This window comes from Hevea brasiliensis, chromosome 16, assembly GCF_030052815.1.
Source record: "Hevea brasiliensis isolate MT/VB/25A 57/8 chromosome 16, ASM3005281v1, whole genome shotgun sequence".
Classification (NCBI taxonomy): domain Eukaryota; kingdom Viridiplantae; phylum Streptophyta; class Magnoliopsida; order Malpighiales; family Euphorbiaceae; genus Hevea; species Hevea brasiliensis.
The window spans coordinates 66,802,030-66,874,118 of record NC_079508.1 but is presented as its reverse complement, the minus strand read 5'-3'; the positions used below and the strand labels follow the sequence as shown (position 1 = coordinate 66,874,118).

Below are 72,089 nucleotides of genomic sequence, written 5' to 3'. Positions count from 1 at the left end.
ATAAATCACAGTGTTGCCAATCCATACATAACTTAGGTCATGACACAAAATTTTCGATCAATGTTGTGTTATCTAGCTAATCGAAATCAATGAGGGAGGTGGCTAGCTAGCTATATGAGTACTCATCCGATCTCAACCTCAACTGGCAAGCCAGAGAGAGAGGAATATAATCGATCTCAACCCCGCAAACGGAGGAGGAACACAGTGATACTGTCATGCTAAGTGTGAATCCAAACCAATTTTAAATCAAGTTATTCAAACATTTTATTCAAATATTAAATAAATTCCCATTTCAAATTTCAATTCACAAAGTGGGCAACACAGCATTTCTCAAGTCATTATTCAGCATAAATTATGTCAAAATATATTCAAATAATTTTCTCATATCAAAATCAAAATTGAAAAGTATTGTGCACAAACTTTGTATGAGTCGCCTCTAGGTCTTAACTCACTTTTTCTTATCTTCCTTCCCAGTTTCTTTTTCAACTGAAACATACAATTTATAGTGTTTCTGTATCATGTCTTATAATTATTCCAACAATTAATTTCATGCAAACTTAATTGTACCCTAAAATTTGCTTAAAATGGAATTCTTTGAGTTTGAAATTTTGGGGTTACTATTCATTGCACCATTCAAGTCAAAATGTTGAGTTTTTTTATGTTTAATAGGTATGTTGGTCCTAAATGCACTCACATGCCATATTTTGAGCGTTAAATTTGTTGGCATTGATTGCCATTCTAAATTCAAAGCTTCCTAAAATAAATTATAAATTTTCAGTTTTGGGTCACTGTATTCTATTATTCCATTGGTCTTGCTAGAGTGGGATTTTGCCTGAATGTCCTTCATCAAAGTTATTTTTTATTGTGTCTAGTTTATTTTCTTTTTTAAATCACTCCATTTAGCATTTTGTAGCTCAAGTTATGCTTATTTTTCTAGGGCTGGCTAGATTGGTTACAACCCAGAAATTCTAGGCAATTCTTGGTTCTACCAGTTTTGAGCAACCAATTTGGTTGACAATTCGACTTGGTTATGGGCAGAATTTGGGTTTGTATTCTTCATAAAAGTTGTAGTACCATGTCATAGCTTTCCAATAGTGTAAAAATCAGGTCATTTAGACCTTTCTACACCAAGTTATGACCATTTGAACAAGTACTGTTCATATGATCATTTGTGTACAGTGGCAGTGTGCCTAATTCGAGTTTGACCAAATTTTTCACTAACTTAAGTTCATTTTCAGGGCAAGGTTTCTATACAAAAATTGTTGCATTATGTCTTAGTTTTCATCTCTAGTTGGCCTCACACCAATTGGAGTAGCAGAATTTCAATTTTGGTCCTTTAAGTGGACCATGGTTAGGCTGTCCAGAATTGGACCCTTACCAACCAGCATTCACTTTCAATTCTTATCATTCAAACACACTCTAATTCACTCCAATTGATCAAATTGAGTCTCAATTAAGTCAATTTGCTTCAATTTCAAAAACCCCTAAATTTTTCTTCAATTTCCCTAAGGTCAAGAACCCTGATTTCTCAAATAATTCAATTGATAAAATTAAAGTATATATAATACATCTACGCACTAAATTAAACTTAAATACACTTTTAATTTCATCAAAATCTATCAAACCCTAGTAAATCTCATGTTGGCCGAAATTCCCTTCTTGAAAGTTCACACCTAATTTCTTTAATTTTTAACTTAATTCATGCATCTCTCAACCTAACTTCAAATATTAATGAAGAAAGAAACTAAAATTGAACTAACCTTGGGTGAAGTTTTTCTATCTCCAATTTTCTTCAATTTCCTTTAATTTTCCTTTCTCCAATCTTCTTTTCAAGACTCAAAATCAAGGTTTAATTAAGAGAATTGAGGAATTTATGGCCAATTTTTAGGGTTTAGAAAGCTTGAATTAAGCTTTCATGGAGGAAATTAGAGACAGAAATGGGAGAGGAGGGAAGGACGGCAATAATGGGAAAGAAGACCAACTTTTTTTTTATTTTTAATTTGTCTTATAATTGTTAAAATTATCCCCACAATTAATTAATAAGAAATTAAAATTATTTATGGAGTCATGTTCATGTCACCTATGATGATGTCATAAATCTCTTTTAACTTTCTTTTCTTTTCTTTTCCTTTCTTTTTCCATAACTTCTTCAATTTAAATCTATATTTAGAAATTTTAATTTCTTACATTTTATTAGACATTTAGGTCATAAGTCACCTCTAAGGGTGAATTGACCAATTTGCCCGTCGCCGGTCTGATCCGGTTTACCAATAACACTGTATTTCTTTCTGAACCCTGATTTAAATATTTGACCTAATTCTCAACTATTTTCTGTGGTTTTCTCATTTCCACTAGCTTCACAATAATTCATAGGACTGCGGTGTCACAATGTCCCGTACGAAATTAGGGTTACAACTGACCTCACAGTCACTTCCCGGTACAATCACCCATCGCTGTGACTCCCGACTCATTTAACCTTTTATGTTTTGTTTTTTAAGTTTTCATTTTATATAATGGCTATTTATTTTCATTCATGGCTTTTCTAGATGACTTAAACATGATCCTAATTCTCTTAATTGTCTGGACCGACATCGGTCATCGGAACAGTGAAATACATAGGACTATGAATGTAGGGGTGTTACAGATCATTTGTTTAATTATAATAAAGCAATATATATTGTAATTTTTTAATATTAATTTACACATCAAAATAAAAATAAATAAATAAAAATATATTATTTATTTTATTTTTATTTTTAAGTTTTTTTAATTTACATAAATAATTTTTTTTCTAAATGTGTAAGTAATTTCTTTTCTAAATGTGTAAACCTAGTTACAAAAAAAAAAAAAAGAAAATCGTTGATTAAAAAAAAAAGAAGAGAGAAAGTAAATGAAACTTTTAATTTGTATTGAAATTTATAGCTATAATGAATACATCTCTCATAAAAAATAGTCTAAAGAATATTTTAGTAAAATGACTTAACTTTTATACATAAAATGACCTTACTATCTCCATTGATTCATATTTAATACAGATCAAGTTGATCTCTCAACTTTTTTTTTTTTTTCAATTTCTTACTGTTATTCTGTTAGTCTATATATCGTGACATTATTATTATTATTATTATTATTATTATTATTATTATTATTATTATTATTATTATTATTATTATCACTTTCAAAAGTTTGTGTAACTTCACGGGAGCATTTCATTGTCGTAGTTTTCCTTATATATACTTCCAGTTTACTTAACTTCTATCAGGCAAGTATAAAAGCTTAACAATTCATTCACATATACTGTAATTGATGACCTCAGTTAATCTATAATTTGATATTTCATGAAAAGCTACTTTTGTGAACTTTTTTTTTTAAAGATTAGAGTATTTTGGAGACAAATTTACACAACAATTAATGGGTTTTAAGCGTGCAGCCATATTATTTATTTATTTATTCAAAAATTATTTTTTAATGCTAATTTTATAATTGAATTTTAGTTAATAAAAAAAATTCAACTGCCAATTCAGCTATTTCGTGGACTGTTTTTTAAAATTAAAAATGTTACGGCAGTCGGCCTAATGTTCCGCCTGGACTAGCCCAAGAAATGCAGGTGGGGGCCTGGGTGGTTTTGTCTTTGAGTCAATTCGGTCCGTTTAAAGTTCTATGTAAAGCTGGGTTTGTCAATTACGTTTAAATAACACCCACTGTGACATAGCTGGGATTAATAAAATATTAGTATTTTTATTATAAGGAAAAAGTATTATTTAATTTTTATATTTTAATAAAATTAATTATTTAATTTATGCATTTTTAAAAATATATCATTTGATTTATACATTTTACTTTCTTTAAATTATTTAATTTATCCGTCAAATTTTTTATTATTTATGTTATTTAAATTATTATTTTATCTTTATTTTAAAAAAATTATTAGTTAATTTCTCTATTTTGAAAAAAATTATTATTTAATCTCTCTATTTTCATGAAATTAATTAATTGATTTATATATTTTAGAAAATAAGATATTTTTAAAAGTATATTCTTAAATAAAAATAAAAATTTTATTATATAAATATTAAATCTAAATTTATATTTTTTAAAATTTTTAATTTTTTAGGAATTATTTTATATTTTTTTATTGAGAAATAATTTTTCTTGATTGTTTAGAAATTGACAAAAATTGTTTTTTTTTTTGTGTAGATAGATTATATCATTTTTATCTGTGAATGAAAACAAAAAGAGAATGAGGGGAGAAGGGGGTGTCTGTAAAAGAAAAGAAACATGGACAGAGAAAAATAAGAGAGGATAAAGAGAGAAATAAGTGGGAGAGGATTAAGATAGTTTAAGTATAAAAAATAATTATAAAATTGAATAATTACCAGAGTCAAATTATAGAGACTAATTACTATATTTTTTTAAAATATAAAAATTAATTAATTATTTTTAAAGGGACTAAATAATAGTTTGATGAGTATCAATTAAATAAAAATTAATGAAGGGATTAAATTGTTTAAAGAAGTAAAATACAAGAACTAAATAATATATTTTTTAAAATATAAAAATTAAATAATTAATTTTATTAAAATAAAGAAATAAATAATAATATTTTCTTATTATAAAATTAAATTTGATTAAAAAATTTATATAGAGATATGGAATAAAAGAGTAAATGCTTTTTTTTTTTTTCTTTTAACATTCATGAAATAAAAGTTATTAGCGATAAAAATTAAATTGTTATGTCTACTCATATGTAAGTTTACTTCTGTCATTAGTTTAAGCTACCAAACTAAGGTGTTTTTTTTTTTAATTATTTTTTAGCCCTCCTTTTAAAGTTATTAAACTTTCACACAAAAATCATATAGAAACTGAAACCATCTTTTTATTTTTTATATTTACGATTAGAAATGTACTCGACCTAATTTTTATGTACCGAAAATAAATCTTTTTTTCTATATAATTTTAAAGGCAAGCCAATTGATAAGCAATTAATAATAATAAATAAATTATTAAAAAAATTAATTAATAGCTGCTAATAAATAAGCCAGACAAACACTTAAGCGCCAATTGTTTGTTTAAAATGATAATATCAATTAATATATTTTATTATTTTTTAATTTATAATACTAAAAATCAATCGTAATATTTTTAAAATTTGAATAAGTAATGAAATAATATTTTTAACTGCAATTATATGAAACTGTTTAAATAACATTATGTATTATTAAAAATGTAAAACTACTGAATAGTCCTTCTCTTCCCCTCCCCCTCTCTTACACAAACCCCTCCTTTGACTTTACTGTCAAAGTTTCTTCCTCTTATATACCCTCGTCGACGACGCTGAAACGATCGAGACTCGCAGACTAACTCCTCCCCACCTCTCGACGAAACGTCGATAACCTGCAATTTGTCACCGAATTGAGGAAATTCAGGAGACTCTTTCACGACCCGAATTAATTTTAATCTGGAGAGAACATAGATGAAAAAGCATTAGAAAAAATAAGATTTTGAACTTACCAAGCTGAGAATAGAAGAACGGGCTAGCATTACGACAAAGTCACAATTTAAAGTTGCTAGAACGATGCATATAATTGCACTTCCAGAACTCAAATTTGTTAATAATGAACTGAAAATATTAAAAAAGTCGTTAGACGCTTCACCATTAGTGAGAATACTCTCAAAAAAATATGAAGATTGACAAAAGAAAGCCTAAAATAAAAACAAGGATGAAAAGTGGATTCTTTCCAAGGAAATGAGGGGAGTTGAGTCAAGAAAGGGCCTAATAATTTTTCTTCCCTTTTCTTTTGTTTTTTTAATTATTCTTATAATATTTAAAATAATATTTTATTAAAATATAATTACCATCAAATAAAATAATTTATCAATTTTATTTGATGATAATAAATAATATATATAATTAATAATTGTATTAATAGATAAATAAAATTATTTTTAATAAATAATCATTAATTAATTTGATTATAAAAATGAAAGAAAATGAAAAAAGATAAATTAATAATATTTTTATTTTTTAGGGAGGAAATTTTTTTTTTCTGAAATAAAATTAATATGGTAACAAATTGAAGTTAGTAACGGAAATCAAATGACCCCTAAATAAGAAGTCTTCTATGCTTAAAAGAAAAAATGGTAGCATTAGGAAATTATTGTTTAAACTTAATTATGATATGAGCCATAAAAACTCCAAGAAGCTGAAACATACAACACGAGAATTGACAAAATTGCAGGTAACAAGCTAGAAATAAGCAGACTATGCACACTTGAATCCTTCTGGAACCTTCTTCCCACAGCAGTTGAGCAACAAACTTAACTTCACGGGAAGATTTAGGTTAATGCCCAAGACACTAGCTCTGATGGTAGTGCAAAGGCACACAGCGGCTTCAAGATCAATAAGATCGCTTATAAGGCTGCAGCAAGGAGTCTTTGGTGGGGTTCCAATAGTAACGCTCAACAAATCTTCTAACAGATCCACACATACACCCAGCTTTACCGTGTCCTTTGGGCAAATACCCTTATATGGTGCTGGTGCTGGTTTGATTGGGGGAGTTACATGGCATTTTTGGCTTCGGTGGTGGGCAATAGGTAGAGCTCACCAAAGTGAAGAAGAGAAGGTCGAAGGTGAGAAGAAGGGCAGTGGAGGAGGCTAGGGCTCTAGAAGCCATATCACCCGAGATTCTTAATAATCATCAAGAGACTGATGGAGATTGTGAAGTGGGTTAAGGCCTAAGGAGATGATATAGATGGAGAGATTATAATAAGTAGTGCAAAGGGTTGAAAGTAATGCAATTGCATGTGTCAAAATGCTGGTGTTAAAGAGTCACTTGGAGGATTTATAGAACGCAAGATGGCAAGCTCATGCACATCCTACTTACCCCAATTGTCTAGTTGGTCTCTCATGCAAATCATTTTTGCCTTCTCTTTTCGGGCCCCTCGGTTTTTCCCTCAGATATCTAAGTAGTTCAAAAGACCATATTTTTCTCATATTCTTATATGTACATCTTTTTTCTTGACTTTTTTAATATGTTTCAAAACTTTTTTTTTTTTCAATTCAATTCTTGATTTGCTTTCTTAGGTTTTAAACTTGCAAAGTTCTTTTTATTCAACCCCGTTAATTATCATCAATGGATATATAAAATTATGAAAAATTTTTGCTTAAATTTTATCTGTTAGAACAAAAATATAAATATATAGGATCCATATATATAATAAGCGGATTTGGAGGTGATAGAATAAGCTCTATTAGATTAAAATATAGTCCAAAGAATAAACTTTATTAGATTAAATTATAGCCCAAATTTGTCTTCAACATGAATGATAACTAGAGACACATGAAATTATTTTAAAATTTATCACTCTAATTTCTATGATCTAGAATTGTTTTTAATTTCTATTTAGTTTTTACTTATTATATTGTAGAATTTAGATGTAATTAAAATTAAAATTAAAATTCATTTTATATCCATGTATATATGAATATATGTTAATGAATAACATATTATTCTTAAATATTCTTTAAACTTGAAGACTTTTATTTTTTATCAAAATTAGTTGGTAAATTCCTTGGAAATGTATATTATATATTCCATTTATAATATTATTTATTAAGAAATCTTTGACAAATCTATAATATGCATTATATGGATTATCTTCACAAAAATATTTGTACAAGCGTTAAATTTGCAGAAAATTTCAAAATAGCCAACAATTCCAAAGGCGATAATTCGCCATTATCAAGGCAACAATTTACCAAGCTAAAATAAACTGAGGCTGCTTAGTCCATCCACGACGATAATCCGTCAAGCTAAATAAATTAAAAGTGCTTAGCCCATCCACGGTGATAATCCACCCAATTAAATAAACTAAAGGTGCTTAGTACATCCACGGTGATAATTCACCAGGCTAAATAAATTAAGGATGCTTAACTCATCCATGACGATAATTCGTCAAGGCTAAAAAATAAAAGTGCTTAGCCTACTTAAAGCAATAATCCACTAGGCTAAACCAATGAAAATGTAAGCCCACCTAAGGCGATCATCTGCCAAGATAAGCAAATGAAAGGTGAAAATCCAGCTAAAGTGATAATCCGCACTCCAAAAATTGTATAGCAATGGGCAAAATTTAATTGTCTAAACACAACGAATCTAAAGATTCGTACTCAAAGGAGGGACTAACGATATAATTCTATATATATATTTGATAAAGAAATTGGGCTTTTTGAATAGCTCATGAGTCTAATCATATTTAATAATTCAGTTATAAAATTCGTTTAATCGATTTAAACACTGTAAAACCCACTCAATAAAAGAAAAGATAAGCAATATTAGTGAGATTATCAAATATAGCAATCCTTATAATTATACATTACAAATAAAAATATAATCCTATAATTATACTAGCTAGTAATATTCATATAATTGCATAGTTTAATTACCATATAACAAACCATTAAATATATTCTATATAAAGATATCAGATCATTTATGGAGGTATGTTCTTTCTCCCTAATCAATCCAATACACTATTTTCTCGTATCAGCTCCAACTTGTGCTTCGGAAGGTCTTCACCAGATCCATACCCGATAGATCTCTGACCTATTTATTTTCTATTTTGTAGGTTCATACCCACAAAAAAATTTAATGGACCGCAACACATCCTATATCTTATATTTTAAATTCATGATAGATCAAATTTAAATTAAAAAAAATTCATAAAATCAAATTGTATTAATTAAATGTGCGCTTATATTGCATACAGACATCCCACGATAATAAAAACTAATATGTGCCCTTAAATTTTTATCATTGAATTTTATTAGTATTATTTTTTTTAATATACTCAAATATTTAAGCATAGTACTATTATGAAGATCGAGATTCTAAAGCTTTTCCATATAATTACATATCAATTTAAGTTTTTTTATGAACAATGAACTTCTCAATTTTCTGTTCAAATTTGAATCAATTCATGAGATCATAAAATTAAGATATTTCAATTTTTTATGTTTTCACAAACATATCAAATAAGTTACGTATCTTGCATTTGTATTAATGATAGTCTTTATAATGTTTTCTATGAAAGTGATTAAATTATAGGAGTAATTAGGGAATGTTTATTGCAGAAAGAGGAAATTACAAATTATAATTATCTTATGCAGGCTCTGTGCGCCATATCACAGAAATAATAGTTTTCTTGTATTATTTCCAGGAATGATGCAAATAATGGGTCACTTAGGCCCGTTTAAAATTACATGTACGGGTGGTTCGGGTTCGTGAATTAAAGTTTAAAAAAGGCCCAATGTAACATAACTGTGATTAATAAAATATTAGTATTTTTATTATAACTTTGATTAAATGTTTAGGTCCGAATAATCGGATCAGACCCAATGGGGACTTCTCCACTTCAGCACTTACAATTTTAACAAATCCTAATTTTCCTTCACAACAAATTTATCAAAGTTAAAAGTTAAATTATGTAGAAATATTTATTATTTATCTTTAAATTGAGTATTATATATATATATATATATATATATATTAGAAAAAAGTTTGTTTGATCAAGTGAATCCGCATTAAATGTGGAACAATAGGGATAGTAAAGTCATTTTATGTAAAAAAAAACTAAGTCATTTTATTAAAATATCCTTTAAACTATTTTTATAGGAAAATGTAGAGATTTAAAATTTAAAATTTAAAATATATCTATTATATTTATTATCGCTATAAATTTCAATACAAATTAAAAGTTTCATTTACTTTCTCTCTCTCCTTTTTTCTCTAATCAATAATTTTCTTTTTTTTAACTAGGTTTATACATTTAAAAAAAATGTTATTTATGTAAATTAAAAAAAATTAAAAATAAATAATATATTTTTATGTATTTATTTTTATGTGTAAATTAATATTAAAAAGAACAATATATATTACTTTATTATAATTAAACAAATGATCAATATGAATTTAAATTAACTCAATTAAACTAACAATATAAATCGATTAAATTGATTCGATTAATGTATATATAATAGTAAATAATGAATTAATATTATAATTTCAAATGAATTCAATTGACTTAATTAAAAAAAATATTTCATGTAAATAAATTATATATTTTTACTCAATTGAATCAATTAAATGATTAATTCACTAAAATATATAATCAATCTAACAAGTCACATATTTAATTGATTCAGTTAACTGAAATATATATTCAATTAAATCATTTAAATAATAATTGTTATAATTGATTCAAATATATATGAATAATGTGACATAATGTGATGTGTCGCATACTTAATTGATTTAATTAACTAAAATATATATATTCAATTGAATCATTTAAATAATAATCGTTACAATTGACTCAAAGTATATATGGTCAGTTGATTCTATTGATTCAATTGACTCAAAATATATATTGTCAATTGACATAATGTTACATGTTATGTAATCAATTTGTTCAATTTACTCAATTAAGGGCTAATAATAATTATCACAACTGACTCAAAATATATATGGTCAGTTGATTCAATTGACTCAAAATATATATGGTCAATTAACATATTGTAACGTGTTACATAATCAATTGATTCAATTTACTCAATTAAGGGCTCAATTGACAAAAATATATAATCAATGTAATATGTCACCACTCAATTAATTCAATTAACTAAAATATATATTTCATTAAATCATTTAAATGATAATTGTTACAATTAATCTAAAATATATATGATTATGTGACATTGTATATAATCAATTGATTCAATTTACTCAATTAAATGTTCAATTTACTAAAGTATATGATCAATGTGATATGTCATATACTCAAAATGATTCAATTGATTTAAATATATATTCAATTGAATCAATTAAATGATAATTGTTATAATTGACTTAAATATATATGATTAATGTGATATTATACATAATCAATTGATTCAATTAACTCAATTAAAAGTTCAATTGACGAAAATAAATTATTGAAGTTACATGTTACATACTCAAATTGATTCAATTGATTTAAATATACATTCAATTGAATCAGTTAAATGGTAATTTTTGTAATTGGCTCAAATATATATGATCAATGTGACATGTCACATACTTAAATTAATTCAATTGACTCAAATATATATTCAATTAAATTATAATTTTTACAATTGACTCAAATATATATAATTAGTGTGACATTACACATAATCAATTTGATTTAATTAACTCAATTAAAAACTCAATTGACTAAAATATATGGTTAATGTGATATGCAACATACTCAAATTAATTCAGTTGACTTTAATATATACATTCAATTTAATCGATATATACATTTAATTGGATTGACTGAATTATAATTTCACAATTTACTTAAATATATATGATTAATATGACATTGCACGTAATTAATTGATTCAATTGACTCAATTAAAAGCTTAATTGACTAAAATATATAATCAATATGAAGTGTCAAACACTCAAATTGATTTAATTGACTCAAATATATATTAAATTGAATCAATTAAATTATAATTTTTGTAATTAATGCAATCAATGTAACATGTCACATGCTCAATTTATTTGATTAATTAAAACATATGTTGAATTGAATTTATATAGATTTACTCAAACCAAGCAAGTATATTAATTTATTTGTCACTGTTTAATTCAATTTCATATCATAGATAATATTTAAATTATTTTTAAATTAAATAATAATTAATTAATTTAATTTAAATTAAAATCATTTTTGTTTAAAAATCAAATAATTAAATTTAATTAAAGTCAGAAATTAAAATTAAAAGTGAGATGAATAATTTGATTTAATTAAAATTAATCCTAACATTAACAGGCCTTTTTTTTTTAACTAAACTAGCCAGATTAAATGGCAAAAAATTTGATATGTTATACCTTACGTGTTTTATGCAATATACATAATTTTTGTCAATTGATACAAAGTTGAGGAAAAAAAAAAAGCCTCCAAACAATAAATATTGCCTAAGAGAAAATTGTTTCATCATAAATATTGGCTAAAGAAAAAAATACATGTGGATTGTACTCTTTAAAGCTTTAATAAAGTAAAATTAAAATAAATTTTCAAAATTAAAATTTAAATATTAAGTATATGTTATTAAAACTTAAATAATTATATATGTTTTTATTCAATGTGTGTAAAGAAAATATGTATAGAGAAAAAGTTTAATTTTTTTTTTTGAAAATAAAAGCATAATTTATTACTATTTGCTGAAAAAAATGATGTAGTTAAAGAGAAAGTATTGAAAGAGGAAAAAGTAAAGGATGGAGGAAAATTTTATCTCCAAAAATATAAAGGGTAAATAAGATATTTTATATTGCTGAAAATTCTTTAATCCATATTAATTATGGATCTACTTAATCCCTCGATCATGATCCTATATATTATTTATTTGTACATTTTTTTTTCACATAGAAAACTAAATGAAAAATATCTTGTAAGATGACCTATGAAATACAAGAATTAAATATTATGTGGCACTAATAAATTTAAGTGATAATGGATTATTAAAATACATGGCACTAATTATCATATTAATTTATTGTAATAACAGAAAAGAAATTAAACACCTATTATAGAATAAAATAATTTAATATTAACTAAAAGAGCTATATTAATAATAAAAATAATAAAGAAATTATTAAAAAATTATAATACTAAGAAATATAGTAATATTAAACAAAATAATTAGTCTATAATTATTTAAGAAAAATGAATAATCAAATTTTCTCAGAATAAATATAATTTATTTAGTCCTTTATGTTAGTAGTATGCCCTAGAGCATATCATTTAGTATGTATCTTGTATATGTTTTTATTAATAAAAGGCATTTCCACTTTTCCGTTTACATAATATATTTATGTGTAATAGAAAAGGTCCATTGATATTTTGTTAGAAATTCTAGTCTTAATTGTTAAGAATATGAGTGATAGTATTTCTAGTACAAAGTATCATAAATAGGTTCACAATCGAGAATACTTCATAATAAGGACATGACTTATCCAGAAAGATTGTATTCATGTTTGTTCCCAAGTTATTTATATGAGATATAAATAAGATGGAATGGTGAGTCTCATGCCATATGACAAACATGATAGGCACTTATAAATGATAAGTAGACCGAACCAGTGACACTTATGACAAGCACATGGAGTTTACCCTTATCAATGTTTTGTCATAAATCATATCAGCGCATATAATCTTTAAACCTGAGATAACACAGTTATCTTGTATATAGGTAGTTTGAGCTTGATATTGCTTTCATACTTGTACTGTGTATGGGTATATGGGCATGTGTTGGCTCCTACTAGTTATATATGGAAGTAGGTGTTGATCAAGATGGAATCTGTTCCTCTAAGTAAATAGAGATAAAATCCTATGTTCATTTAATTGTTCTTGATGTTTCAAGTTCCTGGCCATGACAGATAGATTTAATAAGAAAAGAGTTTCTGATGAGAAAATCTTTTTAATCAAGAACTGGAATTAAAAGAGAACATAATATTCATAGCAAATGGAGTTTGACATAAACCATGACTCCAGCTTAAGTTGGTATTTTGTAACAGAGATATTCTAGTGAATGGTAACATATGATTATAGGTTCATTTAAGGTAAACCTTATTACTAATTGGGTGGCCATGGCATGCTATGCTAGGTGTTAACCATGGTCTATGAGATGCATAAAATGATTTGGAGAAATTATTTATGGTAAGAAAGAGTTTTGATGATATTAAGAGTTGATATCATATCTCATTGCCAATTAGGAATGAGCCTAGTAAATCACACACATACACAAGTTATCACCTAATTAAATATGATTTAATTAATTAATTAAAGAGTTTAATTGATTGATTAAATAGGTTTGGTTTGCAATTATATTGCAAAGTTCCTAGCATGACTTGAAGCCAAATCCAGGTTATTGGATGTACAGTATAAGTTAAATTTATATTTAAAGTATTTAAATATGAATTTAATTAATGAGAAATTAATTAATTGATTTATATTTGATAATAAATTGATTAGAAGAAGAGAAATAATTATTTTGGGTTAAGAACTTAAAATTAAGACACAGGGGCATTTTGGTCATTTCACAGGGTGACATATGGCACCATGAGATGGTGACACATGGCATTACACATAAGCTTGTCAAATGTCTTTTAATCATGTAAAATGATTAAAATTAAGATTAAATATAGGTTTGACACTTGGCACAATGTAATTGGGTCAATTAAGCCTAGAACCAATCAGAGGGTAACATGTGGCAAGGGTTTAATGTGTTAACCTAGCTATATAAGTGTTGTTATGAAGAGAAAAAATATAACCAGCAGCTACTCCTCCTTTGTGACGCCATTTTGAATCTCTCCCTCTCTTCTTCTTCGTCTCTCATCTATTCCAAGAGATTAGAAAACAATCTCTTGAATTAAAAATACTAGAAATCGTTTCTAGTGTCCTATTTACATATTTAATTTCTTAAAATGTAGAACTTGATTTTCTAATTAATAGAAAAATCTTTAAAAGCTGTTCAAGGGCTGCCATAGGTGTTCTTGGTGTGGACAAACTAGAGGGACAATATCTGGTGTCCTGAAGACGAATCTCAAAGACGCAAATACACTGCAGTGCATCAAGAGGTTAGTGTGTTTGTTCTTGATTTAATCTAGGGTTCTAAAATTAATCTGATTAATTCTAAAATCTTAAATGGCAAATACAGATCCAAAAACATGTTAAAATAGTTTTAATATATTGTTTATCATTGAAATCAAATAGATAAAAATAGATGTATATGACCCTAGGTGAAAATAAAACTTGTGTTTTTCACGCTTCCGCTCCTTCAGTTTATGCTCAATTCAATTTTCATTGGAATTGAATACACCAATACAAATGCGAATATGGAAGAAAACAAGAAATCTTCTATGCTTAATAGAAAAAAAATAGTAGCATTCGGAAGTTATTGTTTAAACGTAATTATGGCATGAGCCATAAAAACTCCAAGAAACTGAAGCACACAACACGAGAATTGATAAAATTGCAGGTAACTACCTAGAAATAAGCAGAGTGCATTAATTTATGCACACTTGAATCCTTCTGGAACCTTCTTCCCACAGTAGTTGAGCAACAAGCTTAAGTTCACAGGAAGGTTTAGGTTAATGCCCAAGACACTAGCTTTGATGGTAGTGCAAAGGCACACAGCGGCTTCAAGATCAACAAGATCGCTGATAAGGCTGCAGCAAGGAGTCTTTGGTGGGGTTCCAACAGTAACGCTCAACAAATCTTTTAACAGATCCACACATACACCCAGCTTTACAGTGTCCTTTGGGCAACTACCCTTATTTGATGGGACTGCTGGTGATGGTTTGATTGGATGAGTTACATGGCCTTTTGGCTTTGGTGGTGGGCAATAGTTAGAGCTCACCAAAGTGAAGAAGAGGAGGTTGAAGGTGAGGAGAAGGGCAGGGGAGGAGGCTAGGGCTCTTGATGCCATATCATCCAAGATTCTTGGATAGTCTTTGGGATACTAAGCTTTGTTTTAGTTTCAAGAGACTGATGGAGATGGTGGAGTGGGTTAAGGCCTAAGGGGTTTATATAGAGGGAGAGATTATAATTAAGCAGTGCTAGTAATGAAATTTTAAAACCTCAAAACATGACCCATATGGACTCTCTTCCAGGCAAGGCAACAAAGCATGATGAATGAAGATCTTTTTAAAATATTCCCGAATTTAGCTACGTGTGGGCACATCGATCTGTGGAGGTACAACCTGGCATTGCAGCTTGCAGGACAAGGCCATTTCTAATTATAGAGTTTGGAGTTTTCCCCATTGGTTAGTTGGCAATTCTCTTATGCACATGCCAATTATAATCTTGCACTGCACAAATTTTTCATATCTGCATTTGTCATCTGCAAGTTGAGGGCTTCCAAAATGCCAGCTTGGTGGATCGAATCTTAATTTGTTGAATAATTTCTTCCAATATTGATCTCTTCACTATGATATATTGAAGTAATGCCCTGCCACACCATGAATTAATAACCACCTTTGCCCTTTCTGTAGAGAGAGATGGACAACATGTAAGTGTTAACGATAATGGGATATAGTTACAATAACAATATGTCTCCAATGTACAGACTAATGCCTCTGTCTCAGTCTCAGGTGCTGCTACTCTCACCACGAAAACAGAATTGCTAGAGCCTCAAGGCTTAAGATAAACGCATACTAATTCAATAAGACTCAAGGTGTAAAAACCTTCAAGATCTTAATCATTGATACTGCATAATGCAAAGAAAACAATTAATCTGCAGAGTAGGGCAAAAGAGCGTGAACTCCCCTGCAAGTGAAAATTTCACCCCTCCACAGGTATGCGTGTGATCCTGATCTGATTATAATATATATCTGTTATCTTTGGAAGTGAATTAGAAACTAATGATTGGTGGATTTACACAGTTGATCAGGGAATTTAGAAGTTTCAATCTGGAATGGGAACCTGTAACAACAAGATTGCTAAGCAACTATTTACCTCGCTTTCAAATTCACCATGTTGATTTAAATTATCATTCATATATATATATATATATATATATATATAATAAAAAAATGGGCATACCTAGGTCCCAGGGAGATGAAATCTCATAAATATATTTGCATGTTAGAAGTTAGAAGATAATGGATACATGAAGCCCAGCAGGAACAAGAAACATGTCTAGCGTCCACCCCACCACACAGTCCACAAATTATATTCGTTAGCTCGCTTGGATACACATGAAAATATGTGGAGAAATATAGAATGAAAACTTGAATCTGATGAATAATATACTTTTAAACTCTATATATTTATTATATATTAATGATAAATGATTTATTATTACTGTTAATAAGTCTTATGACTTAAATAACAACAATAATAAGATGATATATATGTTACCTTTGTAATACAAATTAATATCTTCTTTTAAATTTGTTTAGCCTAAGACTGAGACATATATATATATATATATATATATATATATATATATATAAAACTTTCTTTTAAATTTAACGTGTTATTAATTCATCTATAATTGGATTAATTAAAAGGTTTATGTATATTATATGCATTTTTTATTGGAACGAAATAAACGTAAATTAATGACTAAAGAACAAGAAACACAAGCCAGACACCTTGGGATGGGGTTTTGAATTTTTTTTTTTTTTTTCTCCTTTCAGAATGAAATTTTTGACCCTTTAACGGAGCCGAGCTTATTTGTTGGCTACCTAGCTCCCTACTCACAATGCAACGGTGCATTCAATGAAGTCTCCATTCTCAAAAAAAATATATAAAAAATATAAAGCCTCCATAAAATAATTAAACTTCTCCCTCATGCTCCCTTGTGATAACCTTTTTTTGTAAACGCTTGCGATTATCTTAAGAGCTTATATATATTGTGCGCAGTTTGTGCAAAATCAAAAGGTAATTAGTCAAATTCAATAAAATTAACAATATTATTAGTAACGACTCAATTTATTAATTTTATACGTATGGCCAAAAAATTTTAAAAATAAATTATCTGTCTATATTTAGGTTTATATGCCTATTCAATAAATAAATAATGCATTCATCAAAATAATGATAGATCATATCTAATTAAATTTTAATACATCATATCTAAAATTAATTATGATATTGATTTTTTTTATAATATATATATAACTATTAGGTGCATATCCTGTGGACCATGAAAGATGAACAGTGAGATTAAGAAAGTACTTTATTTGGCTTCTTCCTTATTAAATGTTTCCTTTATTCTCTCCCGTGAAACTATTGGATATTAGCTGAGCTGATGATCTTGCAAAATGTGGTACACAGCAATAACAGGATTTTGTGGCCTTTCTATAAGGATTGTGTTATCTTTTGATCTCATGTTCATTTCTCTTGTACTCTTTTTTGGTTTGCTGGGGTTTTTCAATAGTAGGAGATTTAGAATATAGGCTGATTGTAATGGGTTGAGTTTGTTGACGGTGGACAATTTCTCTATTAGTTTTTCCTCTCTTGCTCCTTTTTCTTTTTCATTAATAAATTTGTTTTGCCTAAAAATTCCTTTAAAAAAAAAGACTTTTGATATGGGAAGATCAAAATGTTCATTTTAAGTATAATTTTTTCATTATATCTAAATGAGAAAATATTGCCTAGATTTGATCCATCCAAAAGACTATATATAACGAAATCAATATGTTTATGTCTTAAGTCTATAAAATAGGAAAGTTTTTTTTATCTATACAATATAAGAATAGTTAGCGAGACTGTTATAATAGGCACACAAATCTAAGGCACACATACAATCACACAATCACACAGAAGAAGAATAATATAAGTTTTACATTGTTCGACTATAAAGTCTATGTCTACGGGTAATACGAAAAAAAAAAGTTTATTGTGATGCTCAAAACTCTCAAATCTTAACATGTTTCCCTAATATCTCATAAATCTACCGCAAAGAGCAAAATAATATAATATTGTTAGCCTATGTCCTCTGCTATCATTATAAATCTCATTTTTTATTTCAATTAAGTTGCAATATAAAATTTTCAAATCAAGTCACAATTCGAGTTCATAAAAATATATCTAAAATTCAAGTCACTTAAAAATAATAGAGACTCTTAGGAACGTTCGCCTTAATGAATGTGCTTTCAATCAACCATACCATCTTAAATAGAACAGTGCACAGTAAGAAGCATTCACAAGATACACAGACATAAGAGCAAGTGGTCGTTAATTATTCTTCTTGAAACATTTCATATAGATATTTGATAAATCAGCCCATAATATATATTATTGAAAAAGAAAGATTACAAACATCTTTCATATGTCTTATTGCTAGAATTGAACCCTAGTATTATTTAATAATACGAACGATTCACTAAAGGGATCAGATGATGAGGGAGAAGAACCGAAGCCTTCTCTAAGATATTATTGATTTAGTGCTAGTAAATAGTAATTAATAAACATGCCAAAGCTGAGAAGAAAGGACTTATGGACACTGGAATCCATTTTGAAGCTTCTTTCCGCAGTCGTTGAGAAATAAGCTCAAGTCGAGAGGAACGCTGGGATTAATGCCCAATACCTTAGCTTTGATAGCAGTGCAAAGGCAAAGAGCAGCTTCAAGGCTAGCAAGATTAGCAATGAGACTACAGCAAGCGGCATTTGGCGGGATTTTAATAATCCCCAACGCATCGACACAAACTTCGAACTTTACGGCATCGACGGGGCAAGTGTCAGCACTTGCCATACTAAAGAAGAGGAGGTTGAGGGATAGGAGCAAGGCAATGGAGGCTACAGGTCTTGAAGCCATTTCTCAAAGACGTTTGGCCCAAAATTCTTGGATGGTTTTTGAGATATAAGCTCTGTTATGCTTTAACAGTGAAGAAAAAATATGGTTTTATAGAGGGAGATTAGGCACTAGCACTGCTGGACATTAATTGCTTGAGTTATAAAAATCTCGACGCATGTGAGTACATCGCAAGGCTAGGCTTTATTTTTGGAGCTTTGGCATTGCTAGAAGATGACTCTTTTTGAATGTGTTGAATGTTAGACAACGAGGTTTATAGTTTATAAATTCCATAATTTTGAGCATGTGGATTTATTGGCATCTGCATATATATTAATTATGTTATCACAACAACTGGTTTTACGTTTCCACATGATGTACACCTAATTAATTATAATGTATATGTATATATTAAGAAAATAATAATATTATTAGTTTTTTATTGACAAAAATAAATAATTTAAAAAAATTAGAGAAATATATATAATAATAATAATATTAATCACATTCAAATTGATCGGGGATGATATCATTAACATATGTGTAAATGAAACTTTCAATAATATTAGCATATAATATTAATAATTATAACAATAATTATGATAAATTTCAAATTTATGATGAATTGGAGTTAGCAATATATATGCATATGAGTTATGCATATATATTTTTTTATAAGCAATAAATTTTTTTATTAAAATTAAGGTGAAAAATCAGCTGATGTCTCTATCTTTAGCTGCTAATGAAAAACCCCCTTAAAAACACAGCTGCAGAAGAAACACAATCTAACAGCACAACTGAAACAAAATTCGTTCTCCTAGTGGCCTGCAAAAGCATATATTTAAACTCAGATGACCTTAAGCTTCCCAATTTAGCAAATCAGTAATTAATAGGCACCCTTCATTTTCCTTTAATTATATTTTTTTGCACAATCCAAAATAAAGTAGCCAGTTACTATACTTAATAAATAAATAAATAAATAAATATATATATATATATATATATATATATATATATATATTTTTTTTTTTTTTTTTTTTACTGCCACCTTCAAAAGAATCTAAATCTGCAAATATATAACCTTATGCCAGCTGCTCGCAGAGCTCCCTTCAACCATGCGTATTTATTACCAATCCTTCCTTCTAACTATTTTGTTTTTTTTTTTTTCAACATTAAAACATTTTCACATTATCAAATTATTGTTTTTCTTATGTTTTAAATAATATTAAACTCATAAGTGTAAACCAAATTAAAATAAATAAATAAATAATCCACATCTTTTAGATAATTTTGTTTTAACAAGCTTTTTTTTTTTTTCTTAAAAACATGTTGTATGGATATTAAAATACATGTCATTAATAATTTGAATCAAAATCCAAAAGTACGCAATCGCATATATTCATACTTTAACATGTATTTTTATATATATTACAAATAGATTAGTTTAACCGTTTGGATCATTAGTTTAATCCAATAAAAATAACCAATTAATTTTAAATTAATTAGCTCAAATCAAATAGATCATAATTGATATAAGTTAATTAATCCAAATCAAAAGTAACCCAATCAAATCATAAGGTTACTCACCGTATCAAAAGTAACCACTCTTTTAGTTTGGATTTCAATAATCAACACTCACATTTTTAAAATATTTATATTAATCCCTTTCCTTTAACGAATTTATTTATGTTACAAATACCCATATATATGTGATAAATTTTAAAATAGTCATGATATTGAGTTAGATATTTTTAGAAGTTTTAAATATAACCTAAGTTGTTAATTTGTTACATAAACATTTCGGCTAATTCACTAATTTAGGTCCCATATTATAGACGATACATGTCTTGGAGCATCATCTCAGCAATATACCCAAAAAAAAAAAATCAATTTTATTGGAATTCAGTAAGAGTATTACAGAGAATTCGACCGCTAAATAAAAGAATACAGATGTTGAGAAATAATTAAGGCAATGAAGCCTTCTCTATATCATCATACAATACAGGAAAAAATTATTGGTGTATTATATTACACTCATTTCATATAGGCATTTTAGGATAGTTTTGCATCCATTTTGCCCTTATGTTTTAATATATTTTATGTTTTTAGCTTTATTTTAGCTTATTTGTTAACTTTAGATACTTTATATTTGATTTTTATAATTTTGTTGTTTTTGATAGGATTTTGTGGCAAATCGAAGATCAATGAGTGCATTAGGAAGTGATTTGAAGAAATTGGGAATTCTTTAAGCATGGAGGAAAGTTGAAGAAATCAAGCTTTGAAAGAGTAAGTTAGCCGAAATTTGTTTAAGACTTTACTTATGATGTTGCTTAGGGTATGTCATATAAGCTTAACCTTAGGCCTGTTCAAGCTGAAAGTCAAGCGCAGCTTAAATCCTACATATTCAAGCTTTTACTCCACAACCTGTCGAGAATTGCTTGAGATCCTGCTTAGAGTAAAGTGGCAATGCTTAAGGCACAGCACAGATCAAGCTGGAAGTCATGCATGAGCAGAAAGAAAACCCATTTTATTCCAGTCTGCCGAAATTTGCTGAGGGTCTACTTAACCTTAAGCAGACAGTGCGACCTGAAACTGAAATTTGCTAAGAAGCTGCTTAGGGTTAAGCCGTACCCTAAGCAGACTGCCCAGAACGTGAATAATGCTACTGACTTGGATAATTTTACACCTCATTTCCTATCCACTCCTTCGCTCTTATTTAATTTTAGGGCAACTTTTTGGGACGATATAAATTCATCATTTCCTAGTTTTTGCCATAAGAGGAAAGGAAGGAGAAATAAAAAAAGAAAGAAAATATAATAGAGAGAGGAGGAGACGCCATTTTCTAGGGAGGAGCTGCTGCAACCATTTTTGGAGCTCCAGAAACTAGAGTTTTGGGTTCTTCTACCTGAGTTTTTCTATTTTAGTCCTCTTATCATGTTTTTCTTTACTTTTCCATTAATCTTTCTTGTAAATACCATCATGAGTGAGTAAACTCTTTAGATTTCAGAGTTGGGAAATATGTTTTAGATTAATTTGTGGATTTGGACTGGGTATTTCCTTATTTTACGTAAATACGAGTTTTGATTCCTTCCTTGTGTGCTTGATTTACTTACCTAATGTTGGTACCCATTGGGTAGTGTGTTAATCTTTGATTGAAGGACCAAAAGGTGAAAGTCATTGACAGATAATCAAGGATTGGAACTTAAAATCACCTAGATTTAGAAATAAACTAGAATTTTAAGATGAATTAATGATTGGTTACAAAACTTAATGGGTTTTAGAGTAATTAAATAACATACGAAAGTAGGTTTGGTTATTTTAGAACACACTTTGGTTTGCTTGAAAAAGATATCAAAGTAATTTAGAATTAATCACCTTCAAACTCTATTTTTCCCTAAAAATTGGAATGCCCAAGAAAAATCCAAATTAATTTATGCATAAACCCCCAACTCTGGAATTACTTTTAACATAATTAGACTTTGATTTGAATTACCCATTGTTAATTTAGTTTAATTGCAAACTAGATCTAAAATTTATTTATTTGCTCTTTACCCATTTCAATTAGATTAATCAATTTACCTTGCTCACTTATATTTACCATTTATTCATTAATCATTAGCCCAAATAATCGCTTCATTCATAGTTTGGTACTCAAATAGCAAATCCTCGTGGGAATGATACTTGATTCATCACTTTATTACTTGAGACGACCCGTATACTTGCGGATTTGCCCCATCAAGTTTTTAGCGCCATTGCCGGGGGTTTGATTTTTGTTTGATATTGAAAAATTGTTCGTTTGGTTAATTTGGGCATTTTATTTTATTTTCTTTTTACCATTTTACTTTGAGAATTTGTTTATTTTGTTTTTAAGGTACTTTATTTTATGAGAAGAACAAAAAGTGAAGAAATCAATTTATTCTTTGATCCAGAAATAGAAAAGATAGCAAAAGCTTTAAGAGCAGAATCTAAAAGGAGAAAAGCTGAAATTAAAGCTCAACAACAACAAGAAAGAGCACAAAAGCAAGAGCAATTACAAGAAGAAATGGCCAACAACAATAACAACCGCTCTGTGAAGGATCATGCCTATCCTAACATTTGGGATTTCATGCCAAGTATCACAAGACCAAGAGTAGAAGCTAATAATTTTGAACTGAAACCTGCACTCTGTCAGATGGTACAACAACCACAATTTGGAGGAAATCCAAGTGAAAGTCCACATGTGCATCTGGCACACTTTCTTGAGATCAGTGATATGTTGAAGATAAATGGAGTTTCTGATGATGCAATTTGACTCAGATTATTTCCTTTTTCTTTGAAGGACCGAGCTAGAGAGTAGTTACATTCTTTGCCATCAGGTTCTATCACAACATGGGATGAACTTTCTCAAGCATTTTTAGCTCAATATTTTCCACCAAGCAAGACAGCTAAGCTAAGAAATGAGCTGACTTCTTTCAAACCTAGAGATGATGAGAGCTTGTATGAAGCATAGGAGAGGTACAAGGATTTGCAAAGTAGATGTCCACGTCATGGGATTCCTAAGTGGATGCTTGTTCAACACTTTTACAATGGAGTTTCACCAGCTCTAGAAGTACAATTGATGCATCTTCTGGAGGTGATCTTATGGAGAAATCTGAAGATAAAGCTTTTTCTGCTCTTGATAAAATTGCTTATAACAACTACCAATGGAGTTGTGAGAGGAATGAGATCAAGAAACCAACTGGTATGTTTGAGCTTGATGCCATGAATATGATTAATGCTAAGTTTGATGCTTTGACAAGGAAAATGGACAAGCTAAGCATGAAAGTAGATTCTTCAGCTGGAGGTTCTAGTAATTCAGCAGAAGTTGGAGCTGCAAATGTCAATTGTGCAGCTGATTTTTCTGCACTTAATCAAGATTTTTCAAGTGAGCAAGTGGATTATGTGGGGAACTACAATCAAAGACCAGGTGGTAACTCATTTTCTGCAACTTATGATCCAGCATGGAGAAACCACCCCAATTTTTCTTGGGGAGGTAGACAAGGACAACATCAGAATTTTCAGCAGAATAGAGGTCCTCCTCCTGGAATTCCTAAATCTCAAAATGCACCTGCTCCACCTCTACCACAACAAGCACAACGAGACAAGACAGCTAGATTAGAAGCTACGATTGATACTCTACTTGTGAGCCATCAAAGTCAACAAGATATGATTTCTCAATTAGCATCTAAAGTAGATCAAATGGCAACACACAACAAGATGTTAGAGAATCAAATAGCTCAACAAGCTAGCTCTTCAAATAACAAAGCATTTGGGAAGCTCCCTAGCCAACTAGAAAATTCAAGGGAGCATTACAAGGCTATTACATTGAGAAGTGGAAAAATATTGGAGAATGGAAATAAAAAGATTGAAGAGAAAATTGAAGAAGAGAAAAACAGAGAAAGAGATGAACAAACTGAAGTTGAAGTTAGAATTGAAGCTGAGAAAGAAAATTCAGTGGAAGAAAAAGGAAGTAAGGAGAGGGAGAGCAAAGAGGAAGAACCTAAATATATAGCACCTAAAGCCTACATGCCACCTTTACCATTCCCACAAAGGTTCCAGAAAGCGAAATTGGATAAACAATTTGGGAAGTTTTTGGAAGTATTGAAGTCTTTGCATGTGACTATTCCTTTCACTGATGCCTTAGCACAAATGCCTTCATATGCTAAATTTTTGAAGGAGATTTTATCTAACAAGAAGAAATTGGAGGAATTTGAGACCGTAGCTCTCATAGAAGAAAGCAGCGCTATTTTGCAAAATAAGCTTCCACCCAAATTGAAAGATCCTGGAAGTTTTCCATACCATGTCACATTGGGGATATCAGTATAGATAAGGCTTTATGTGATCTTGGAGCCAGTGTTAGTCTAATGCCATTGTCTATCTATGAGAAAGTGAAGATTGGAGAAATGAAGCCTACTACCATTTCACTACAGTTAGCAGATAGGTCTATTAAATTTCCAATTGGGGTAATTGAGAATGTTCCTCTGAAAGTTGGAAAATTTTTCATACCAGTGGATTTTGTGGTATTGGAGATGGAGGAGGATGTACACATTCCTATTATTCTTGGTAGACCTTTCCTTGCTACTGCTGGAGCTGTGATTGATGTAAAAAATGGAAGGCTTACATTAGAAGTTGGGGAAGAAAAAGTTGAATTTAATTTGTTTCAAGCAATGAAAAAGAAAGATGATTCAAATTCATGCTTGAGAATTGATGTGATAGATGAAGAGGTCAGAGAAGTGCTCAAAAAGCAACATCCTGAAGATCCCTTAGAAGCTTGTTTGGTTTTTAACATCAAAAAAGGGAATGAAATCGAAAAAGCTGCAGAATATGCTACAATCTTGAAAGGAAATCCACCTTTGCCTATGGCTGATATTGAGAAGATTGGGGATTTGAAGCAAGATACAACTTCATCATCAAAGCTTGAAAAAAGTGAAGCACCGAAGGTAGAGTTGAAACCTCTTCCAACAAATCTCAGGTATGCTTTTCTAGGTCAAAATTTTACATATCCTGTAATTGTTAGTGCTAAACTGAATGATTGTGAAGTTGAAAAATTATTAAGAGTTCTTAGAAAGCATAGAAGGATAATCGGTTATACAATTGATGATATTAAAGGAATACATCCTTCTGTGTGCATGCATAGAATTTTGTTGGAAAATAATCATAAAGCCTCTCGAGAGTCACAGAGGAGATTGAATCCAAATATAAAAGAGGTTGTGAAAAAGGAAATCTTGAAATTGCTTGATACAGGTATCATTTACCTGCTTTCTAAGAATTGGGTAAGTCCAGTTCATGTTGTACCCAAAAAAGGGGGCATCACAGTAGTGAAAAATGAAAATGATGAACTAATACCTACAAGGACTGTAACTGGATGGAGAATGTGTATAGACTATAAGAAGTTGAATAATGCAACTAGAAAGGACCATTTTCCATTACCATTTATAGATCAGATGCTTGAGAGACTAGCTCATCATTCTTATTTTTGCTATTTGGATGGCTATTCAGGGTTCTTTCAGATCCCTATTCACCTAGATGATCAGGATAAAACTACCTTCACATGTCCTTATGGTACCTTTGCATATCGAAGGATGCCATTTGGACTACGTAATGTCCCTGCTACATTTCAAAGATGTATGATGTCCATATTTTCTGACATGATTGAGGGTATTATGGAAGTGTTCATGGATGATTTTTCTGTGTATGGTAAATTTTTCGATGAATGCTTATCTAACTTGTCTAAGGTTTTGCAGAGATGTGAAGAGTTCAATTTAGTTTTGAATTGGGAAAAGTGCCATTTTATGGTACAAGAAGGAATTATTTTGGGACATCTTGTGTTAAACAGGGGTATTGAGGTGGATAAAGCAAAGGTAGAAATTATTGAGAAAATGCCACCCCCAACATCCGTGAAGGGAGTGAGGAGTTTCTTGGGGCATGTCGGATTTTATAGGAGATTCATCAAGGATTTCTCTAAGATTTCTAAGCCTCTTACCAATTTATTAAGTAAAGATGTGGAATTTCATTTTGACACTAATTGTATGAAAGCTTTTTGCAGGATAAAGGAAGCTTTGATATCTGCTCCTATTATGCAGCCACCCGATTGGTCATTACCTTTTAAGTTAATGTGCGATGCTAGCGATTATGCCATTGGGGCTGTTTTGGGACAAAGGAGAGATAAGAAGGTGTATGCAATATACTATGCAAGTAGAACCTTAGATGATGCTCAAATAAATTACTCTACCACAGAGAAAGAGTTTTTGGCAGTGGTATTCGCAGTAGATAAATTCAGGTCCTATCTTATGGGGTCTAAGGTAATAGTATACACAGATCATGCAGCTATCAAATATCTCCTTCAGAAAAAAGAGGCCAAACCTAGGTTAATAAGGTGGGTGCTACTCCTTCAAGAGTTTGACTTGGAAATTAAAGACAAGAAAGGAGTAGAAAATGTGGTAGCAAATCATCTGTCTAGATTGAAGCAAGAACAAGGAGATAATTTGGGAAAAGAGCCCCCAATAGATGATTATTTTCCTGATGAGCAACTATTAGTAATCAGGAATGCAAAAACCCCTTGGTATGCAGATTTCGTGAACTATCTGGCGTGTGGAATCCTTCCACCTGACCTAACATGGCAGCAAAAGAAGAAATTTCTTTTTGATGTGAAGGATTACGATTGGGAAGAGCCATTTTTGTTCAAGAGATGTGGAGATGGGTTGATTAAAAGATGTTTAGCTGATGAGGAGATAGGGAATGTTATTAAAGATTGCCATTCTTCACTTTATGGGGGTCATATGAGTGTGACAAAGATTGCAAAAAAAGTTCTTCAAGCAGGGTCCTTTTGGCCACATATGTTTAAAGATGTGAGAAAGTTTGTAAATGCATGTGATAGGTATCAAAGGATGGGTAATATCTCGAAGAGAGATGAAATGCCCCTCCAAAATATATTGGAAGTCGAACTATTTGATGTGTGGGGCATTGATTTCATGGGACCTTTTCCATCGTCCTTTGGACACAAATACATTTTAGTTGGGGTAGATTATGTGAGCAAATGGGTTGAAGCTATACCTTCTCCAACTAATGATGTTAGAGTTGTGATTAAATTCCTTAAAAAGTTCATTTTTACAAGATTTGGAACTCCACGTGCCATTGTGAGTGATGGAGGTTCTCATTTTTGCAACCATCAATTTGAGAGATTATTACAAAAATATGGAGTAATGCATAAGGTTGCAACACCCTACCATCCACAAACTAGTGGTCAAGTAGAGATCTCAAATAGAGAGTTGAAAAGAATTCTTGAGAAAACAGTGAATAGTTCAAGGAAAGATTGGTCACTAAAGTTAGATGATGCTCTTTGGGCCTATAGAACAGCTTTTAAAACTCCTATTGGCACCACCCCGTTTAGATTGGTTTATGGGAAAGCTTGTCATTTACCTTTGGAGTTGGAGCATAGAGCATATTGGGCCATAAGGACACTAAATTTTGACTTAAAAACTGCAGGAGAAAAAAGAATGCTGCAACTAAATGAACTTGAGGAACTTAGATTGGATGCTTATGAAAATGCCAAGCTTTACAAGGAAAGAACTAAGAGATGGCATGATAAGCATATTAGGAGGAAAGAATTTCAGGAAGGGGATATTGTTCTCTTATATAATTCTAGTTTAAGGTTATTTCCCGGAAAATTAAAGTCAAGATGGTCAGGGCCTTACACTGTTATAAAGGTATACCCCTATGGAGCTGTTGAGATAGGGAATGAAACCTCAGGGACTTTCAAGGTTAATGGGCAGAGATTAAAGCATTATATCATTGGAGAACCCACACAAAAGGTTGTAGAGGTTTCATGGCTTGGTTCCCCAATTGGGGATATTTAGGTGATTTGGAGTGGCAGGTCAAGCTTAAGACCTTAAACAAGCGTTTCTTGGGAGGCAACCCAAGCGTATCCTTTTATAGTTTATTAATCTTCTATTTCATTTCATTTTCAGCTTTTACCCTCATTAAACTCAAAAGTGACATTTGTTTATCTTTTGTAGGTCATTCATGAAGATTGGGCAAATTAACACATGTAGCAAAAAGAAAGAATTGAAAGGGAGCAAGTATAAGCAAAATTCTGCACTTTATCCAGTACCTGTGAACAGCAACACCTTTAAACTTGTGCTAAATTGCTGATATTGCAATCTACTTGATAGCACATGTTTAATTTTGTGTCTTGTGTAAATTTTGTGAAATGCAACTTAAATGAGGATCAATTTTGATATTTAGGACTGATGTGAGCTTTATTAAAGTGCAAAAATAGTGTTTGTTAAGTTTTACCTTTTAGTGTATATATATAGTTTTTGTAGTCTGTTAGAATTTGCATGTTTTTGTTTGAATTGCTGCTAGTTTTTGTAGTCTGCTAATTTTTGTTACTGTTCACGCTACTGTTCATGCTGCTTAAGAAGTCAATTTCTATGTCTTTTCTGCAATTTTTGAATGTCTGAAACTTGTCTCAAATGCTGCTGAAAATGTGCTTTGGGTATAAGCTTGGAAATCAAACCATTTCGTTGGGTTTGCAGAAAGGTAATTACAATCCATGCTTAATTTAAGTTGTTTGCCTTTCAAATCCCTTCATGGTTATGTTATGTTTGATGAGTTCTAAGAGATGATGAGCTTAAATTCCTCAATTTTATGGTGTTTGTGTGTATTTGGTAATTGCTGAGGGTCATGATAGCATTCCATATCATTTGGACTATTTTTGGTAAGTAAAACCATAAATTTTTTCAAAACATGCCGAAACTTGCTGATGATGTTGCTTACTAAGCTGTACCCTATGCAAATTCTGCTGAACCCTAAACAAAATTCTGCTTAACCCCAAGCATAATCCAAATTACCAGATGTCTGCCCTACATTTTAAAATGCCCCAAAATTTTCGCCATTTTTTTTTATGAAGCCCTCGCCCTCACTTCCGATAAACCAAAGCACTACGCCTACCACCCCCCCCCCCCCCACCACCATTTTTTCTAGCATTTCTAGGGAAGCTGAAGAGTTTATTTCTCTTCATTAAATGGTGAACCAAGATGTGGTCCACCCACAAACCCAGAAAATCCAAACGCTCTGTTAAATTGAAAATGGCTACTCCATCCTCATTTTCTGCGAACCCTAACCCCAGTCCCAGTCCACCACTACCTCAATCGACCACCGCAAACACCACCACTACCCCAAAACCAAACACCAACCCTCATTCTGCCGACCCCCCTTTCGCCACAAAATGCGCCACAAAATGAAACACCCATTTTCGAAACTCAGTTTCAAGAACCAATGTCTGAACCCGCGCCAACTCAAACCAAATCTAAAGGTAAAACCAAAATGGCTGCGGGTAGACCCAAGAAAGCCACTGTCAGAAAAAGAAAAGGAAACCCCTCTATTCCTTTGGACTTAAACTCTCCACCTCAACTTCCCTCTAAACTAGTCAGTAATAGAACTAGGTCCTCATCGCAAATTTCATCACCAGTGGTTCAAATCCCTGTATCTCAGTCATTCTTAAACTCTCCCCAGCCTGCCACTGCTCCAGCAGCACCTGCGTCATCTGCCAATGATATAGAGGAGGTATTTTCTCCATTACCTTGGGCTTTTAAAGATATGGATATGAAAAATGCTTATGAGAGTTTAGCTTCTAAGCCTATTTTGGCAAACAAATATATGGATGAGCAGATTTTAAAAGAGTTAGGCATTTATGACTCTGTATTTGCTTACTTAGATGCTGTCAACTGGACTAAGTTTGCTACGATTAGGGAACCAGTGTACAAGGATTTGACCTTGGAATTTTTGAGTTCCTTAGGGCTGAATTTCAAACCAACAGTACCTGAGCATAAAGATGTGATCTGTTTTCGATGTGCTGGCATTGATAGGGAGTTAGACATGGATTTTATGAGTGAAATTATTGGTTTTCAAAGTTCAGGCTATAAAAGTATTGATTGGCAACAAACCATTTATGACCCTATTCAGTTTTGGAAAGAAATTGCACCTTATGGGGGTTATTACAGACAGAGGACAACAAAAGCCTCTAGGATAGTCGATCATGAGTTGAAATACCTCCATAGATTTATCTCTTACACTGTTTTAGGAAGGGGACACAGTAACAGCATTGTAGGTGCTGAAGACTTATTTTTCTTGTGGTGCATCAAGGAGAGAAAACAAGTTAGCACAGCCCATTTCCTAGCTACTCATTGGCACTAAACTGTCACAAGGCATACCAAAGGTAGCATAGTTTTTGGAGGCTATATAACTGCCATAGCCAATTCATTTAGCTTTGATGCTAGTCTATATAAGCTACTGCCAGTGTCTGGTGAATCATTTATGGACAGCACAATGTTGCTACACATGGATCTTTGTGAGAAAGTAGGACATACTTATGTTTTTTTACAAAGACATCTTGATGCGATGTCTTGTAGAACCAAATACCTTTGCACCAGCAGAACCTCAAACAGCCACTGCCTCGCAGTTTTCAACAGATATTTTGTCCCTCCTAAGATCCTTGGAATCCAAAGTAGCCAGCTTCACTTTCCAACCATCTGTTCCCTCAACTGACACCATAGATATACTTACAACCTTGAAGAGCTTAGAAGTTAAAATTGATACCATGGGTCAGCAACAGGTCAATCAAAAGAAGAAGCTAGAAAAAAAACTTAAAAAGAGATTTTGATCTCTTAAAAAGAAGCAGCAGCAGCAGCAACAACTTCAAATGTTGGAGCTCTACAACAAATTGGCCCAATCTTATAACAATTTATATCATTGGGGCCAAGACATGCTCCAGGAAATGAAAGAACTCACAGAAAATTTGGAAACTGCTTCTGAAGCTTAGATTACAATGAGACTACTGCAGAACCTGACGCAGCAACAAAGCCTTGATAGCAGTAGCAGTAGTTTATTTAGTTTAACAAGTTTCTATTTCTATATTTGTTCTTGTGTTTGCTTTAGTCTTTGGTTTCATTTTATCTTTTGTTTGTTAAACTTCAAACTTCGGTAACATATGTGATTTATCTTATTTTCTGGGTGTGCTCACACTTACATATTTTCTTTAGCTTATTCTCTCCTATTTTATTATCCTGTATGATTTTGCAGTAGTAAATCTAGTTCTTTTCTGCATACTCCTATTTTCCATTTTAGTACACATTATCTTTGCATTTTCTCCTTTATTCAGTTCTAATTTTGTGGATATTAATGAGTGGCACATTTTACCTTCAGCCAAATCTGTTTTATTTTATCATGAGGTACTGAATCACTCACAGTTATTTCTATATTTTTCTTAGCATGTTCCCAGAGCTTAAGATCTTGCCTAACCTTATGCAGATCTCGCTTAACCTTAAGCAAAGTCTTAAGCAATTTCTTAAGCAGTGTAAATTCATACATTTGGGATACTTTTTCACATTTTTCTCTCTAACGCTTCATTGTTAATATCATTTTGAGCTAATTTTGGAATTCTTGAGCTTATATTGATTTAATCCCCAATTGTATATATTTCCTTAATTGATTAGTTCACACAATTTTGCCCATCTTTGCATTCATTTTAGACATTGAGGACAATGTTTCATTTGAGTTTGGGGATGAGGGCAAAATTTTTTTAAAAAAAAATTCTTTAAAATTTTTATTCATTCATCCATATATAGATAATTCATACACTTATACATAAACCACACACATGTCTATACTCATACACATACATTTGCATATAGTTTTCATATAGATTACACTTAATTTTAATTTGATTTATGCATTCATTTTAGGATCATGCATATTATAAAAATAAATTTTTACCTTGTCCTTAGAGGATTGAGAGTTGCTTTGAAGAGCAATTAAGCTTACTTTTAGAAGGGTTTGATGGATTGAAAGTTCTAGATAGGTGCAAAGTTATTAGATTCTTGCTTTAGTTTATATCTTCTTAGCCAAGGGCCACCCAATCAATTGCATTGACTTTGAGTGCTTAGAGAAAACTCTAGGGTAAGAAGTAGCTAATTAATGTCTCACCAATCCTAGAATAATCTTTCTAAACCTTTCAAGGCGAAATCATAGCATACACTTGAAAAAGAAATGATCTAGGCATTCTTTGAATTTTAAACCCATATTTTAGCCTTAGCCAACCTCACTTTAAAATTTCCCTTTTGAACCAATTTGAGCCTACATTTATCTCCCTTATTCCTTTGGAACCCACATCAATGCCTAGCCATAAACCCAAACACTTACCTACCCTCCATGAGAATAATTCTTTGAGTGAATGATTCACATAAAAATAATAATAAATAAATAAATATATATAACAATTAGTTGGGAGAAGTGACTAAAATAAAAAGGCTAGCAAATTCAATTATGGTATGTAAAGTAATTCACCATCCAAGTACACAAAGAAATGAGTTTGGGGATGAATTGAAAGAGACAATTATAATTTAAAGTCAATGTTATTTATGTAGTCCCTCTGAAAACTTCAAAATTATATGCTAGTATTGGTGAATAGTTGTAAAGTTCCTTCTCTCATTTGATTCCAAAAAATAAAAAAAATAAAAAAATAAAAAAAAAATTTGTGTGTCTTGATCTTTTAATAATTTGCTTATTCTCATATTTTGTTACCTTTATCCATTCCTTGTTAGCCACATTATCACCCCCTTGGCCCCGTTACAACCCTTGAAAGTCCTTTTGATCTTTTGATGGTATTTTGCTACATTAGTGGAGATTGGAATAGGAGAATTGCCTATGTGATTGTGATATCATTAATCCATTCATTTACTTCCATCATTATTAGAGACACTTTAGTTTGTGGATTACCCTATAGTCTATTTAGGCATAATTATTCTTTGTGATTGATTGGTTTGGGCTTGATGATATGGATAATTGACCCAAGGGCTAAGCGGTGATAACTTTGGTGAGGATTAAACTCTTTGTACCTTGAAAGTGGGTATATGGTTTGTTGGTGGTTAAAAGTAAGCTTGAGAGTTTGGATAAGTAATTTTCATAAATTTAAGGTAAGGAACCCCAAATTGCATTAATTGTTTTAATTTGCTTGAGGACAAACAAAGGTTTGAGTTTGGGGGAATTTATTACACTTATTTCATATAGGCATTTTAGGGTAGTTTTGCATCCATTTTGCCCTTATATTTTAGTATATTTTATGTTTTTAGCTTTATTTTAGCTTATTTGTTAACTTTAGATACTTTATATTTGATTTTTGTAATTTTGTTGTTTTTTATAGGATTTTGTGGCAAATCGAAGATCAATGAGTGCATTAGGAAGTGATTTGAAGAAACTGGGAATTCTTTAAGCATGAAGGAAAGTTGAAGAAATCAAGCTTTGAAAGAGCAAGTTAGCCGAAATTTGCTTAAGACTTTGCTTATGATGTTGCTTAGGTATGTCATATAAGCTTAACCTTAGGCCTGTTCAAGCTGAAAGTCAAGCACAACTTAAATCCTACATATTCAAGCTTTCACTCCACAACCTGCCGAGAATTGCTTGAGATCCTGCTTAGGGTAAAGCGGCAGTGCTTAAGGTATAGCACAGATCAAGCTAGAAGTCATGCATGAGCAGAAAGAAAACCCATTTTATTCCAGTCTGCCGAGATTTATTAAGGGTCTGCTTAACCTTAAGCAGACAGTGCGACCAGAAGCTGAAATTTGCTCAGAAGCTACTTAGGGTTAAGTCGTACCCTAAGCAGACTGCCCAGAACGTGAATAATGCTGCTGACTTGGATAATTTTACACCTCATTTCCTATCCACTCCTTGGCTCTTATTTACTTTTACGGCAACTTTTTGGGACGATATAAATTCATCATTTCCTAGTTTTTGCCATAAGAGGAAAGGAAGGAGAAATAAAAAAAGAAAGAAAATATAATAGAGAGAGGAGGAGCCGCCATTTTCTAGGGAGGAGCTCCAGAAACCATTTTTGGAGCTCCAGAAACTAGAGTTTTGGGTTCTTCTACCTGAGTTTTTCTATTTTAGTCCTCTTATCATATTTTTCTTTACTTTTCCATCAAACTTTCTTGTAAATACCATCATGAGTGAGTAAACTCTTTAGATTTTAGAGTTGGGAAATATGTTTTAGATTAATTTGTAGATTTAGACTGGGTATTTCCTTATTTTACGTAAACACGAGTTTTGATTCCTTCCTTGTGTGCTTGATTTACTTACCTAATATTAGTACCCATTGGGTATTGTGTTAATCTTTGATTGAAGGATCGAAAGGTGAAAGTCATTGATAAATAATCAAGGATTGGAACTTAAAATCAATTAGATTTAGAAATAAACTACGATTTTAAGAGGAATTAATGATTGGTTACAAAACTTAATGGGTTTTAGAGTAATCAAATAACATACGAAAGTAAGCTTGGTTATTTTAGAACACACTTTGGTTTGCTTGAAAAAAATATCAAAGGAATTTAGAATTAATCACCTTCAAACTCTATTTTTCCCTAAAAATTGGAATGCCCAAGAAAAATCTAAATTAATTTATGCATAAACCTCCAACTCTGGAATCACTTTTAACATAATTAGACTTTGATTTGAATTATCCATTGTTAATTTAGTTTAATTACAAACTAGATCTAGAATTTATTTGTTTGCTCTTTACCCATTTCAATTAGATTAATCAATTTACCTTGCTCATTTACATTTACCATTTATTCATTAATCATTAGTCCAAATAATCGCTTCATTCATAGTTTGGTACTCAAACAGCAAATCCTTGTGGGAACGATACTTGATTCGTCACTCTATTACTTGAGACGACCCGTATACTTGCGGATTCGCCCCATCATATTACTACTGCTTATAGCAAATTCCAAATTATGAGAAACATCCCAAAGCTGAAACACAGTAACACGCCAGGAGAAGAACCGACTTATGGACACTTGAATCCTTCTGGAACCTTTTTGCCGCAGTTGTTGAGCAACGAGCTCAAATTCACGGAACATTGAGGTTAATGCCCAAGACATTAGCTCTGATGGCGGTGGGAAGGCAAAGAGCAGCTTCGAGGTCAACAAGATTAGCAATGAGACCACAGCAAGCGGCATCTGGTGGGATCTTAATAAGCCCCAACACATTAGCGCATACTTTGAACTTTATGGCACCGACGGGCAAGTGGCAGCCTCACCATACTGAAGAAGAGGAGATTGAGGGAGAGGAGGAAGGCAATTGAAGCTACAGTTCTTGAAGCCGTTTCTCAAAAATTGGGCCAAATTCTTGGATGGTTTTTGAGATATAAACTTAAATGAGAGAACGATGAATGAAATGGTGAAGTGGGTTGGGGATTTTATGGATGCAGATTAAGCACAGCATGGGATTAAAATCCTTAAATCGAACCCTAGTGGGCATGTCGCCATAGCATTATTGGGCAAAATATAGCATTACGGAAGGATATGAGATGCTATAGCTCAAAATCTTGAATGTTAGAGAACATGATCACATTAATTATTGGATACGAAATATTAAGGCACCGAATGATGCCACGAGCTTCCACTTTTTGAGACCCATTTTTTCTATAAAAAAAAAAATTCCATTTTCTGTGTTTAATTATTATTAGCTCTAGTTCGTGGGATTATTGATAATTATTTATGGTATTTAAAAAATAATAAAATGTTTTAAGTGAATCTGCTCTTGATTCGGGTAATGTCAAAGTGGTAAAGCACGATTAATACTAAAACTAGCAATTATTTCATAGAATTGTCGTGTGAACTTTTGGAAGGAAGAAGGTACCTTCAATGTGTAGCCCAAGTTCATTGAGGCTGCAATTAAAAAAGAAAATTATTGCATGACACGATGAAAGGCAAAAAAGGTATCATTCACAATTACATAAGATGTATTAACTAATTAAATTTACTAATATAGGTTTAAATCAATATTTTATTATTTTTTTATAAAAAAAAAATTTATTAATAAAAATTTCAGAAAAAAACTTAGTATGGACACATCCATCTAAAAAAGTGACCTGATCGATTACCTCAATACACCTACACCTAAGGATATAGCATGCAAAGTGAAAAAATTTGACTAGAGAACAACAACCAAAACTAGAGACAAACAAAAACAAACCAAGCCAGAAAACCAGAGACAGAATCAAACCAATACAAAACTAGAGAAAACAGACCAAAAGAACAATTACAGACAGCAAGATTAAAACCATGCAATAAAGTCCTCTGATGATCAGGCCCAGCTTAGCTAGAGCGTCCACCACCAAATTTGCTTCCCTAAGAACATGTTTGAAGTTGACATTTGGAAGATGATGCATAGCACAAGAAATGGAATTAACGATGGACTTCAAGCTTATTTAGAGGGACGGAGAATCAGCTTGTGTAAGCTGCTAAACCAACTGGAAATCTAGTATTTTACTATTAATTAAATTAATCCTGACAATTACCCTGTGGTAGCGATGCAGGGCCATCAAATTAAACCATGGTTATAAACAATGAAATTAACTGGAGATTAATTAAAGCAGAAGGGAAATCCTAATGAATTCGCTCGCCGGACTCAGAAATTTGCGATTGAAAATAATTCCCTGCATTTTCTTAGTGGCAAGCCTTAATAAAATTATTTGCTTTTTCAAAAAAAAATAATAATAATAAAAGCTATGGTCAATATTAATATGATTCCAGCAACATATACGTACTAAATTGTGTTCATAGGGGATTTCCAATTTCTATATTATAAGGTCCATTTTCTTATACTCTGCTTCCTCTCGGTTCACAGTTTCCCCGAAGAGCCTTAGTTGATTTTTTTTTTTTTTCAAATAATGTCTCTCTTCATAAAAATAATAAATAAAATAAAATAAATAACAGTTTTATTTGAATTCAATTAAAACAAAATGGATGATTCGATAAAAGAACACAGGTGTTGAGGAAGAAAGCATGAAGCCCTCTCAAGATGCAACAAAACAATTACAGTAACCTCCACGGTTATGGAATATGCCAAATTAAGAAAAATCCCGAAGCTGAAAAGAAATTAAACAGAATGAGCTTATGGACACTTGAATCCTTCTGGAACTCTTGCCGCAGTTGTTGAGGAACAAGCTCAAATCGACGGGAACGTTGAGGTTAATGCCCAAGACATTAGCTCTAATGGCAGTGCAAAGGCAAATAGCAGCTTCAAGATCAACAAGATTAGCAATGATGCTGCAGCAAGGGGCATCCGGGGAGATCTTAACGGGCCCCAACACATTGACGCACTTTGAACTTGAGGGCATCCACGGGGCAAGTGGCGGCGCTCGCCATACTGAAGGAGAGGAGGTTAAGGGAGAGAAGCAAGACAAAGGAGGCTACAGCTCTTGAAGCCATTTCGCAAAGACGTATATCCCAAAATTCTTGGATTGTTTTTGAGATATGAGCTTTGTTGTGTTAGAAGGGTGATAAGAAATGGAGTGGCTTAAGAGCATTTATAGAGGTGGATTAGGCACGGCCTGCCTTGCTTCAGTTCTAAAAGTCTCGAACGTGACCCATGCGCAAGGCTAGGATATATTATTGCAGTGTGGGCACAACTGGCTTTCCTAAAAGATGATTCTATTTTGAATATGTCGAATGTTAATTAGCGTTGGAAGTGCATCTAAATTATTGCCTTAAATCTGAACCTCTATATGTATATTGCCACAAAATCCACAAGCTTGAACTTGTGGGATTATTGGCAAGTATTTATCTTATCAGAACGAATATATAGTTTTACATTTTCACATGGCACGTTGAAAAACTTCCTAATTAATTGCAATCCTTAATTATTATTATTATTATTATTATTTACTAGATTTTTAATGCATAGCTCTAATATTTTTATTGTACTAATAAAGATCTATAATGTTTTGCTTATCCAAAAATAAATAAATAAAATGTAAAGCACTACTCATTAAAAAGCTAAAGATAAAAGATAAAGATTTTTTTTTTCAGTAGAAAACAGTTATTTTTTTTCCTAATTAGATATTTAATATATTTAGATTTTACTTTTTGCTTCAGAAAAAAAATATTAATGCTTAGCCCTTTCTGTATTACTAAAGAGATTGTAATTATATGTTAGAAAATGCATTTAATTAATTTTTTAAATATAATAATAATGATCATTATAATGAGGTGGTGATAGTTGAGAAAATTGTCACTTATATTTAGAAAATGTACTATATATACTCCATATATACACTAAAAGCTCTCATAAAAGGAGAATTTTACAATAAGAGATGATATGGGATAAATTAATTTTACAATGAGAAAGTGATATTGGAAATTTTATAAACTAAATTTATATATTTTTTGAATAGTTAAGGAATCATTGAGAGTATTACATCCAGAACAGCCTAATCAAACAACTATCTTGCCCATCCGTTAACATTATAACTGTTAATATATGTTTTATTTGAATCACAAAATGAAATTTGAAAAAAAAAAAAAAAAAGGGAATGTAATAGCAATTAAAATAATTATTTTTCAATGATACAAAATTTGTATTGCACAATTTAAAAAAAAATAACAACCTACATAATGATTACTACACATTTCAACAAAATTTGAATATGCTTATTTCATCAAATAATTATTTTTATATACTATTTATCCTGAAATAATTATTTTAATAACGTCTAATTCTATGAGCCAAACAAAACCCAATAGATCATCAGGCATTCACGAAGCAATTAGAACAGGCCCTAGACCTCTTACCCATGAATCCACAAGTAAAAAGCCCAAGATTAAATCCACATTTATAAATAAAAAGAAGAGAAAAAAAAAATATTAATTTCTCTAAATTCTTTTGTTTGAACTTAAATAGAGAAAAAATGATTACATTTCTCAACTTATTAAATTTAACCCAAAACACTTCTGTCTAAATTGATGAAAAATGAAGAAGAATGAACATTATTTCCCATATTTTCTTTTAAGAAAGAAATTTATTATAATAATTTATTCAAATAATATAAAAAAATAATATTTTTCCTTCTCTTTATTTTTCTTTAATTTCTCTTCATTCCTCCCCTTTAATTTCTCTTCCACAAAATTTTAAGCATCCAAACACGCAAGAAAGGAGCACGCACAGATAGATTAAATCCCCAATAACAACATAACCCAAGAATTGGAAAGAAAACTAGAAATTAGAGATTCAGCAGCTCTAGCTCAGTAACAACTAACAACCCAAGAATTGGAAAGATAACTAGAGATTAGAGATTCAGCAACATCCACAAACCCATGTTTGTGGGAAGTGCCATTTTATAATGCTTCAATTGTTTTTGTGTTTGGAGGCCGGATTTATCTAAGAACACACAACAAATTCGTTTTCCTACACTGCAGAAGAATTAACGGTGAAAGAGAATCACCATATTTGTTTTGGGAATCAGATTTAAACAAAACCGTATCAAGCTATTTGTTTCAAGAGATTAATGTCAGCTACAACCATTATTTTCTTAACTGTTCAAAATTCCGACAGCAAAGAGATGAACAAAAGCAGAAACGTATCTGAAACAACAGTAACCATACAATTTCTTGCATAAAGATTAGCCTAGGGTTCTCCACCAAGCTCCACCCGCAAGTTGTCATATGGATATACCTTTGGTGTCTGGTCAACAAATTCAGAAAATGTTAAATGTTGTAGAACAACTAGATGAGAGCATGTTCTCAACTTCCAGAATTAAGGGCACTAAAAAAAAGGAAGGCATAACCGAACACATTAGATATACATGTTATCAGTATCAGCTAAATGTTTAAACTTAAACAAAACTATCTCTAACAAATGGCAGGTATGCAGCTAGACTAATATCAGTCTCAAATGCAATCAGAAATACATGAATTGAAAAAACCAAAAAAAAAAAAAAAGAAGAAACTCAGCAACACTCCCTTTTCCATTTTCCTAAATTCCCAACCCATCCCAAAAGAAAAAAGGGAAATGATTTCAGAGTCATAACTCCAAATAAAGCAAAGGAATGGAAAAATGAAATAGGGAGTACAGATATTTGACACACATAGAGATACCTACAGAACTGCACTACGGTGCAAAAACCTTTAATAAGACTTCGTGCAATAAGAATTAAGGAAATTGGTTTGCTACAGTGACAATACAGTGGCATTCCTCCCACAAACAGGGATTGTATTCCCTGGGATGTATAGTTATTAAAGGCTCAAGGCGCACTAAGGCGCCGAGGAGTCCTAAAGCCTAAGCGCAAAGTGCAGGGCGCGCCTGAGCAAGGTGAGGCACAAAGTAAAAGATTTTAAAAATTCATAAAAGTCAAATAAATGTAATACTTTTCATTTTTTTTCTTTGGCATATATCTTGAATTGAGTTTGCTGATTTGAGTTTAAATGATAGTCCTTTTTGCCAATGAATGTGCTCGCTAAAGATGGAAAAAAAAATGCATGCCTTTCTAGAACTTTATGCCTGGAATAAAGGCGCACACTTAAGCGCATAAGGCGCTAAGGTTCAAGCCTGGTAAGCCTTGAGTCTGAGGCGTACCTCAGGCACACCTTTAATAACTATGCTAGGATGAGTATATTGTTTAACCATGATATTCCCCTTCATCAATTTTTGTAATGAGACCCATCTCAAAGACAACAATATCATGCATCATGATAAAAAACTTATCCCCACCAGAGGAATAGTATTGCATTATTGTTTGGATCCTAATTTTAGACAACAATTGTCCCATTCTGATCAAATTTAGTCAAAATTCACTTCCAGAGAGATCGAAGGCCTCATAAACTTCTAATAATTTTTGCATTAAAGAAATTCAATATAGCAACTAATATTGCTATGAGAGACTGTCTAATTTAACAATTGTAACATATGATATGCCTTTAAACAATTCATCACATTTTTTCATTAAATATAACAAATAGAAATGGCAATGCATAAAAAAAGAAATGCCACCTACCCTTGCTTGTACTGAAAATGAAGATTAAAAACCAACTTATTTGGAAAAGGTTGGTTGAGAAGAAATCAGTCATTAAGTTTCGAGATTAAAATTAATGGTTTGAAATAAAAAAACAGGCTATTCATAAACTCAACGCAATGAGAATGGCATGTAAGGAACTGATGCATCTTCATCAATATAATGGTATTAAAAATGGTATTAAAACTGGATTGAAGTGGAGTTTCATCATACAATGTTTATCAAATAGAAACTCAAACCATATTCATTTTTTATGTTGACAAAATGGCCCCCTTCCACCAAAATTGCAACAACACCAATTCCATTTCTTACCAAAACCAAGCCCTTTTCACTATAACGGAAAAAATCACATTGTGATGCACAAGCAAATAAAACCAAGCCTTTTCATTAGAACAAAGAAAAAATCACATTGTGATGCACAAGCAAATAAGATAGAAGTTGTTTGCCTTACATATGGTATCCTAGAAGCTTTGTCATTCCACACGGCTAACAGTCCCAGTGTCGCGAAAAAGCCCAAACCTCCACACATCCAAGCCAACGCCTCATACTGTTAACGCCACCCAAAAAATTACGAGTTAAATCCTAGAAAATCAGATAATCAAAAGAATTACATCTTTATAAATTGGTCATTGTTACCTTTCCAACGGTATCGGCAATGCGATCGATACAAGGTTCAGGAAACGGAGTTCCGTTGTCCCAAACCAGTTCATCATTCACTGGAAGCTGAAGCACAGAAAACAAACAAATTGATTCTAGGGATTTAATAGTTTATTTTCGATGCTTTCAAAATTTTGGCAAAAGAAAAGAAGTGTAGACACGGGGGTTTTATGAATAAGATTATGTAAATACTGACAGGTTTGTCAGGGACAATGTGTTTGCCGACGGGGAGACCCATGCCGGAGCGAAGACGAAGAGAGGACGCGACGGAGCGACCAACGACACCGTTTCCTCCCATGATCCGTGATGCCACGTTGCTCAATCTCCCTGCCATTTTCTTTTTCTGGGGTTTTTCTCAGATCTTCCTCTTTTGTATAACCAATCACTCCTTTGACACTGATGATTTCTGAAGCCTAGCTCTGAAACTCAAGTTATGTGACCATTGAGGCGAGCTAGTGCGATCGGGACGACTGCCAACAAATGGATCAAAAAAAGGCCTAGCCCAATTACAAGCTCCAAAGGGCCTTTTATGGATTTGCCTAGTCAGACAAGCCCAATCACAAGCGACCCGAAGCTTTGGGAGCTCGGCCAGCTGCTTGATTAGCAGATCTCTAGACAACAAACTTAACAGAGTCCCACGAATAAATAACATACTTTGCTTCATTCTACGAACAATGGCATCTATTTCTCATAAAAATCATCTTGTCCGCTACATCAGTTATAAAATATAACGTTCAAGAATTTCCTCTCAATTGCAAACCACTTCTGCCATCAAAGCTGATGAGCAACTTTGTCGAGATTTTCTCAAATCTAGGAGAGGACCACGATGACCCCTGTATATGATAGCCAATTCTCGTTGAACGAGCAGGACGAATTTTTTTTGTTGATATTTGCACTCTGCCTTTGTGAATAATGAAATCTATTGACATCAGAAAATAGTTGGCTTAAAAATTTTTACACTCAGGACAAATATGCTAAGCATATTGGCAATTATTATTTATTATTTTGATGAGTTTTTACTTTGATAGACTTAAATATTTATTTAATTTTAAATTTGAATAATAAAATAAGTGAAGATAAGATTATTAAAAAGAATTAAATGAGTTAAAAAAAAATAATTTAGGCTGGGATAAGGAGCAACATTAATCCAATTAGAGGGACAGCATTAGTTCGTATAAGTATAATTATAATATAATCCACCTATTTCGGCCATTGATTTCAATAATTCCATTTGTTACATGTTTTCATTAAATTCATAGTTGGGGACTGTCTTAGGCATTTTATTAAAAAATATTCTAATCTTTTTCGAGGAAAAGGAAAAAGGAAACTGAATTACATTAGAACGATTGTTTGAGAACAAGACACTAATCTCTTTAGAACGAGTGTTTCAGAACAGGGCAATAATCTCTTTAGAATGAGTGTTTTAGAACAGGGCATTAATCTCATCTCCCTGAAACAAAAGTAGATGTGCATTGTCGTGCAGCCCAGAAGCCGTGCACATTTTCAGTTAGCATTATGCTCTACAGGTACCCTTTTGTACATGTCAAAAAGCCAGGCACCGTTTCATTTGAATTTAGTCTTGAAGTAAATTTATACTGGATTTCATATAAAAACCAGGAAGACGAAAAAAGCAAAAGTTTTTTTTTTTGCAAATTCGGAAGTACAAAATTCAAAAATAAAATCAGATTAGGCTCGCAGTTGACAAGTGAGACATTTCATATGATCTTCTAAATGGAGGATAATGAAGGGGAAAAAAAAGACTAGGCTAGCCTGCAGACTCCCTACGAAATGCAACATTGTAACTTGCAAAGTCCATAGACTCATATTCCCAATTGGCTTTGCACCTCCAGGAGGGTCTTAGCCGATTCTCTGAGTCGCTGTGCCTCTTCCTCCGTCAAATGCACATTGGTGACCCCCAAGACTCCGCCTCTACCCAGCTGTGATGGCAAGCTCAAGAAGACATCCCCACCATCAATGCCGTAGAAACCCTTTGCAAGGACTGAAACAGGGTGGATTTTTCTCTGATCTCTAAGTATGGAGCGAGCCAAGTTAGCAGCAGAGTAGCCAATTGCCCAAGAAGTGTAGCCCTTGAGACTAATAACTTCATATGCACTGTCCACAACTGCTTTGTGAATGTTCTCCAGAGTCTCCTTCTCGTAGGCAATTTGCTGCTTATCTAAGAAGGTCAGTATTGGCACTCCCCCAACACTTATGCTGGACCATAACGCCACTGAACTATCACCGTGTTCACCAACAATGTAGGCCTGTAAAAATTATACAAGCATTAGCCAATGTCCGCTCTGCCTCTGCTTCATAATACTAAAAGCATATTTGACATAATAAACACGCAAAAAGCACGAAGAAAACATTGTCGCCTCCCTCACCTGCACGTCCTGGGCGTTAACATCGAGATGGTCCGCGATCAAGAACCGAAACCTTGAACTGTCCAAGTTTGTACCCGATCCGATCACACGATTCGATGGGAACCCAGAGAGCTTCCACGCGATATAAGTCAAAACATCAACCGGATTGGAAACAATCATCAAAATGGAATCGGGCGAGTACTTGGCAAGCGGAGGGATGATCTTTTCAAACAGGTTCACGTTCCTCTGCAGCAGGTTCAGCCTAGACTCTCCCGGGATCTGGCGCGCCCCAGCAGTGACGATACAGAGATCGGATCCGACAGTGACGGAATAATCAGTGGAAGCCTGGATTTTCGTGCGGGGGAGGAAGGCAGCCGCGTGCTGGAGGTCGAGCATCTCACCGCGGAGCTTGTCGGCCTTGGCGTCGACGAGAGCCAGCTCGTCGGCTAAGTCTTGGGTGAGGATGGTTTGGGCTATTGCCATCCCCACATTGCCGGTGCCAATGACGGAGATTTTGGTATGGCGCTTGGTGGGGGAAGGCGCAGCAGTGTTGTGGATAGGCTTGAAGAAGACCTGGCTCAGGTCAAGCCCGCCTGGGCCCAGTGATCCTGAAGGACTCTTATGCATCGTGAAAGCTGTAAATAATTGAAATTTCTTTGCGTTTGATTTGTTTGCCTGAGAGATGGGATAGATTGTGGCATTTATGGAGCTGGGAAAGAAGGGAAAGTGTCGACTTGGAGTGGGGCGAAAGGTAAGGATGCTATTGGGTTTTCAACGGTCTAACGTTCTGGAAGCCGGAAGGCTTAACAAGCGCGTGAAATATCCTCCTGACCCAAGAATTATGCTCTGTCTGGAAGGAAGGAAGAAAGGAAATTAGAGAGGAAATAACATGAATTTCCTTTATTTTCTTTTTTTTTTTTTTTACAAATTCCTTTGTGTTATAAAATGAAAAATCTTCAGCGATTAAAATTTAAAGAAAATGGGAAGTCTTCATTAATTAGTTATTTAAAAAGAATTTATATTAATAAATATGGAAAGAAAAAGTGTAAAATAAGCATTTAATAGTTTTCCCCTTAATTCTCCCACATTGAAATAAATAATTTTTTTTTTTTGGGATCTATGAAGAGTGGAGGGAATTTTCCCTTCAACCAAATAATAAAATTAAAAAATAAGGCAAATTTTTAAAAGGTATAATATAATTTCAGGCACTGATATTTAAAGGATAATTAATTTTTTATACATATATTGTATGTTATTTATTAATATTATTAAATCTGAAATTAATCTATCGGTTGGATTAATAAATTAAAATTTAAATTACTCTAAATTTATAATTAAACCAGATTTTCTTAGAATAGTGAGCTTAGGTTGGAATCACAAAGTTGGGAAGACAAGATTTTCTTTTATATATCAGTACTTCCAACAAAAATCAAAGATGAACAGATGGTTTTGTATATCAATAACAAGTAACACACGCACCTAAAAGTTATAACTTCAACCTTGTGTCAAATTTGAATTTTTGGGTAACTGGACCCACCAAAGAACGCGGCCCCTTTAGAAATTTTGTTTCTAGTTGTCACCCAGAGAGATGGACACCAAACGCCTTGGCATAAGTTCCACATTCGGCAATAAGAAATAAATTTAACTCCATCGTTTAAATTTTTTTTTTAAATTATTTGTCTCATTTAAAAAATAAAATATTAAATATTTTTTAATTTTACTTTTTTTATTACATATAATAAATATTTGTAAAAAAGTAATTATATAAAATAAAAAAAAAACTTAATTCATTATTAATATATTTTTATTAAAATAACGAATTTATATTAATAAATTATGGGATGAAAAAATAAATTAAGCATTTAGTAATTTCTCCTCTTTTATTCGATCTATGGAGAGTGGAAGGATTTTCCCTTCAATCAAAAAATAAAATTTAAAATAAAGGCAAACTTTTAAAAAGATTTAATACGTTTCCACACACTGATATTTAAAGATAATAAATTTTTATCAAAATAATATTGTAATATTATAAAATTTAATTCTATTACATTATCTCTTCACTTTGTTTACAAAAAACTAATGTAACAAGGAGCATCACACTCAAGTAAATTTTATAATGTTAAGTTATTATTAAGGAAAAATAATAAAAATTATAACTAGATAAATCCCATAATATTATATTGATAAAAAAAATTACCCTTTAAATAGTTAAATGCCAAATTACATAATATAATTTTAAAATTATTCCTTAAAAATAGCGTAAATTAAAAATTTGTTAACAGATTTATTTTAACTGCTTAAATTAACTATTAATCTGTTAATTGCTTTAAATAAACGTAAAACAATTTAATTTTGGGAAATTTATTTTATTAATAAAATAATTTATATCTAAATTTTATATTTAAGTAATTATTTATTATATATTTAAATAATTATATCTTATAAAATACGACATTTTTTATATTTATAATTATTTAAATATAAAATATTTAAAAATATAAAATTTTAAAAATAATTTTTTTAATAAAATAAAATTTTAAAATTAAATTATTTTAAATTAAAAAGTAATTAATGATAAAAATTAATTTATTAACGAAATTATATTTAAGGATCAAATTAAATAGAGTTATAGGTTTTATTAAACTTTAAAAACTTAATTATAATTTACGTAAAAATATAGTTGTTCTCTCACTATTTTTCATTTTCTCCCCCAGGACCCCCACCCTCTCCTCCCATTGTTCCATACAACATCTTTGACGCATTGTTCACGCGCTTCAAATGCGCTTGGACCTTTTTTTTTTTGTGAGAAATTTTCTTTGAATTTTAATTTTTATTGAAGTTTTCTTTTCATTTTCTAAGCATTTGTCCAGTTGCCCTATGCCACGGGAATTTTATACCGTAAGCCGGTCAGAGAACCGAGGTGGGCCATATATCTTTCGCCAAGTAAATAAAACACAAGCATGAGTATGGACGCAGTTTTGGGGGATAAAAAAAAAATTAGTGTAGACGCGGTTCAGAAAGCATGAGTAAGGGCGAGTAAATTTCGATCATAATTAAAATTTAAAATTTATTTAAATTGATTTTTTAATTATTTTTATAAAAAATTTATTCAATTCAAGAATTTCATTTCGGAGAAAAAAAAAAGGCTTTAAAGAATTAACTAATTAATAGGTTAGTTTTAAATATTAACTATTTTAATAATGATTAATTGTTTGAATAAATTTATCTCATGTTTTATGAATTTTTATTTTACCTATTTATTCACTTTTATTCATTTAATTTAAATTTATAATATAGTATCAAAATAAGTATGCTCTTATTGCATAGCTAGCTTTTGAAGGCGTTCCTTGATTCACTTCCATTTTCTACGGCTCTACCCTATCGCATGGTGTCCTTATAAGAAACTAATTTTGTTTCTCCAATCTATCACATTCCTCTCTTGCTCTCGATTACTTTTTCTTTGTCCATCCAATCATGGTTATCTTTGCCTTCTTTCTACATTCCCATCTCCATTCTATATTCTCCATGCATTATCAGTTCATCACTCTTCTTCACAGTTATAGATTAAAAATCACCTCATTCAGTCATTCTTAATCTTGTTCTCTCAGCATTCGTGTTAAATTGGATTAAGCATGGAGGTAATTTTAATTTAAATTTCAAAAATACTCTTTTTTTCTTTTTTGTACAGCCTCACTGTATGTGTAAACACTGAAGAAGTGAAATCACCATCATCCATCCAATTTGAATTTTTCAGGAACCGCAATGGGGCCACGAGGCAAGTGACAAGTCACGTGGGATGACTGACGTACTCACTTCACGTAAGGGGTCCGTACTAATTCTTTCTATACGCCTTTTCTTTGAGTGAACACAAACTCGAATCTATGGGCTACGATTTTACATTTCTGTCTGATTCTCACTTTTTTTTTTTTTTTTTCTTAAACAAAACGAAATGTTAGTCGGTTAGTTACTTGATTAAATGTCATATGTCCTTGAATTGTCTTAAACACGCAACAACTTTTTTTTTTTAGAATATTAAATTTTTTTTTTTTATTGTTATTGTTTAAAAGCTCAAATGATTTAAGATGTTAAACTGCAAATGATGTATGATTAGAATGTGCAGAGTGAATAACACATTTTTCATTCTTTGTACGCGCACAAATTTCCTATACCGCTATAAGAAACCAGGTACCGCTACTTCCATTCTTCTTCTAGCTCCAAAGTCCAAACACATTCATCATCCATTCTAGAAACAAGAGAAACCTTGAAAGGTATAAGAAAAAAAAGGAGAATTGCCCATTTACGAGTATTTAAAGAAAATGATGATTATTGACATAAGACTATTTGAAAAAATAATTTTCAAATTCAATCATTAAAATAATTACACATGAAATCTTAATTAAATGTTATATTGTCTGTAATTAATTTTGTTATTTTAGAAAACACTTTATTTTATTTGATTTTTTTTTTTGAACTCACAATTAATTTTACTTATCAACTCAACTATATCTGATATATCATAATATAATAGCATATTTTCTAAGCAAATTAAAATAGTGTTCTCTTATAAAAATATAAATTTTTCTTATAATATAGAGAATAAATTAAATTGTTTTAATATGTCATTTAATTGCAAATTGTCAATTTAAAATATTTGTTTTCTTTTTTTTTTTTTAATTATTGATAATGTTAAATATAAGGTCTACCTTTTATTTATGTGAATGAATGAGTAAATATTTTAAGTGTTTATAATAATTTCTTCACGGAGAATGTCATTTTATTAGAAATATTCTTATGGTTTAGGTAAAGTTAGAGAAATAAAGGGAATCATAATGAAAATGCATAGATAAATTATTAGGTACACTCGGTGCACATACACCTTTTCTCACAATCATGTAAGACCTATTTTCTATATATTATAGGAAGGACCCACTCTCTGTGAGAGAAGGAGCACTATTTTTTAGTGCACCGGATGCACCTAATAATTAGCAAAATGGCATATAATTAGACTGTCACAAAAGATTCAATGTTTAATTTTACTTTATTTTAGACTAATTTTTCACTTTTTTGAGTAGTGAATGATTATTTTTTTTCTCCACTTCCTAAAAAATAAGTCATTTACCTTAAATTAGGTAACTTGAGTAAATTAATTTATAGGAAGTAGAATTCTAAAGACATAGCAACGCTTAGGCCATAAAGCTGTGCTTCTTTGTGTCTTGGATTTTTTTTTTTTCCTTCTCCAGGATCCTGGTTATTTTGTTAACATCAATGGGTCCAACCAACACCAAGGACCAACCTATTTGTTCACCTTCACTTCTTTCCGGATCAAAATTCAGGGCAAGCGAGGAAGCTGCAGACCATACGGCCTGACCATCCCCCCGACCACTCCCAACCACAGGCCTAACCTGTGTCAGCTGTTGCTCAGCTTGTCTTGTACTTCAGCGTCCAAACACAAGCTGAGCATCTATAAGACCTGGCATGTTGAATTCTGCCAATCCACGCTCTAAACTCGCTTACAGGGTCAGTCGACCAACTGGCAACCAACTTGAGGAAATTTCAGTTGAATTATAAATTCATTCAATACATGATAGAAGCTGAAACTATAACCATCGGTAAAATAGATTTCCAGCAAAGGATCCTTAAAACGGACCGAGAAACATTTAAGATTGAACATAAATAAATCATCTTCATGGTTATATACAATATACGACTGTACATAATATAACTGGGGGATCTTTATAATCAGGCAGAACAAAGAAACTGTGGGCACCAGGAGATTAAGACGACCCTTATGGATTCAAGTATGATGAAACCACGAAAGAAACAATGCAAGCCCCAGAATAATGCTACAGTGGGATATTAGATCCGAATGTGTTCTCCCCACTGTAGGTAACATAGAGAAATCCATCTTCATCCTTCTTCTCTTCATATATGGCAGACATAATGGCACCTACAAACACCAGACAACAACAAAGAGCCCAACCAAAAGTCCATAAGAGTATCTAACAATGAAATGTAACACGCTTTACCAGAATTTACCTGTAGGTGGGAGCACATTGTCCACAAATATAAAAATTGCCTTCTCTGCACTTAATTTAATCCTCTTACGGATAACATATACAAACTGTCCCACAGTCAAGTCAGCTGGGACAAGATACCTGTAAATATCACATTCAAGTTATTGGAAGAATCAAATACCCGTCATGAGACAAAAATACTAAAATCTGGCGCCAAGGTGTTTAAGCAAAAGACCATAACCATGGAAACAAAGAACCAGTTCCAGAGTGGTAACAGAACCAAAAAAAAAAGAAATGTAGCAACCAAACGTTGTTCCAGAAGGGGTTTGGCGGCACTTAAGAGCTAGCTAACTTTAATTTTCACAAGACAGAAAAATAACAAAAGGACAGACTAAAAGAGTAACATTTATTGAAATACCAAGGTTATTTCATGTACTACCATGAAACATATACAGAAAATCAAGAAGATGCTAATAACACCATCAGTGATAGAATTTCAAAATTCATATCAGCTTGATGTCTCTTTTTCTAGGTTTTCTTTTTTCTTTTTTTTTTGGTTGTCTCAATCTTAAGATTTAATGACCATTATGCTTTGTGTGTTTGTACAAAGTATGAACCAGTCTCTCTCTCTCTCTCTCTCTCTCTCTCTCTCTCTCTATAGGGGTTGAGGGGCTGGGAGGACTCATTACAATGAGTAGTTTATATCAAGTGTTTTAACAAGACGAACAAAATCTCAAATGTTTCTCATCTCAAATGACCATTATGCTTTGTGTGTTTGTACAAAGCATGAACCAGTCTCTCTCTCTCTCTCTCTCTCTCTCTCTCTCTCTCTCACGGGGTTGAGGGGCTGGAAGGACTCATTACAATGAGTAGTTTATATCAAGTGTTTTAACAAGACAAACAAAATCTCTAATGTTTCTCATCTTCTCAAATTAAAAGAAAAAAGCTCATTTAAACTATCTCATATATAAACATAAAACAAAAACCAAAGAAAAAAGAATCCATAAGACATCATGAAGATGAATCCATGCTTACTTTTTCTTATCTATGTTTGGTATATCACTTCTTTCTGCCTTCTCCACAATCACCTTGAAAGCAAACACAAGCACATATAGAGACAACTCAGCTTCAAAAGCCAGATAGGATATTTTAAGCCGTGTTTGATTTATGCCCAGGCAGTAAAAAAAAATATATCTGAGATTTTATCAAGAGGCATATGTGAATCAACTTCTATATCCTCTGGTTGAAAATCGTCTCATTTTAACTAACATCAGGACTACTTAAAGTAAGATATAGTCATAGTGTGTGATGGAAGAAACAAAGCAAAAAACATCAATATCCATCACTGACTCACTGTAAAGGATTACCCACTGGAAAAAAAAAAATCTACATTTCCTAAAACTGGGAAGAAAGAATAAAAATGTTCTTCACATGAACTCTGAAGGGAACTTTTGTAATTATCCCTAACATAAAATTGCACAATCAGTTTGGTGCAAGATCACTTGGCTAATGCCTTGAACCTTCATACAGATCACCTCACATTAAAGGTTGTAGTTCAAGGTTCCAATCGAATTCATGTCTTGAACCGTTGACAACGGTTCAACATGGTTTAATAGTACCTTTTTAATACATCCTGGAGATGCTAAAGCTTTAGTGTTTCTAAACTTAATTCTAAATCATGTACACCTTGATACACAATAAACCAAACACTGAAGAGTGCAGAAACTTCTAACCACAGTAAGAAAAGAACTTGCATGGTTTAGAATTAACTGTAAACAATTACAAAAATAAAAAAATAAATTAATTCTCACTGGAATCCTATCTGGGTATTTTTCCCTGATCCTAGCTGCCTCTGCCCGTCTCTTATCTGAAGGTAAGAACAACTCATGCCGTCAAAACCCTGATTTTTATATCAATTAAATAATTAATGAAGATATAAACACTACGCTAATTCATACCGAGATCATGCTCTTGCTTGAAGTAACTCTTTGACATTCCTCCTAAAAACACCACATAAAACATAAGTAAAAACGCTAACCTTATAGTGAATAAAACTTGCAATTCATAAAAACAAGCAGCAAAAATAACAACTAAAGCTTCCTCTTCTAATTCCTCAAAAATTAGTCAATGAGAATATTAGCTCAAATCCATAATCCAACATCACACAACGCTGGTACGTCTAAGCGCATGAATTCTACCCAGTAGGATACTAAAACAAAAAGAGTGATTAACCAAAAGTCATCAACATTCACAAAGCAAACCTCAGTAGATCAACAATCCAAAACAACTAGCACAAACACAAACCCTAATCTAACAACTCCAAAGAACAATAAAAACCATCAACTCATCCCACCACTTTATCTTCTTTTATCCCCCGAAGAAAGATCAATTTTGTCAACGCCCAAACAAAAAAAACCCACCAATTATAAGATTAAAAACTAAATGAAAAAAAAATTGCAAGGACACGGTATTACATAACTAGAATTAAGAAGAAATTTAGACTTAGGAACATAGAGGATAAATTCAAGAAGCAACCTTAGGATACAGAAGAAAGAGAAAAGAAGATAACTTTCAGATCAAAAACTCTCGGAAGACTCGTGGGTTTTCGTTGCAGATGCAGATAAAATAAATGCCGCCTTGCTCTGAGTGTTAGCTTATCCAACTATTTAATTATATAAATCGCTGCCCTAAATTTTGTAAATAATTGAAGATAAACATATTTATTTAGTTTTTTTTTTTTAGAGATTTTAGCGTGTGTTCAACTTATTAAAACTTGTTTCTGATTTGGTGTTCAAGCACTCAGTGGGTCCGACTAGATATCTTCGCAACGTATTTTGATTGGTTCGGAGAAATGGGTCTGTGGATGTGGCAAAAGATGAATTGGTTAGGACAGATGTTAGTGTTGCGAGTGTTATAGACCGTGGCTGTAGAATAACTAGAATATGCCCGGATCCCCTGGCCTGGGTCTTTCTTTGGACCCTACCAGGCTGAATCTATTCGGATCTCCGCTCATTGTGGTTGAGAAAACTATTTTTTTAATATATTAATTGAATTTAAATATAAATTAATTAAAATTAAATATAATATTTTTAAAATAATGTTTAAATAATATTTAAAATATTTTTCTAAGAAAAGTGTATTTTATTCCCAAAAACAATGCCAAACATTTGGCCCGTATCCAACCGCGGCGCGGACCCTGAAGAAGAATGGGCGTAATGAGGATAGTCTGCAGTTCGATTGTGTCACCAATTGGGCCTTGTCTGGCAATTGCTGCTATCAATCACTTCAAGAGATCGCTCTTAAAACCCAGAAACCAATTTTGGGCTTTTAGTTAAGGTAGCCTAGCTTGGCCAATGAGTGAAAGTATATTATTTAATAAATTTAAGTTAAAATCCTCATTTATTTAATTTTCCTACTAATAAATAAATTAATTAAATAAATATATAAGCACGTTTAGTTTATTTTGAAAATTAAAAATAATCAATATTTTCGCTTCAAGTTTTTTAAGTGATTTAATAATAATCTTAAAAACTTTATGGGTCATTTTCATTTAAATAAAAACCATTCAAAGATTAAAATTTTTGAAGTAGTATATAGCGATCGAGTACTTTATAATTGCATATCTATGTCACAAATTTAAGCCTAAGCATCTCATATCCTTTAAAAATTTTAATACATATATTAAAAATAATTATAATAGGAGAAATTAAAGGGTTTTTTTTTAATTTAACTTTGCTTCATGAGCCCAAATCAAAAGTAATCTCTTAATCATTATTTTCTACAAATCACATATCAAATTAAAACCCTTTTTAAATTGTCAATCAAAATAATCTAATTAGTTTTTCTTTGCTTTTGAAATATAAAATAGTGAAAAATTCCTTAAATTGAGTCTCCCTATTTATCTATTTTACGATTATTAATTTTTATAATAAAAATAAATAAATACATTCTATTATATAGCTCATTGATTATTATTTAATTTATTATATCTACAGCAATATATTACATACTTGGCTTAAGTCTAGAAAAATTTGAATGGCATCACAAACATTTATATCTGCCCTATGCCACCAAAAGCTGAGACAGGTTGGATTAGAGAAAGATAGGAGAGAACCTCACGGCATCTCATTCTTTTTTAGCCGGAGGGGGAGTTGACGGTATAAGACAGGTTGACAACACTTGAATGTTATGAAGCATTAATTCACAACTTAATTGAGTAGAAAATTAAACTCAAAATCAACTTTAATTAAATTATAGAATGGTGGAATTTTTAATTTTATTGTTTAGCAAATTACCTCAAATTAGCTTGAAAAATTTGTTAACCACTGGATCGGGTTGTAGCAAACAACCAGTTGTTCAGATATTCGGCTTGTGATGGTATTCACACAGACTTGTTGTGAGAAAATTCACCAAGAAATTGTTAGAGAATTTAAGAATATATGAATGTTAGCTTTTAAGAAGACTCTCTCTATAACTGAGAATGGAAGACAAGCTTCCTTTTATAAGGAACAACTTTTCAAAATTATAAATTTAGTCTTTTAAATTTATTAATTATAATTGACCTCTATAGAAATTAAAATTTGCATAATTAATTCCTACAATTCTTAAAACTTTAAATTAAGTCTACACTTAATTATTATGATATTAGGCGGTCTAAATAAAATTTATATTTTAGTCTATAAGTCTTTATAACTTTTTTTTTTATCAAGTTTAAGTTGATAACCCAATTTAATTTCTCAGTTATAGTCTTTTTGTGTGTGACCCATTAGGTTTCTAATATGTTAGTAACAAATATAATTAAATAAAATTAACACTTTAATTTTATTATCAATTCATAATTATTTTTTATTTTTGGATGACAATGTAATACTCATATAGAATTTTATTTTTGTATAATTATTATATTTTTAATGTATTTTGATAATTTTACAGCCAAATTTGTAGTATACTAAAATCACTAACTTGATAATGTACTTAACTACATATTTTAACTTTCAACTTATTGATCATCAAATTAAATTTAGATATATATTTGTCTTTTAATCAATAAGCTCTTTACAGTGGAAATTTTAATTAAAAAAATGGGGGGACAAGGTTATTTCCGGCTGGGAAGTTGGTATTGTCTTTCCACTTCTTATAAGGATTTGCAGCCACCATTTAATAACTAATGACAGCAGTGAATGAAGAAGAAACCCTATCCAAAAGCAAAGTTTGTCTTGTATCCTTTGGTTTCTGGTCGATTGCTTGTGAATTTAATGGCCTTTAAATCCGTGCCTTTCGGGCACCCGACAAACACCTAACCCCAAAGCCTTCCCCAGTCATCACTCATCGGACAACAAGGCATGTACCCTTGGCTTTATTTAACCTCTGCGCCAAACTCATTTCTAAGCATGTGATGGCCCAGCTCTGCTCTTCATTTTCCACATGCTTGCCATTCTCATCTCTCGTTGAATGAATTAATGGAAACCAGATTAAACTGTAATTAATCTAAAGTCTTAAAGCTGACAAAAATTATATAATGTAACCAAAGCTCCTAGCCAGCTTTACAGTTTTAAAGCTCATTAAAGATCTATTACTATTGATTATTATGCTTTTTCAGCAGGAATTATTTATGTTAGATATAATTGTTAATGATGATGATTTTTGTTTAAGTAATCATCCAACTCATATTATAATTAATCAGACTGACTGAGATGTTGAGAGGCTGGAGGAAAGTTAATTAATTAATTAACCTTGGCACAGTGACCCTCCAATTAGACATCCAAATGGGCAGTGATTTCAAGTTTTTCTTTTTTCAAAAGTATATTAAATGAAATATAACTTTTATTTGATATCAAATCCCATTAATGTAATCCCTCTCTTAATATTAAAAAAAAAAAAAAAAAAAAAAAAAAAAAAAAAAAACTTAGTAATAATAATATCCAATAGTTGGTGGACTGGATTTAAAGAAAGAATGTTGAACTAAGCCTGAAATAGATTTGGGCCCAAGATTCAATTGAAATTGGAATCAATAGGTCATGATTTCCCACCACCTAATTTTTCAAAATTCAATTCCAGGACCCCAAATTTGATCTTTTTAGAAAAAAAAAAAAAGGAGTAATTAATAACTAATAAAACTCTTTACCACTCGTCAATGAAAGGCATATCTATGATAATAAATGGGATGAACTCAAAAGCAAGATTGTTGATCATAGATATAGTCAAGGACTATAATAATGGCCGATTTGCTTCCTAACCCTGTAACCCTTACAAGTCATTTTCCATAACTATATGGTTACTATAGATTTGAACTAGCCCACTCACCTACTTACATGAAAATGACAGGAGGGGATGCTAGGAATTCTTTCGACCAAATACATATGTGGAATCCGATTATTTGTCTACAAATTATCGAGTTACTATGAATGTTCTGATAAGTATTAATTACGTCCAAGCCTGGAGCCTGAATCTTGGACAAGTTCCATGCATGCGTAGTATATTTCCTCGTTTTGTTCCTTTTTCACGATCTATATAGTAACAAGGCTCAATTTTTTTTGACCCCATCAATCTTAGTTAATGAATCCAACTTTAATTTTGACACTTCTCTTCCATGTTCAAAGTAATGCAAAGAAATGGAGAATAAAACACAAGGAAGTCTTTATTATTGATCAATTATTCAATTCCAATAGGATTAATAAAAAAAAAAAAAAATACAAACAAACACCAACTATCTCTTTCTAGAAGCATGATTTGACGTTCACATTTTCTTTAAAAGAAAATTTGAGTAAAATAATAATGAATAATTAAATAAATTATTAATTATGACAATGTTTTTTGTTCTCTCTTGTAGTGAAACTATTTAATACAATCATTATATGTATAAATAATAAAACTATTATATATATAAAAGAATTTCAAAGATTGAATTCTAAAATTTCTTCTCTTCTCTAGGGTAAAAGAGACGTATTCGTAATGATATGAATTAATAAACCATCCAATACATTAACTGCATGGAAATGTTTATCATGACAGTGGTGAAAAGTGAAAAACAGATGTACCTTGCATCTGGAATAGTTACCAATATAGTCCAACAATAATTTTCATGTTCTACGTACGTACGTACATACATCTACAGTTATAGGTCAGAAATAAGTAGAAAGTTTTTCCATAATTATTCTAGGTCAGAAGAACACAAGAAAAAAAAAATCAATTGTTTTAAGGTCGGTGATCAATAAATTCTTTAATTAAAAATTCAACTTAAAATCTTGCATAAATTAAAAAATGTATTTACCATTAAACTAATCACTCTTTCATGTACCTGCTCTTATTTTCATACGTTCTTGGACTTTTCTATATCGTTACAGTTTTGTATATAGATATATATCTGAAAGTATTATGGTTATGGTGATATTGCATTTTTGTTTGCTTTAATTGATAGTTTCGTGAGGGTGCAGAAAAGAACGTGGAGTACCTTCTTATAAGCCGACAAAGCTGATGAAAATGTACAACTCCATTTACAAAGAAAAATAAGAGTCGAAGTCAGGTGAGGAAGCTGGGCTGGTCAAAAAATTGTCTTAATATTTTTGCATTTGCCGTGTTTTTCTCTCTTTTTTACTATTACATGAAGAAGAAGAAAAAAAAAAATTAATTTGCAGGTTATAAGGCCATTAGCGAAAAAAGGGTTAGCTTGAAATTTTACCCTATTCATCAATGATTTCATTACACATGCTCACGTAAGCATGAACATTTAAGACTAATTTTTTTCTCGTAAAACATTTAAGACTATGAAAAATGATATTTTATTTTATTTTTTTGAAATATATAGGAGAAAAAAAAGATAAATGAAGTTAGTGGGGCCATAGAGGACGTGTGTCACTTTCCACTTCATATACGAGGAGAAGGTATAGGCATCACATGGGGCTAGAGATAATCTTTAAAAGCTTTGGTCCTGACATGTCTAAATCATAGTTTTCCTAAACAATTAACTCATATACAACAAGAGGGCAATTAAAACAAGTCTATGTCCATGTCCCCCTCTGCTCCTCCCCTCCACATACTAAAATTTTGTTTGCGTTAATTTGTAGACAAGGAAACACATCCTTTTGGGCTATGCTTCTGCTTCCACAAAACCCTTTGCCTTCTTCCTATTAGCTTCTTCTCTACTCCCCATTATTGCATGAGTACACAAAACACACTCTAGGTAATAGATTTATGCATATCTAACAACACTAAACTTTATATTCTCCAGCATAATTGAGATTTGGTGATTTGGATCTTTTTTGATGAGAGTGAAATTATATCCAATAATTGACATGAGGAACAGTTATAGAAAAATAAAAGAAACCTCTACAGTCTAATGGTGCAATTAAAAGATTTCTCTTTCGACACTGAATAAGCCATTGAATGATAAAGACTTATTTTGAACAAACAGTCTAATGCAGATTTAAGCATGTTCTAATTGGTCAATTGTGGATTCGCTTAAATCATAATAGTCCACCAGAGGAATGAATTACAGCTACACAAAGGGATGGTTTCCAGCTGCGTTTATAATTCTTTTCCTTTTTTAAACATGAAATATGATTTCATTTTAATAGACATATCTAATAATTCAAGTTTTTCTTAATAAGGGAATTAACAAAAAAAAAAATAGAGATTCAATGAATAATATAATTTTTAACCATTAAATTAAGTTTAGCTAAACATTTAAATAAATAATTCAAGTTAATTAAAATATCCACTAATATATTTCATTAATAAAACAATAAATAATTTTTTAACAGCCAATTTATTAAAAAAAATGATGTAAAAACTAAATAATTGGGTGGGTTGTAGGGTATTTTGTGGACCAAACGAAATCATAACGTTGAAAAAAGCAGATATTTGATTGAGAAATTAAAGGGAAAAATATACTGGATTATGAGAGATCCCATCCATTTCTTTTTTTTTTTTTTGTAATTTTGGATTTAATTTCACTTTCATTGGAGTTGATAGAGTTGGTGAATATATTCTTTAATTTATTGTCACGCAATAAAAATGAAAGTACATGGCATGAAATGATAAATGAAATGAGCTTTTAACCGATTGCACTGTATATATACAGCAAGCATTCAGCCATTGATCGATGAATGATGGTTGATTTGCAGACTAAAATAATTGTTAATTTCGAAGAAAAATATAACGGGGTATTTGATATTTTTATTAAAATTATTGTTAAAAAAATTATTTTTTTAAATATATTAATTAAAAAATATTTAAAAGTAATTTAAAATTAAATTTAATAAATTTTAATAATAAAAATATTAAAATAAAATTTTTTAAATTATTTTTTTAATAACATTTAAATAATATTTTTATTCAGAAAAATAATTTAAATTCTATAAACTCAATACCAAACAGACACGTAGGTATATAAAATTAATTGTTAATCAATAAAATTATTTTAAAATTATGAGATTTTTAAATTTAAATATGAATAAGATAATTTTTTTATTTATATAAATTTGATTTTATTTAATATATATAAATTTATATAATTTATAAATATATTTTAATATATATATTTAGTATAATTAAGAAACTCAAGTGTCTATAATTATGTATAGTTTTTTTTATTAAAAAGGAAGACATGATGTGAAATAAGCATTAATAAGATATGGTTTATCTTTTTTACTATATTTAATATGGTTTATATTGGGAGACAAATTTGCTTTTGTTAGGAATGTGGTAGACCTCTCTCTCTTCCTTTTTTTTAAGTAAATAGAATTATGATGACAATATTTTCCTCCATTAATTAGTAATTAAAGAAACGTTTTTAATGTGTCAATAATATTTGGAATTCTTTTCTAATTATGTTTTACTTTTGACATTTTTAAATAACAAGTAAGAGTGAACAAAAAAAAAGGTTAACTAGAGCTTCTTTTTATTTTGCTTCCTTCTTTGAATTAAACTAAATTAATCACTAAATTTACTCCAGTCGAATTAGGACTGAATTAAAATAAAAAAATGTTAGAAATCTTGAAATTTTATTTGGGGCTCTCAATTTCACAAATTAAAAGGATTCCTTAAACTTCTATTGTAACAATGACAGTCGCTCAACGTCTAGGCCTTCAACGAGAACTTGCAGCCATTTTCCACCTCAGTCGCTTATCAACACATTTCTCTCACACCTCTCTACGATGCTTGTAGTTCTTTCAATAAGCGTTCAACAACGCTCAGTATCCATTACCCGCCCTTGGCAAATCAGAGTTATCGTCGTCACGCCTCCATCATCAATCAATATGCCTTCCCCTTTTGCGCTATATTAAATTTTAATGCTGTTTTAACTGTAGAAAAATATTAAATAAGATCCTATATTTTGAATTGAGATCAAATAAGTACTGAAATTTCTAATTAAGGTTAAATAAGTACTTACATAATAAAATATTATTTATTTTAATTTTTAAATATTAAATGTTATTTATCATTTTGAATTAAAATAAAATTTTAAGAATTAAAAAAATATATTAAAAATAAAAAATAATATTTTAATTTTTTTTTTCAAAATTTGGGTCTATTGACTTTAAATAAAAAAATATTTTTCTTATTTAACCCAAAACTTTATATAAATGTATTTAGTCATAATTAAAAATATATGAAGTTATTTGATTTTTTTTCTAGTTAAGAATCATTTGGTACAGCTCAACTCAACTCAACTAAGCATTTATTCCAAAAATTTGGGGTCGGCTATATAAATTATATTTCTCCACTCTAAAAGATTTTGGGTTAAATCCTCAGAAATGTGTAATACTTCTAGGTCATGTTGTACTACTCTCCTTCACGTCAGTTTAGGTCTACCCCTTCTTTTCTTTCTATCCTCTACCCTAATGTGCTATACTCGTCTAACTTGAGCCTCCGTATGCCTACGCTTCACATGACCAAACCATCTCAATCTCCCTTCTCTCAACTTATCCTCAATCGGTACCACTCCTACCTTTTCTCTAATACTCTAATTACGGACTTTATCTAGTCTAATATGGCCACTCATTCACCTTAACATTCTTATATCCGCAACTCTTATCTTAGACACATACGACTCCTTCAGTGTCCAACACTCACTACCATATAACATGACTGGTCGTATGGTTGTACGGTAAAATTTTCCTTTCAACTTATTGGGAATCTTACGATCACATAAAACTCCCTTGGCATGTCTCCACTTCAACCATCAAACTTTCATCCTATGATTAACATTCTCCTCACATTCCCATCTATTTGAAGGACTGAGCCGAGATATTTAAAGTGATTACTTTGGGACAGTATCACTCCATCCAAACTAACTCGTTCCCTATCACCAGTTCGGCTTTCACTGAACTTGTATGTATTCTGTCTTCGTTCTACTTAACTTAAAGCCCTTTGACTCTAGAGTACTTCTCCAAAGCTCTAGCTTTCTATTAACTTCTTCTTGCGTCTCATCTATCAAAACTATATTATCCGCAAACGTCATGTATTCCCTATCACCAGTTCGGCTTTCACTGAACTTGCATGTATTCTGTCTTCGTTCTACTTAACTTAAAGCCCTTTGACTCTAGAATACTTCTCCAAAACTCTAGCTTTCTATTAACTTCTTCTTGCGTCTCATCTATCAAAACTATATTATCCGCAAACGTCATATACCAAGGGATACTCTCTTGTATATGTTTCCTTAATTCATCTAAAACTAATGTAAAAAGATAAGGGCTTACAGCTGAACCTTGGTGTAATCCAACTGAGATAGGAAAATCTCTTGTGTCCCCTCCCATTGTCCGCACAATAGTAGCTGCTCCTTCATACATGTCTTTCAACACTTGTATGTACCTAATAGATACCACATTTTGTTCTAACACTCTCCATAAGACATCTCTTAGAACACTATCATAAGCCTTCTCCACATCTATAAAAATCATATATAAATCTTTTCTCACATCTCTATACTTTTTGATCAAACTTCTAATAAGAAAGATCACTTCCATAATTGAACGACCAGGCATGAAGCCAAATTGATTGGAAGATATAGAAGTATCATGACATAGTCGATGTTCTACAACTGTCTCTCATAACTTCATAGTATGACTCATGAGTTTAATTCCCCTATAGTTTGAGCAACTCTGTATGTCTCCCTTATTTTTAAAAATAGGTACAAAAATACTCATTCTCCATTTATAAGGCATTTTCTTTGAATTTATAATCTTATTAAATAATTTAGTTAACCATGCAACTCCCATATCAGCCAAACACTTCCACACTTCAATTGGTATTCCATCGAGTCCACGGGCTTTACCCACTTTCATTCTCTTAAGTGCTTCATTTACTTCTAAATATCTAATCCTTATAGTATAATTCACATTCTTTTCTATTACTCTATAGTCTATATTCATGCTATTACTATTTTGACTATTATTAAAGAGATCATTAAAATAATTTATCTATCTTTCTTTAATGTCTTCATCTTTCACCAACGCTTTTCCTTCTTTATCCTTAATGCACCTAACTTGATTGAGATCTTGACATTTCTTTTCTCTCCTTCTTGCTAATCTATAAATATCTTTCTCCCCTTATTTAGTTATAAGTTTCTCATATAACTTTTCAAAGGCTTACGCTCTTGCTTGACTAACTGCCTTTTTTGCTTTTTTCTTTGCTATCTTTTACTGTTCATATACCTCATTATTATCACACTTAGATAATTTCGTATACCATTTTCTCATTCTCTTCACTGCCTTTTGTACTTTCTCATTCCATCACCATCTCTCTTTTGAGGGTGGTCCATGTCCTCTAAACTCTCAAAATACTTTTCTAGCTACTTCTCTAATATTTGATACCATCTGTATCCACATATCATTGACCTCCATATCAAGCTTCCATGCTTCGGACTCGAGAAGCTCATTTTTGAACTTCACTTGCTTTACTCCTTTGAACTCCCACCACTTTGTTCGACCTACACTATTTTTTCTAACCTTACTTGAATTATTTCTACACTTGACATCCAAGACCACTAACCAATGTTGACTTGTTAAAGCCTCCTAGAATGACCTTACAATCCTTGCATAGAGCTCTATTTGTCTTCCTGGTTAAGAGGAAGTCAATTTGGTTTCTATGTTGCCCACTTCTGAAAGTCATTAAATGTGACTATTTTTTTATAAAATAGGTATTTGCTAGTATTAGGTCATATGCCATAGCAAAATCCAAAATGTTTTTTCCCTCCTCATTTCGGTTGCCAAATCCACAATCTCCATGAACATTCTCATAGCCTTTCCTATTACTTCCTACATGTCCATTCAAATCTCCACCGATGAAAATATTCTCTTCATTCGGTATGCCTTACATTAGATCATCCATATCTTCTCAAAACCTTTGTTTACTATCACTATCTAGTCCTATTTGTGGGGCATAAGCACTAACTATATTTATTATTTCTCCTTCTAGTACTAGCTTTACTAGTATAATTCTATCTCCTACTATTTTCACAGCTATTACAGCATCTTTCAATGTCTTGTCTATGATTATGCCCACACCGTTCTTATTTATCTCATTTCCGGTAAACCACAGTTTGTACTCTGAATTACCCACTTCCTTACTTTTTTCTCATACTCATTTAGTCTCCTGAATGCAAGCAATATTTACCCTTCTCATTTTCAAGGTATCCACAAGTCCCATTAATTTTTGTGTAAGTGATTCAATATTCCAAGTACCAACCCTGATTCTTCTCCTATCATGTTCCTTCCTAATTAATTTCCTTCTATGATATCTTATATTTTTCTCTATGCCTATCTGATGTTCTATTATACTATCTGTTCAACTATCTATCATATGGACTATCTTCTTTACCCACACCCGTCCATGATGTGGAAACCCTTGCTCATTTAACACTACACTCGGGCGCCGGCATGGCGTGTCGCTTTCAGTGAATGCCCTACACCCTTATGTATTTCTCACTACACTTAGGCTTCGATGTAACGCGTCGTAAGTAGATGACGCCCCAACGTTTATATCATTTGAATCCATATCATAAGATGTGACGAAATTTTTAAGTTGGTTGTCACATTCCGTAACCCTCATCTTTTATCCGGGCTTGAGACCGGCTAAGCGCAAACTACTTAGGCAGAGTTTAAGGATCATTTTGTACACATAACTAAATTTGAATTTAACTAATTAAATTAAAAATATAGTGCGTTTGATTGTTTACTATAATTATTTAAAGTCTTGATTGACTTTTTAACAATAGTTTGAGATTTCGTTAGAATTTAAGTTCAAATTCGATTGACTAATTGCTCTTTTAGCACATTTTATTGACCACGATTTTTTCTCAAGCCAAGTCAGATTAAATTAAAGGTAAGAAGCGATTGATAGGTGTAATTAAATTCAAAGGTAATTGGGCAAACTATAACTTGATTTTAAGTTTGCTTAAATCTATAATTTAGTCTTTATAGTTTTAAAATAAAGCAATTTAGTCTCTAACATTTTAATAAATCTATAAATATATAAGTTAGTTGTTAAATTATTATTAATTCTAGCAAAAACATCATTATACCTTTAACACTATTTTTAATTTGAAAATAATTTAGTTTCTAAAATTTTATTTTATTAATAATTTAACTTCTAAAATTTTATTTTATTAACAATTTAATCACTATATTTTAAAATGTGATCCCATTAAATTAAAAAAATATTATTTAAATTACAATTATTAAAAATATGGGTTAATTACTTTAAGGTTCTTAAAAATTTTGATTAATTACAAAATCATTCATATATTTTATAAATTAATCATTAAATATTATAACTATTTATAAATAAACTTTTATAATTTATTTGTTATTATTATTTTAATAATGTATAAATAATTATATATATAAAGTTTGCAATCTTCTCATATATTATATTATGTTGTTATATATATATAAATAATATATGAATTTGGAAACAAATTATTAATAAAATAAAACATCAAACATTAAATTATTTTCGAATTAAAAATAAAGTTAAAGGCATTTTATTCATTTTCATTAAATTTAATGAGGAATTAATGATGATTATAACGGTAGTAATTAACTTATAAATTTATTAAACTAAATTGTTTGATATTAAAATTATAATTTTTAAGTTGTAGGTTTAATTAAATTTTATTGACTAAATTATCTATAAAATAAATTTGTATGGATTAAATTATTATTAATTTAAAAATATAGTTAAAAATATTTCGATTATTTTTGTTAAAAATAACAACAATTCAAATAAAATTTTAATGATAATTACTAACTTATATATTTATCAGAATATCAAAAATTAAATTACTTAAATTTAAAACTATAAAAATCAAGTTATCGGTTTAAGCAAAATTTGGGAACTTTCTAATTTAGTCACAATAATTTAAAAAAAATAAAGGTAAATAGCCCTAAATCAATCATCTGTTTGCTAAAGGTTTTACTTCGCGGCTGCCATTCGAAGCTAAAAAGAATGGAGGAGACGATGACCTCTTATAGATCTAAGCGCTGCTCGCACAGTATCAACACACACTTTCACTTAAGCAAGAAGATACAAAACTTCCTTCCTGACCCACTCGAGGCTTAAGCTCTGTAAATTGTTTTATAAGTATAGACGCTTTTGTGGCGCGTTGAACTAAGGTTTCATTGTTTAATTTGAAAGTTAACGTTACCGCAAATCTTCGTCTCATTATCCTTCTATTTTATCGTCTCGTTATGTTTATTCTTCCCATTAGATTAATTAAATATTATATAAATTTAGTGTTTTTGCAGAAAATTAATATTTTCAATTTTATAATGTTAAAAAATTGAATTAAATGGTAATTAAGTTTATTTAAAAGGATCCTCATAATAGATATATTTATTAAGTCTTTATTTATTTTATAAAAAATAATTTATATATAAAAAATATTTTATATGAAATTTTTAAATAAAAATATTTTTTATAAAAAAATATTTTTTATTAATATTTTTTCATTCTAATAAGATTATTAAAAACTCCGCCTAAGTAGTTTGCGCTTAGCCGGTCCCAAGCCCGGATAAAGGAGGAGGGTTGCGGTAGGTGACAACCAGCGTAAAAATTTCGTCACACCCTATGATATGGATTCAAATGATATAAACGTTGGGGCGTCCTCTACTAACGATGCGCTACATCGGAGCCCGGGTGTAGTGATAAATATGCAAGGGTGTAGGGCGTTCACCGAAAGCGACGCGCCATGCCGGGTGTGGTGTTAAGTGAGCAAGGGTTCCCACATCATGGACGGGTGTGGGTAAAGAAGTTAGTCCATAAGACAGATAATAGAACAAATAGTGGAACAGAACACAAGATAAACATAGAAAATAATATAAGATATCATAGAAGGAGACCAATTAGGAAGGAGCAGGATAGGAGGAGGATCAGGGTTGGTACTTGGAATGTTGGATCACTTACAGGAAAATTAATGGAGCTTGTGGATACCTTGGAAAGGAGAAGGGTGAATATTGCTTGCATTCAGTAGACTAAATGGGTAGGAGAGAAAAGTAAGGAAGTGGGTAATTCAGGGTACAAATTGTGGTTTACCGGAAAGGAGAGAAACAAGAACGGAGTGGGTATAATCATAGACAGGACATTGAAAGACGCAGTAGTAGCTGTGAAAAGAGTAGGAGATAGAATTATACTAGTAAAGCTAGTACTAGACGGAGAAACAATAAATATAGTTAGTGCTTATGCCCCACAAATAGGACTAGACAGTGAGAGTAAACAAAGGTTTTAGGAAGATATGGATGATTTAATGCAAAGCATACCGAATGAAGAGAATGTTTTCATTGGTGGAGATTTGAATGGACATGTAGGAAGTGATAGGCAAGGTTATGAGAATGTTCATGGAGGTTTTGGTTTTGGCAGTCGAAATGAGGAGGGCAAAAGCATCATGGATTTTGCTATGGCATACGACCTAATACTATACCTACTTTATAAAAAGAGAGTCACATTTAGTGACTTTCAAAAGTGGGCAACATAGAAGCCAAATCGACTTCCTCTTAACCAGGAAGACAAATAGAGCTCTATGCAAGGATTGCAAGGTCATTCCAGGAGAAGCTTTAACAAGTCAACATAGGTTGGTGGTCTTGGATGTCAAGTTTAGGAACAATTCAAGTAAGGTCAGAAGAAATAGTGTAGCTCGAACAAAGTGGTGGGAGTTCAAAGGAGTAAAGCAAGTGAAGTTCAAAAATGAGCTTCTTGAGTCCGAAGTATGGAAGCTAGATATGGAGGCCAATGATATGTGGATACAGATGGCATCAAAGATTAGAGAAGTAGCTAGAAAAGTACTTGGGGAGTCTAAAGGACATGGACCACCCTCAAAGAGAGATGGTGGTGGAATGACGAAGTACAAAAGGCAGTGAAGAGAAAAAGGGAATGGTATAAGAAATTACCTAAATGTGATAATAATGAGGCATATGAACAGTACAAGATAGCAAAGAAAGAGGCAAAAAAGGCAGTTAGCCAAGCAAGAGCACAGGCCTTTGAAAAGTTATATGAGAAACTTGGAACTAAAGAAGGGGAGAAAGATATTTATAGATTAGCAAGGAGTAGAGAAAGGAAATGTCAAGATCTCAATCAAGTTAGGTGCATTAAGGATAAAGAAGGAAAAGTGTTGGTGAAAGATGAGGACATTAAAGAAAGATGGAGAAATTATTTTAATGATCTCTTTAATAATAGTCAAAATGGAAATAGCGTGAATATAGATTATAGAACAATAGAAAAGAATGTAAATTATACTAGAATGATTAGATCTTTAGAAGTAAAGGAAGCACTTAAGAGAATGAAAGTAGGTAAAGCGGACCCAATGAAATACCAATTGAATTGTGGAAGTATTTGGGAGATATGAGAGTGGCATGGTTAACTAAATTATTTAATAAGATTCTAAACTAAAAGAAAATGCCTGATGAATGGAGGAGGAGTATTTTAGTACCTATTTTTAAAAATAAGGAGACATACGAGTTGCTCAAACTATAGGGGAATTAAACTCATGAGCCATACTATGAAGTTGTGGGAGAGAGTTGTGGAGCATCGACTACGTCATGATACTTCTATCTCTCTCAATCAATTTGGTTTCATGCACGGTCGCTCAACTATGGGCGATCTTTCTCATTAGAAGCTTGATGGAGAAATATAGAGATGGGAAGAAAGATCTACACATGGTTTTTATTGATTTGGAGAAGGCTTATGATAGTGTTCCAAGAGAGGTCTTATGGAATGCGTTAGAACAAAAGAGGGTATCTATTAGGTATATACAAGTATTGAAAGATATGTATGAAGGAGCAACTACTATTGTGCGGAGGGGACACAAGAGATTTTCCGATCTCAATTGGATTACACCAAGGATCACCATAAGCCCTTACCTTTTACATTAGTTTTAGATGAACTGACGAAACATATACAAGAGAGTATTCCTTGGTGCATGATGTTTGCGGATGATATTGTTCTGATAGATGAGACACGAGAAGGAGTCAATAGGAAGCTAGAACTTTGGAGAAGTACTCTAGAGTCAAAGGGTTTTAAGTTAAGTAGAACGAAGACAGAATACATGCATTGCAAGTTCAGTGAAGGCCAAACTGGTGATAGGGAAGGAGTTAGTTTGAATGGAGTGGCACTGTCCCAAAGTAATCACTTTAAATATCTAGGCTCAGTCCTTCAAGTAGATGGGGGATGTGAGGAGGATGTTAGTCATAGGATTAAAGCCGGATGGTTGAAGTGGAGACGTGCCACGGGAGTTTTATGTGATCGTAAGATTCCCAATAAATTAAAAGGAAAATTTTACCGTCTGACCATACGACCGGCTATGCTATATGGTAGTGAGTGTTGGGCACTGAAAGAGTCCTACGCATCTAAGATAAGAGTGGCAGAGATGAGAATGTTAAGGTGGATGAGTGGCCATACTAGACTAGATAAAGTCCGTAATGAAAGTATTAGAGAAAAGGTAGGAGTAGTGCCAATTGAAGATAAGTTGAGAGAAGGGAGATTGAGGTGGTTTGGTCATGTGAAGCGTAGACATACGGAGGCTCCAGTTAGACAAGTAGAGCACATTAGGCTAGAGGATAGAAAGAAAAAAAGGGGTAGACCTAAATTGACTTGGAGGAGAGTAGTACAACATGACTTAGAAGCATTACACATTTCTGAGGATTTAACCCAAAATCGTTCAGAGTGGAAAAAGCGAATCCATATAGCCGACCCCAAATTTTTGGGATAAAGGCTTAGTTGAGTTGAGTTGAGTTTAATAAGATTATTAAAATTTATTAAAAAATAATTTTTCTAAAAATAATTTATTTTTTTCTTTTTAACTATTAAAATATGTTTTGCCAATTAATTTTTTTGAGTCTACAAATACCTAAATATTTAAAAAAATATTTTTCAGTAAAAACATTTTCTACTAAATAAATAGAGTCTAAGTTTAAAATTAATTTCTTTTATCATAACTCATTAACTTAATTTAAATAAGAAAAAAAATATATTCATTTATATAAATTCAAATTCATCTGAAAATAAATTTAATAATTATTAAATTATATATTTATATCTAAATATATATATATAAAATTAATTAATATATGTAATGCATAAATTCAGATATAAAATTTTAATTTAATTATTATTAAATTTATCCTCACACTAATTTTAATTTATAGGAATTTTTTTTAAAATTTAATTTAAATAAAAAAAGTTAATTTGCGCGTGCATATAACATCATTTGCTGGGCTGGAATTTTGTTGTATTGGCCCAAACGATTATCGATTTCAGCCTGATCTTATAACCAATCATTATTATTATTATTATTATTATTATTCTGATAAATTCCTTTATCAGAGTTCTTTTCATTGGAAGAAGGAACTTGCAATAATGCAAAATTTTGATCACTGATACACTTCAAGATAATTTCACTTATGTGGTTGAATTAAAATATTATTTAATTAGCATAATGCTATGTTATGTATGAATAATTTATAATTTTTATTTTTTATTTTATTTTTAATTATATTATAAATAAAATAAATTATTACTATTAAAATAATTTTATAAAATTTTTTTATTTAATTTAATTTAAATAAAATTTTATCTATTATAATAATAAATTTTAAATTAATTATGATATAATTAATTAAAATACCTATTTAAATTTTTTAATACATATATTAATAGCAGTTTTTATAATTGCTTTATTTAAAATAAAATAAAATTATTTTTATTCAAAAAATAATTTAATTTTCATGAAATTTTTATATTTTATTTTTTAATTTATGTAAATTGATTTTTTTAGATTATAGAAAATATATTAGAATAATGAAAAAATAATAATATTTAAAAGATATATAAATATAATATTTTTTATTATTAATAAAATAAAAATATATTAAATTACTATTAATATATTAAATTATTTAATTTAAATAATAATGAGAATATATAACATTATTATTAATTAAAAATAACATTTTATTATATTATTTTTTAAAAATACTATATCTTTAAATTTTTATAAAGTGTAAATTTTTTTATTAATTTAATATATTTTTTATACATTAATTCTTTCACAAAAATGTTATCATTTTAAATAAATTTATGATAAAAGATAAATATATTTCATAAAAATTAAAATTTTAAAATATTATATTTTTTCATTAATATAATAAATGTTAAAAATACATATTATTTTTCATAACACATATCCCCTAATTTTGATATTATAATTTTAATTTTAATCATATTTATTTATAGTTTTCAATATAATCATATTTGCAATATATTTATGAAATTCTACTTTTATATAAAAATATAATTAATAAATAATTTATGTATAAAAATTTAAATATTTATTTCATTAAAAATTAATGATAATAATTATAGATAATCAAAATATTAGTTATAATTGCATTTGATGTATAATCATAATGAAATAAAATATTAAAAATTTAAGAAATATCACATAAGAAATTTATAAAAAAAAAGTAATTAAATAAATATTAAATAAACACATTTAAATAAAAAAATTTATTTTAATAAATAAATTTGAAATGATAACTAATAACTTTTAAAATAAATAATAATAAAAAAATAAATAAAAAAAAAATTTGAGAGCATTTAGGTGAAATGAATATACTTAGTGAGAGTATAGTGATTGTTATGTATTAAATATTTTATATGACATACTATATATAGAGAAATAAATGAAAATTATTTAAATAAAATTTCAAATTTATAGTTAAATGTTATTTAATTGAAATGCGGTAATAAAATCATTTAAATTCAATTATTGTAATAGTAAAATGTTTCTCATTTACCATAATGATAACAATAATAAGTATTAATTAATATTAAAAAAATAAAATAAAAAAATATTAAATTATTAACATAAA

At 30.8% G+C, this 72,089-nt stretch overlaps 5 protein-coding genes, 1 non-coding gene and 2 pseudogenes across 6 annotated transcripts; all 8 read right to left on the bottom strand.

The window, feature by feature from the left end:
- Window positions 1–6,147: 6,147 nt before the first annotated feature.
- LOC110653033 (14 kDa proline-rich protein DC2.15-like) lies at window positions 6,148–6,824 on the bottom strand (annotated as a pseudogene).
- Window positions 6,825–14,972: 8,148 nt separating this feature from the next.
- On the bottom strand, window positions 14,973–15,856 carry LOC110650352 (14 kDa proline-rich protein DC2.15-like). Its single transcript, XM_021805293.2, has one exon. It carries the CDS (start codon window positions 15,512–15,514, stop codon window positions 15,098–15,100), a length of 417 nt encoding a protein of 138 aa, XP_021660985.2. The 5' UTR covers window positions 15,515–15,856; the 3' UTR covers window positions 14,973–15,097.
- A 2,967-nt stretch (window positions 15,857–18,823) lies between these two features.
- On the bottom strand, window positions 18,824–19,396 carry LOC110650355 (14 kDa proline-rich protein DC2.15-like). The gene has a single exon (XM_021805294.2). It carries the CDS (start codon window positions 19,349–19,351, stop codon window positions 19,031–19,033), a length of 321 nt encoding a protein of 106 aa, XP_021660986.1. The 5' UTR covers window positions 19,352–19,396; the 3' UTR covers window positions 18,824–19,030.
- Window positions 19,397–23,753: 4,357 nt separating this feature from the next.
- Window positions 23,754–23,860, bottom strand: LOC131175063 (small nucleolar RNA R71). Its single transcript, XR_009145223.1, has one exon. It is a non-coding gene; the product is annotated as a small nucleolar RNA R71 (small nucleolar RNA).
- A 13,877-nt stretch (window positions 23,861–37,737) lies between these two features.
- Window positions 37,738–38,428, bottom strand: LOC110650353 (14 kDa proline-rich protein DC2.15-like; annotated as a pseudogene).
- Window positions 38,429–40,149: 1,721 nt separating this feature from the next.
- Window positions 40,150–42,848, bottom strand: LOC110650348 (NADH dehydrogenase [ubiquinone] 1 beta subcomplex subunit 8, mitochondrial). The gene is made up of 4 exons (XM_021805289.2): window positions 42,547–42,848; window positions 42,330–42,416; window positions 42,145–42,240; window positions 40,150–40,366 (listed from the first exon to the last, which is right to left on the bottom strand). The coding sequence occupies exons 1-4, from the start codon at window positions 42,682–42,684 to the stop codon at window positions 40,310–40,312; spliced, it is 378 nt and encodes a 125-aa protein (XP_021660981.1). The 5' UTR covers window positions 42,685–42,848; the 3' UTR covers window positions 40,150–40,309.
- Window positions 42,849–43,970: 1,122 nt separating this feature from the next.
- On the bottom strand, window positions 43,971–45,442 carry LOC110650349 (L-lactate dehydrogenase B). The gene is made up of 2 exons (XM_021805290.2): window positions 44,735–45,442; window positions 43,971–44,614 (listed from the first exon to the last, which is right to left on the bottom strand). Exons 1-2 carry the CDS (start codon window positions 45,338–45,340, stop codon window positions 44,171–44,173), a joined length of 1,050 nt encoding a protein of 349 aa, XP_021660982.1. The 5' UTR covers window positions 45,341–45,442; the 3' UTR covers window positions 43,971–44,170.
- A 4,890-nt stretch (window positions 45,443–50,332) lies between these two features.
- On the bottom strand, window positions 50,333–53,427 carry LOC110650350 (autophagy-related protein 8f). The gene is made up of 6 exons (XM_021805291.2): window positions 53,263–53,427; window positions 52,686–52,727; window positions 52,539–52,594; window positions 51,763–51,815; window positions 50,750–50,868; window positions 50,333–50,660 (listed from the first exon to the last, which is right to left on the bottom strand). Exons 2-6 carry the CDS (start codon window positions 52,720–52,722, stop codon window positions 50,557–50,559), a joined length of 369 nt encoding a protein of 122 aa, XP_021660983.1. The 5' UTR covers window positions 52,723–52,727; window positions 53,263–53,427; the 3' UTR covers window positions 50,333–50,556.
- Between the last annotated feature and the right edge of the window lie 18,662 nt (window positions 53,428–72,089).

What these genes read in the sequence shown, in the direction of transcription:
- LOC110650352 (XM_021805293.2), bottom strand. Translation starts at nt 15,514, where the DNA reads ATGGCATCAAGAGCCCTAGCCTCCTCCCCTGCCCTTCTCCTCACCTTC.
- LOC110650355 (XM_021805294.2), bottom strand. Translation starts at nt 19,351, where the DNA reads ATGGCTTCAAGACCTGTAGCCTCCATTGCCTTGCTCCTATCCCTCAAC.
- LOC110650348 (XM_021805289.2), bottom strand. Translation starts at nt 42,684, where the DNA reads ATGGCAGGGAGATTGAGCAACGTGGCATCACGGATCATGGGAGGAAAC. An exon ending in ACATTGTCCCTGACAAACCT is followed by an intron (nt 42,417 to 42,546) that starts GTCAGTATTTAC and finishes TCTGTGCTTCAG; the next exon opens with CTTCCAGTGAATGATGAACT. An exon ending in AAGCTTCTAGGATACCATAT is followed by an intron (nt 40,367 to 42,144) that starts GTAAGGCAAACA and finishes TTTGTTGACCAG; the next exon opens with ACACCAAAGGTATATCCATA.
- LOC110650349 (XM_021805290.2), bottom strand. Translation starts at nt 45,340, where the DNA reads ATGCATAAGAGTCCTTCAGGATCACTGGGCCCAGGCGGGCTTGACCTG. An exon ending in TTAACGCCCAGGACGTGCAG is followed by an intron (nt 44,615 to 44,734) that starts GTGAGGGAGGCG and finishes TAATTTTTACAG; the next exon opens with GCCTACATTGTTGGTGAACA.
- LOC110650350 (XM_021805291.2), bottom strand. Translation starts at nt 52,722, where the DNA reads ATGTCAAAGAGTTACTTCAAGCAAGAGCATGATCTCG. An exon ending in CCAAACATAGATAAGAAAAA is followed by an intron (nt 50,869 to 51,762) that starts GTAAGCATGGAT and finishes TGATATTTACAG; the next exon opens with GTATCTTGTCCCAGCTGACT. An exon ending in CAATGTGCTCCCACCTACAG is followed by an intron (nt 50,661 to 50,749) that starts GTAAATTCTGGT and finishes TGGTGTTTGTAG; the next exon opens with GTGCCATTATGTCTGCCATA.